Raw genomic sequence first — 50,925 nt, 5'->3', positions numbered from 1 at the left:
ATAAAAAAACTCTATATGTGATTCTATCATGCTCATATGTGCTCTAAGGCAGTCAAAAAGTTATATATGTGATTCTATCATGCTCATATGTGTGCTAAGGCAGTCAAAAAATTGAATATGTGATTATAGCATGTCCATATGTGTTCTAAGGCAGCTAGAAAAACTCTATATGTGATTCTACCATACTCAGATGTGCTTTAAGGCAGGCAAAAAACTATATATGTGATTCGATCATGCTCGTATGTGTGCTAAGGCAGTCAAAAAATTGAATATGTGATTATAGCATGCTCATATGTGCTCTAAGGCAGGCAAAGCAAAAAAATTTATATGTGATTCTATCATAAATGATATATGTTCTAAGGCTGTAAAAAACTCTATATGTGATTTTGGCATGCTCATATGTGTTTTAAGGTAGTCAAAAAACTGAATATGTGATTATAACATGCTCATATGTGTTCTTAGGCAGTCAAAAAACTGAATATGTGATTATAGCATGCTCATATGTGTTCTAAGGTAGTCAAAAAAACTTTATATGTGATTCTATCATGCTCATATGTGTTCTTAGGCAGTCAAAAAACTGAATATGTGATTATAGCATGCTCATATGTGCTCTAAGGCAGGCAAAAAAATTTATATGTGCTTATAGCATGCTCATATGTGCTCTAAGGCAATAAAAAAACTCTATATGTTATTATAGCATGCTCATATGTGCTCTAAGGCAATAAAAAAACTCTATATGTGATTCTATCATGCTCATATGTGCTCTAAGGCAGGCAAAAAGTTATATATATGATTCTATCATGCTCATATGTGTGCTAAGGCAGTCAAAGAACTGAATATGTGATTATACCTGAGAGGGATCTGCAATCGAAGATCCCCTGTTCAGCACAAGATTGTTGATCTCATCTCGGAGAAAGGGGGCGACGGTGTCATGGAAGTAGTCATCCAATGTGTCTTTAATGATCTGGCGTACATCATCACCTGAAAGAATAGGCTACTGCTTGGAGCTTATGTCGGTGAAAGTAGCCTTTGAGCCGTAACTGGAAGAAGCAATAACTGGTGATGTCGGCGATTCAAAGCCTACAAATATTTTTCAGAAAGTTAGTATACATTACTTAAATAAATTAAATATGAAACACATTAACTATGATGAACAACTGTATACCGTGAATGAGGACCACAATCTGTCTAACACCTGCTTTGGGTACTCTTTCCATTGAGCAATCGATCCTGCTAGATGCTGAAGAAGTGAATTCCTAATCTCCCGTACTACTTCTTGTGGCTCAAACCTCGTGCTGCATATGAATTGTTACATAGTAAATATCAATATAAAATATTTATAAGATATGCAATAATTGAAAACAAAATACTTACGGTCGATTATTGATATACACTATTCGAATGAGTCTTCTTGTGCCAGACTCAGAAGACCCTGCTTCCTGTGTTGGCTCCTGACTTGTGTGATCAACTGGTGCAGGTGGGTCGTCTATAGGCGAAACATCATCTGTAAAAAAATACGTTAGAAGTTCTCAGAATGCGCATTTGAACTAATCAAGCATCCAATTAGTTAATCAATATACCTATCACAGGATCCCATGAAGATGAAGGTTGGGCCTGACTACTACTGGATGAGCGACCACTGTAACCTCCACGAACCATATTCTAACAAATAACATATGTCATACAATACATTCAAATAATTCACATCAAGTATTATAATACATTCAAGTCATTTGCATCAAGTATTACAATAATTTAAATCATTAATATCGGCTACTGCAATGCATTCAAGTCATTCACATCAAGCATTGCAATGCATTCAAATCATTCACATCAAGTATTACAATGCATTCAAATAATTCAAATCATTCACATCAAGTATTGCAATAATTCAAATCATTCGTTGCATAAATTCTAATACATTCAAATAATTCAAATCATTCACATCAAGTATTGCAATGCATTCGAATCATTCGTATCAAGTATTACAATACATTCAAATAATTCAAATCATTCACATCAAGTATTATAATGCATTCAAATAATTCGTATCAAGTATTACAATACATTCAAATAAATTTTTTAATCATTCACATCAAGTATTGCAATACATGTACTTATAAGATTGACACAAAAAAATCATCATTCAAATAACCTATACGATGATTTTATTGTAAACATATAAAGCCCCTCTAAACAAAAAGTATGCCATAAAAAAGAACCAAAGTGCAAGAAGAGCCCTCTATATTCTACTTATAAGATTGACACAATAAAATCATCATTCAAATAACCTATATGATGATTTTATTGTAAACATATAAACCCCCTCTAAACAAAAAGTATGCCATAAAAAAGAACCAAAGTGCAAGAAGAGCCCGCTATATTCTAACAATTGTTGCAAGATTGAAAATGAACAAGAATCAAACAATCAAAATTCAGAGCTGACAACAACGAATACACACATAAGTAGATCCATAAAATTCTTTTATAACTTATAAGATTGACACAAAAAAATGGTGAAAACTACAGTTTAGGGTCATGGAATCTTATACTTTCATAAAACTGTGAGGGTTATTTTGGTTTTTTCAGGATGCATTAGAGTTATATGTTTTATGAGGCAACAATTAGTGGTCATAACTTTGTTTTAGTCAAGAATAAGATTCATAATTGCATAGTTCTATATACAATTCTTTGTAGCTCAAGAAAGGAAACAAAACAAAACTGCATGCCATGTCCAATACCAATGGTGTAACCGTTTTGGATACACCCATTTTTTTCTTAAAATGGAAAATATCACATCAAAATCACCACAGGCTTAACCCAGTTCGTATGGTGAGCTTGATGAGTGCAAATCAGCCGAGCTCACACCACATGCTTGTGTTGGCACAACTTAAGCAGGCTCATTAAGAACAACAAATTTATCCCTGTAAAAGGGATTCATGCTAAAACAAACCTCTAAAGCAAAGGGATCAAGAGTCATAAACATCAACATATTATTCATGGAATATTGAGTGCTTTGATTCCTATAAAACCAAAAAACCCATTTTTTTGACTATGAGTGCAACCAAAAACAAAAAATCAAATATCAATTTTTGGACGATGAGTGCAACCAAAAATAAAAAATCACAATCAGTGTAATCAAAAATAAAAAATCACGATCATAAACAACAAAATCCCATTTTTTAGACCAAAAGAAGAATAATGCCACAAATTAGATCGATTCGGATAGAAAAGAACAAAGGAGGATAAACCCACGATTTTATTGCAGAAAAAGGTCGAAATTAAGGTTTTGGTTCAGGAGGAAGGTGCAGAGAAGAACAATGCCACAAATTAGGTCAATTCAGACAGAAAAGAACAAAAGGGACAATAAACCTGCAATTTTGCTCCAAAAAGGGGGTGAAACTTAGAGTTTTGGTTCAGGATGAAGGTGCGAAACTGGAATCGTCGGAGGGACAGGGGAGATGGGCTTGGATTTCGGTCGCCTAAAATCGAGAGAGATCATCGCAAAGGCAGGGGGTCGACCCCCTGCCGGAAAATGCGGGGGGGGGGGGGGGGGGGGGGGGGGGGGCTCATTTACTTGTCTCCGGGCGGCGGGGCCTGCGAACGGTGGGACCGGCGAACGGCGGGAGCGGGACCGACGAACAACAGGAGTGGGCGAACGGCGAACGGCGGGAGCAACGAAAGAAGAAAAGGAAAAGCTGTTTGAGATTAGGGTTATTCGAAAATTAGCGACGGCTTAGCAACGAATTAATTTCGTCGCTAAGCCAACATAAATCAAATTTCCGAAACGAGCGACGGACTATATTATGTCGCTAATTCGCGACGGAATAGCTTTTGTCGCAAACGTCATCGCCAAATGGTGCAGTTGTAACGACAAAACAATATGTCGCAAAAGCCGTCTCTAATTAGCGACGGACTTGGCGACAGACTATATTCCATCGCTGTTTTCGTAAGCTTCGTTCATTATAGCGACGAATGTTTTTCGCTCGTTAATCCGTCGCTAACTAGCGACGGAAATATTCCGTCGCTAACGTCCATCGCTAACAACGTATTTTCTTGTAGTGCACCATCGACGACAAGGTGAGCTTCATACTCTCTCTCTCTCTCTCGATGGCTAAGGGTTTTTCTTTATTTTGTTTGGGGTTTTTCTTAGGTGAAGATGTTTCATTTTGATCTATGTATTTTAATGACTAGTATTGATGGTGTTATTGGTGGTGGTGGTGATGATGATACAATGGGCTTTGTTATCCGATCATGATGGTTTGGGTGGGTGGGTGTGTTTTCTTGTTTCTTGGAAAATAGTGATCTTTTGATATGGAAAGAGTCCTTCATCTTCGTGTTTTCTAATGCAAATTGTAATACCATTGTTATTAATATGTATATTTCGGTTTAAAGATATTCTGGTTGAAATTAGTCCTAATTTATGTCTCCCCTCTTGCTATTGGAGACCACCAAAATGACAGTTGAAGCAAAAGGTGAGATGGTGCAACTAATGTGGAAAGAATAAAAAGAAAATTTAGAACTAAATTCTGGAGGCTTTTAGGCCTGCCTATTTTAGCTAAAGCTTAACATGAAGCTTTGAGAATACTAAAAGAATGGCTTATATCCTCTTTTCAGGCTGCAAATAAGCTATGCAATCACTTTGAGGCTTGCAGGGATGTGCCAAAAATAATTGAACTTAGAGAAAAGTTCAGTACTAAAGTTGCATATCTTCCTTGATTTCTCTAGGTATGTCTAGTATGATAGAATATTGTTCTTGGACAGTAATTTAATGCAGCATTTAGCATATGCTTGCCTGGTGGTTGATGCTTTGGAGCCATCAGTTGAAGAAGAACTACCTAAAACAGTTTGCAATAAGGAACTTGTTGCATATCGACAGATTTTTTAAGGCACAAGTTTGCTTTTTTTCTTCTTTAAGTTTTTCATGTGGATACTTTAAGAACATCTATTTGACAATGTGGTTGTTTTCTTTCTGCCCTTCACTCGAATTATGTTATAATTAATATTTCACATACAATTTACATTACAATTATTATTTATCATACCTTTTTTATTGATCCATGTAAACCCCACAAAATTTTAATATTTTATAAGGAATAAAGAAAATTTTATTGTAAAATATTATTTGAACTTACAGGTGAGATTTGATTGCAATTCGAGCTTTAATTTGGAATGAATCTCAAACTGAGAATTTATTTTGAATGGGTTTTGATTTTTAATCAGATTTAATTTGAATTTAAGTTGAACTTAATTGGAATTTAATTTGAGTTTCAATTTAGTGAGGATTTGAATTAAGTGTACATTTAAAATTAAAGTGTTATTTGGATCTTAAATTGAAAATTGTAAAATTGGATTTGGATTTAATCCAAATTTAGTAAATAGATCTCGGATATTCTAATTGGATTTGGATTTGGATTTGATTTAAATTTTTATCCAAAATATAACTAAATTGAATGTCAATTCAAAATTTGAATTTGAAGTTGAATATAACACCTATGATTTTTTAGTATATTTTTAATAAATAAAATAATATTCATAAAGATTTTTATGAGAAAAAAATATAAAAATGAAAATTAGTCTAAGTTGAATTGTAAATGATACTTTATGAATAATTAGAATTAAAGCTGGCGGGTTTTGTTGGAAACCCGTAAATGTGATAGCAACGATCCTTAGTGTGCCCCAACTTTCGACAATGATCACATTTCAATCGTTATCTTTGCACTTTACTCTTGAAGCATAGATTGTTTGGTGGAAATCGATCTTGTCGCACACCATGATCAAGAGCAACAGCTACATTATTTTTTACTATTGGCATTATTCTAAGTTTTTTTTGTCTCTCTTCTTGCAACAAATTATAGGCTTTATTGACATTTGACAATGGATCCATAATTAAAATTTAACTCCTTATGGGACATAAGATTCATTGAGACCCATTAAAAAATCTATAAGTCTCTCTTATTTAAATAAATTTGAGAGAGATTTGGAATCTCTGCAAACACATGTAGGGATGGCCAGTTGTGTTGACAACTTGTCCTATAAAATTTTCATCTTTGTATAATAATTAGAGATAGATAGATTTTCTTGACGAAGGGTCACAATGGAGCGACGAATCTGAAAAATTTGTGGTCCATTGGTTTGAGAAAAACATTCATGAAATTCTTTTCATACCTCGACTGTCGTTTCTCAATAAATCACACTCTCTATCAAATCTCTTGATAATGAATTTAATACCCATGAGAGAACCATGTTGTTGCATATGGTTCATTGGGTAAATGTGGGTGAAGATATGTCAAGTTTCACAATTGAGCCATCAACGAAACCCATTTTATTTTTTGCTGATAGGGCTACGGTCATGGCTCGACTCCATGACGCATAGTTGTCACCTGTGAGAGGGCTGGTGACCAATATTTATCCCAGGTTATCCGAATGATATAAAAAATATAAATTATCATTTGACTCACCCATATTCTAGTTCATGCTCGCCAAATCCACTACTCTGAATTGATCGAGCACCTCCATCTGCCATGATGAAAAGGTAACTGGAAAAGCCGTTATCTCACTGGCTCTGATACCATTTTAAAAGATACGTGATGAAAGAAGACACAATGACAAGAGAGGAATTCAATTGATTCATCATTTCAAGTAGGTGTGTTCTTTACATAATACAATGCTAAGCTAACTCCTACAAAAGGAGAAAGTTATAACAGTAAAAGAGACGTGATAAGGCTATCTGATAATGAGAGGGCTATGGCAGTTGCTCCAGCACCAATGTAGCAATTGCCCATTTGCACCATAATAGGGATCAACTATTAGTGGGTACAAATGTAGCAACTGCACGATAAAGGTGAATGAAGCAAATCCTATCAACATGATAATAGGGATAACTATCCACAATAAGTGGAATGAATCACATGGATAGCCATCCACGATAAGTGGATGGAATGAATCACATTGTCATGATATGTGGGATAACACCCACGATAAGTGGAATGAATCCACCAACGATTAACACCAACAACATGTGCAGTTACATTTGCTTTGTGTGGTAGGAGAAGAGGAACTAGTGGGTGCAATCTTAGCATCTCCTTCATGATTGCTTGTAAGTAAGGAAGCTGTAAAATGTCTGATTCTTCCAAGAAACGATCACCATAAATGGTTTGTTTTAACTCAGAGCATGCAACAACCGTCTTTTTTGGGTGGCAAAGTAATTCTGTCATTGCCCAATTTATCGTTCCAGTGTTTATGTCACCACCAGCAATGAAAATGTCTTGTTTATTTACAGGAACCATAGTAAGCTCCTAAAAACTTCAAAAGCTCGCTTCTTGGAAGCTTATTTCAAAACATACATGTTTCTTTATAGTTTTACCTAAGTTTCACGAAGAACTCAGTCTAGGTTTCGATTCCATGCTCAGTCCAGGTTTTAATCCCATGGGTGTCACCCCCTTGCGTAAGCCGAAGCTTGGCGAATCAATGGGTTCGAGGGGTAAGCCCTCATAGTTTTACATTGACATGAACAATGCCCATAAGTACGACAGACTGAGCCAGCTGTAACACCTCGATCTGGGACCTCTTGAGTCCAGGTTTGTGGGTATTACTTCTCAGAGAGAAATACCAAAGTAACGCACAAAAATATGGCATTAAATTTTTTTTCTAAATAAACATCATTATGTAAATTCAAATAAAGAAATCCACATAAGCCACAAAGGCTATATCATCGAAATGAGGCTTTCGTTTCTCAAGTTCAATAAGCAAAGAAAAGAGAAAACTACTTTGCCTGAAGACAAGGCCACCTATGTCCTTCAGAAGGCTGACAACATCCTACACCAAGTCCTATCTCACATGTCACCTTGAACCTACAGTTGTAATAATTAAAAGAGGGTGAGTCTAAAACTTAGTAAGGATTAAATTACAAACAAAATAAACTCAAATTACAACTGTATTGGGCTCTAAGCCCATAATTTTGTTTTAGTTCTCAATCACACATCACACACATGTTTGTCTTTTAGTTCTCTCAAATTTCTTAATGAATTCTCCAAAGTTAGCATACTATCGATGCTAACCACTATCTACATCGGCTTTTTCGGTAATAGCCTACTATCCATGTAGCAACTCGTATAGGATACCCAAATTCTACAGTATTGGCCAAACTATGAACCACAAATTTTGTCCATTGCAGTGTAGGACCCCTGGTAGCGAACTGACAAGTAATCTATAGTTATACCTGCCCAAGGTTTTTCGTGGTACATGCTACATCTTAATATAACTCTAGAGTCTCAAATCTCTCAATAAACCCTAAAATTTCTTAGGACATGCATCTCATGCATTCATATGAACTCTCACTTGAGTTCATTTCCACTATCTCTTGATAAGTGTATTCAAGGGATATTCTCATTGAAGTATTCTCAAGGGACAATCCTAGGGTTCTGAGGTTCACCAAATTTGGGGACCCCAACAGTAGTAGCTCTCACGTTGACGGCCATCAGACATCCATTTCTACTGTCTTCCTTGGTGATTTATGGGTTTTTTAGCATGCAAGGCATTTCAAGTCACCTCTGTAACTATTATGGGACTCAAATCTCATCTCAAGAACTCTTTTCTCATGCATGTATTTTCAAGTTCTTCAAAACTCAAGTATGCATTTCATCTAACACACAATAATTCAATACATGCAACTCATACTGAAGTGTCACCTATATATGAAATCATTTATGGCATTCTGAATTAATTTATATGCATTCATTCTCTATTCACAAAGAAAGTGTATTTCTAACATGCAATTGTAAACTCATTAGAATACAACCATAATCTCAAGCAAACATGATTTTATGTAATGTAATTCACAAATATGTCAGCATACAATGTTCTATTAACTAAAATGCTTATAATTTTCCTTACCTTGAATGTGAATGATGTACTCTAGTAGCAGTCAAGTCTCGCATACCTCTAATAGTAGAATCTGATCATCAAACAAGTATGTTTATATTAACAAACAAATAGTTTTTATATTTTGTCAAAATTACCATAATACACCTCCTAATATGTTGTCAGACCTCAAATTTTATCTCCTAATTTGGTCAGAACCCTAAGACAAGCAGATTTCACTCTGTGATACGAACCCAATGCACGAAACCTCACTCAATTTTGAGTTTGGGGTGCAAAGTGAAGCATGTTTTACTATCTTGATATGAGTCACACACAAGGATAATTTGGTTATTTCAACTCTCTTCAATTTGACTAGACTCAACGGTTAGACCGAACTTAGTCTGAGTTTAGAACACTAGGTTTACTGAACCTAATTTGAACCCAACTAGGTTTGGGTTTAGACCCATCTCGACTCTCTAAAATTCATCTCTGATTTGCTTACTAAATGGTGCATATCCATATCCAGTTTGGTGTAACTAGACTAGACCCAAACCAGACTGGTTCAGTTTTATCCCAGTCAAAAGCCAGAACTGATCCAAACTAGCCATAGACTAGATCTAGAACTGACCCATTAACTATGAACTAGATCCAGATCTAGTTACATCCCAGATCTAGGATTGATCCCATTAGTCTCGAACTGGACTAGATCCCATTCTGATTTAGATCCAAGACTAATCCATCCAGATCCAGAATAGATCCAAAGATAGCTTTGTCTAGATCTGGTTCAACTTGGATCGATCTATATTAACTGCATTGAATTGGACCCAAACCTAGTTTAATTTGAGTCAAGTTTGATTCAGACCCAAACAAGGAACCGAGACTCTGTCAAACCTGACCCGATTGACTTGGTCCAGTTCGATCAAGATTGATTCTATCGATCGAGACGAGTTTTAAAACTCGTTAACCATAGTCGGTTTGGACTGACCCAGACCGAGTATGCTCATCGTGATGTCCAACACTAGGGAGGAAGCAAATATAAATAATAAATGATAGTATGCAAAAAACAAAAGATGATGGAAAATCAAGTGGGAAGCTAAAGGAAAATGAGTGGAAAATAAAAAAGAAGCAAGAGCGAAGTGAGTTTCCACCATGCTTTCCTAAGGATAGCATGCTTCCCGCTTCAAAACTGCACTCCCCCCCCCACATTAGGGAGGCACTTCTGGTAATTATGCTTCAAAGTGATTAAATTTGGATTTTAGAATAGATCTTATTTTTAGGTCCATACACAAAAAAATGGTTTAAAGTGATTTAATCTGGATTTCAAAATCGATCTTATTCTTGGGTCCATATATAAAAAATGTCAAACTCTTTAAGGATCCAGTAAAAACAATATGTATTAACCCATACACAGGACTTGGTGTATAACAATAGATTGGACTCGGGGCCGATCATGCCTGATCCCAATCCAAATGTGATTTGGGCACAGATATCAAATCCAAATTTGGATCCAATTGTGAGGTTAACTTTGGAATGTTGCCATGTGATTGGCGGGCTGCACTTAAGAGATCTGCAGATCCCGACTAGTTTCTTAAGGGGATTGCAGTTACCAAGTGAGATTGGTCGTAGGGGTTGAATAAAATTGTTGATCAGTTATATACAATATGAGCTGATATGCTTTGGTTTAAGCATGGACATAAACTCAGACTGAGTTGGGTCTTGTCAGGCAGTTGAAAATCCAAAGGGCTTGAATAGAAGGCCTACCAAATCAAGGTGGGCATGCTCATCATGATGTCCAGCACTAAGGCTAGTCTTGGCTGGATTATGATCCATACCCAACACCAAGGCATGCTATATGGTTTGAGTATGCAGGCATTTTTTTCTTCTGTATTATCCAAGGGACCACCCTTGCCTACCGCATGTTGGCTGGCCTTCGGTTGGTAAAACCCTTGATCTCCTCTTTTCCACTAGGGAGTATACCTAGCTTTGACCTTGTGGTGAGGGAAGTGTGCATTTTGAAGTTGTGACATCTCATCAACTTGGTAACATTCAGAAGTTGCCCCTTCCTGATGAGTGGAGCCCTTGTGGGCTAAAAAGCATACCTAATAAACAACTAGATATTTTTTTTTGAGAGAAGGAATAATTCATTAAAGCTTGAAAGAATTAAGAAGCATAGTCCAACAAACATAATGATGATATTTTCAACTATTGGTATATTTAATTGATTTTTGTGAAAGCTTGTCCTCAATTGTCTTCTTATTCTTCTTGATGATTATTTCAAAATGGACAATAAAGAACATGATCAACAGAAACATCGTAGGAACAACCATCTTAAGCTACACAAGTCACAACGTATACCATTAACATTCATTGAGAACTTGGTGAAATCGATACAAGCATGCACATAGTCACTAGAGCAAAGAAAGGAGGACATGAGACAACTATGGGGAACTTCCTAACATGTGCATCATAGTCATGATGGTCCCCTAGATTGGCTACTTGTGGCTAGGCTGATATGCACAGAAATATCCCGGACTCCAATTTCAAGCCCAACATTATCAGATGAAAATCAAGAAGTCTCCTATACATATTGGGAGAGCTCAGTTTTGAGCACTGTTTGGTTTAATATAACTTGACCAAAATCTATGCAGATTGTGTTGGCATATGCTTCAAAATTAGAACTAGAATGCTAATTCAACATATACTGGTAGACGTCATGGTTGGTGTGACGTGTGGGTGCTCGACGTTCTCCTCAACGTATCGATGCCCTCGATGATCCCATGCCTTCAAGTTGATGGTAAGCAGGACCTTAGACCCAAATGAGAATTATGAGCATATATGCAATAGGCTTTAGCTACTCTCATCATGCAGTTAAGCCCCATATTTATAGTGGAGGATAAGAGGGGGGTTACAAAATGTGAACCCCTTCACATTCTCGTAACCTCTACCCTACTAAATACCACTAATTGCCCACTAATAGGCCACTAACCCCTCATTAGTGTCAAATCGGGTCACACTATAAGTTGAACCCAAACCCAAATGTCCAACATTCTTTCACTTGACTCATTGACACTAAAAGGGTACTAAATCGAGGTTTATACCGTTATCTCAACTTAATTCTTCATGTGGGTTCACATGCTATCCTATATCACAAGAATGAATCATATGAGTCATGGAGATGATCACCTCTTTATGAAATGTCATATTTTTATGCACTATAATATAATTTATTTTTAGTATTTTAGCATATTAAGATTACCTTTATGAATAGGTTGGTCTCTAACCCATTCTATTGATCCTTTTAATATTATTATTCTGCTATTCTCTCTAACCAAATGGGAGATCTTTTATGCAAAATCAACAATACACAAAGCCATAGAGAATCAATTCATTTTTCATAAATATAATCACATAATGTATTGTCATACATCGGAAGGAATCAAACAGACCCATCTCCTTTACATGTTGAGAATACAATCCTGGTGCTAGCATTTTAGTAAGGAGATTTACAGTCATTTCTTTTGTACCAATTATATCAATACATGCCAAATGATTCTCAGTCTTTTCTTTAATAATAAATTATTTTAACTTCATTTATCGATATATGGTTGAACTTTTGTTGTTATTCAAGGACACAACTGTTTCATTATCACAAAAGATCTTTAGTGGTCTCTCAATAGAGTCCACAGTCTCAAGACCTATAATGAAGTTTCTTATTCATATGACCTGAAATAAAATCTCATATAAAATCAATAATTTCTGTCTCAATAGATTTCAAAAATTCCTTCTCTGTCTTGCAGTGAGAGATAACAACTCAAATATTCTGAGCCACTCACAATTGTAAAAGCAACAGGCTAAGAATATTTGAACACTCTCACTTCTCATAGATATCCTTTTAAGCACTCTCACTTCTCATAGACAACCTTCAGAGAGACTGTCCTATTCTCTGTATTTGTGGGAGATTAATTGCTCTATATGAGATTTATATTAAAAAAGTAAATGCGAGACCCTTTATTATTCACCTTTTCTAAGACAAGTATAATTGGGCCATTATCGTTCCACTTTGGTGGAAATGATAATACTTATAGTTGCTTCATCTTCTCAATTCATAAAAAATTGACTTCAATTGGTGAAACTAGCAAATCATGTAACCATGAGGCAATTCAACATTGCACATTTGGTTATGAACATGCTTCATGAGATGTAATACACATCTATTATTATACCCTATGTAAATTTGGAACAAAATGACCTACCTTTGGGTAGAATCATCGTTTCATAAAGTCACATACAATCATAATATTAAATCTTAATATGGTCTAAAGAATCCATAATCAACGCAACTCAGATCACTTTGGTAATTGCATGAGTCAGTCAATCAAGATTTTTTACCAAAATCATATTTGTATTATAGAGCATGCCCATGCACACATGTTAATGCATGTACATTCATAACAAAATATGCATTATATCGTCAAAATATAAATTTATGATTCAACTTATATCCATAAATTAATTTTGATGATAACACATTAAAAATGTCTTGAATTTAGTCATAATTCATGCTTAAAACATTATGAATAACTTAAACAATATAAAACATATTTATTAAACATGTATAAGTCATGTTTCCTTAACAATAAATACTTATAAAGCATGAAAAATAACAAAAACATACTTATATGGGTAAAATCCAAGGTCCTTAAGCTGGAACTGGTCTAAAAATACCTTGAACTAGTCTGAAACAGCCCTGAACCAGTCGTCTAAGAGTCTGAACTGGTTTTGGACCTAATGAACTGGTGCAAAACATGAACAAAAGCTCATAAAACCCTATAACCAAATGAGACAATCCCTATCTTTTTATGAATTTATGAAAACAGGGTCTCTATATCTCAAAACCGGTGAAAACCTGATAAGAACCAGTCAAAAATGACTCTGAACTGATCTTAAAAAGTGTCGTATTGGTCACAGAACTGACTCAGGTGTAAATAGTAAACAGTCCTCATTTTGGATCTGATTTGATCCAATCTGGATCCAGATCTAGTTAAAATAGATCCTGGGTCAGATACTCTTGGTCCAGATTCAATATAGATCCATACCCATAATGATCTGGTTCTAGATTGGATCCAGTGATCTAAAACCCGATCTAGACCCATTATCGGTCCAGAATAGGACCCAGGTTGGGTTAAGAAACTGTATCGGTCCAGGCTCAAGTTTGGAGTTTGACCTGGTCTAAAGGGATCAGATCAGACCCGATCCATAATTGGATCCGATTGAATCTGGATCACGACCTAGTCCATTCGGATCAGATCGGACCTGAACCTTACCTAATCTGATTGGATCCAAATCATGACCGGTACTTTTGGATCAGACTAGACCCAGAATCTAAATGGATCTGGTTCTGATCCAACTAGGTTGGATCCAATCATCGACCCGATTGTTCGGATCAAACCCAGACCCTAAACCAGAATGGGTCCGGGTTTGGTCTGAACCCTCACAACGGGTCCAATCCGTCTGGTGGATCGGGTCTCAATGCAGATCCAGGTTCTCTGGATCAGACCCAGACCCAGAACCCAGATGGGTTTGGGTCTGAGTCTAGGTCAAGCCTGACCCAATGAGATTCGGGCAGACCCGATCCACCCAAAATCGGTCTAGATCAAGCCCCCACTGGATCAGAATACCAGTTCTGACCTGGATCACGAAATCACTTAAAACTTAAAGTTCAATTTCTAAGAAACCGAACGATCAATTTTTGAGAAACCGAAGGTCACCAAAAAAGGTAAAAAGCCCCTTCAGCCTCTCGGTTATTGGGAAAATTGTCGATGAAGTTGTCGGTGAAACGGTGATGCCCAATGAAAGAAACCCTCTTCTTACCTGCGACGACAACCAGATTGCTGGCCAGAGCCAAAAAAACACCAAGTGCTGAAACCACAATGAAGAAACCAAATGATGCACGGGTTTGGAGTTTTGGCTAGCAGATCGGTCCTGCGTCCATCCATAGCAGCCATCAATGCCGATGACCATCCATAGCAACCATCGACGCCAGCAAAGCCACCAGCGATCCACGACAGAAACCCCTTTCCAATAAAGGGTATCGACCACCCAATCCTACTCACAGAGACCAAAAGCACCATTGTTGAAGGGCAGTGTTCCAGCTCTGCCAGTAGCGCCGGTGAGGCCGCCAACGAAAGCCACAAAGGGTAAAGGGTATAACTTTTTTTTATTGTATATTCCACCAATCGCTGACTAGGGCACCCACCTCGACAATCGATCGATGGCGACAACTACCGTTGTCAGCCACCATCGACCTCCAGGCGGGAGAACAGATGCATGTCTTCTGGTTTGTTAGAAAACCAAATTTGGTTTTCTCATAAACCGAAAGACCACGGTCGGGGAAAAAGCCAATCTGGTATCAGAGTCGTCGCCCTCCAAATGCAGAGGACGACTCCGACGAAGGCCAACGACGTTCGACTTTCGACTTCCCCTTCCCCTTCGATTCCCGATGAATGTCAATTTCTACAAAGGGGGAAGGTCGAATCTCCCCCTGCGATTCAAAATATACATTGTAGCATTGGGGAACGAAACACAAACCGCCAATGACCCGCATCCAACAAGGCCGCCGATCAACTGTAGTAGATGGGCTTTCAAGCATGCCAACTCCGATCTTGCTAGCTACTCGTTGTCTCTGGCACCAGTGATTGCTACCGGTCCATTATGGGTGGCAGCACGGGAATGCGACAGCAGGCCCAAGTCTGCACCAGCAGTGATAAATAAAATGCACTGACATCGGCAAGCATAGACTGAACACTCCTAATGCACCCACATGGGCAGCAGAAGTTCTCCTCAGCCTATCGACGTCCACGATGAGTTTAGGCCTTCAAGTCGATGGTGAGTAGGACCCTGAACCTAAATGAGAATTACGAGAACACATGTAATAGGCTTTAGCTACTTTCATCATGCAACCAAACCCCATATTTATAGTGAAGGATAAGGGGGGTGGGGGTGGGGGTGGGGAGAGGATTTGCAGAATGTGAACCTCTTCACGTTCTCGTAACCTTTACCCTATTAAATTCCACTAATTACCTACTAACAGCCCAATAATCTCTCATTAGTGTCAAACTGGGCACACTGTGGGTTTAACCCAAACCGAAATGTTCAACAAATTGAACTTAAGCCTAACATAGCTTTATTGAGTCGTTGTGTCAAAGACGTTGACAGTGATAAAGGCAAAAGATAAGAAGCCACAGAGAAAATAATAGAAAAGACAACAAGAGGAAAACAAATCATGAGATAAAAACAAAAAACAAAGAAACGCATGTGACTATGCTCATCAACCAATACAAGAATGGCAGCACACAAGGCAGCAAGTGAAAGCCGGGTCATCAACAACAACCAAGGCAGGTTGTCAGCAATGCACAAGTCGGCAAGCAGCTCTGCAATTGTCATTTAGAGAAATGTTTAACTAATCAACATAGAGACAAGAATGATCTTGAAATATCAAATAAAAAGAAAACTGAAAAAGAAAAAGGAAACGCGTAATATCAGATCTGCTAGAGAAAAAAAAAGTGATAAGGATTATCTCATTTTCAGGAGAGGAAAACACAAGTCTTGGTGATTGAAAATCTCTCTTTTTCTTTTCATAGTTTGTTTCTTTTTTTTTGGTGCATTTCAAAAGAGCTGTTGTATATATTTGGTTTTAGCTCATCAATAAAAATAATCATAGTGTGAGTTTTCCCGTGGGACTTAGGTTCAAATGAACATGTATATTGCTCTCTTGCCTCTTATGTCTCTAATTTTTTTATGGTATCAGAGCAGACTCGTTTCCCGAGAAAACGTAGAAAGATAGATTCAAAGTTTCAAACTACCGTTGAAAGATTAAGATAGATTCGAGCTACCATTCAGAGATGATTCGAGTTACCTTTCAGAGATGAGGTCCTTACTAGATGTGCTAGGTTCAGCTAAAGCTGGAAACTTTTTTTTTCCTAATTTAACTTGTAGAAAGGTAAAATTATGATTCTCTAGTGACTTAAAAATGTGCTTACCGTCTAAAATTACGCAAGTAAAATAGCTGAAATGCCCAAACACCACATGTACAATAGTGCAACTAGTGGACCCTTTTAATGGTAGAAAATTTGTCCTCTTTAATCATCGACCAGTGGACTCATCGTTGCTCAAAGATGAAGGGGGTGATCTTGCCTTCTTGTTGTTGTGTCCACTCACCAAGCCAGCAAGGAGGTTCCATTATAGAGGGGATTTCAGTTTTTCATAGGCTACTTTTGAGATGTAGAGGTGGGAATCTCCATAAGTAGACTAATCGCGCAGCTCGATTGGGGCCTCTCTCTAGTTTGAGTTTGATTCAGCAGTTTTTTTTTTTTAAGATATATTTTTTGTTAAGATGGTTTGTTCAATTTTTTGGCTTGTTTTCCAGTCATATCAACAGGTTGCCAATGCGCTCATTAATGATAGAAACAATAGAAAAATCTAATTTTAAATGTTTGAGTTGGGCTTGCTTGAGGCTTGAATAGAGCCTGATGATCCCTCCCATAGATAGCAAGTCAAGCGGACAAGCCATTGACCTAGACATGTGGTTAGATTCGATAAGCCTTGAACCTTGACTTACCCATAATAATTACCGTGGAGCCCTTGTCTGGTTCAGGTCACCCTAGAAACCTGGTGTGTCAAGCTTTATCCTGGCCAGCTCGATGCTGATGCCGTAGCTTGGTAATTCGACCCATCAAAAAGCTTAGCTAGGAATCGATTGTGAGCCCAGCCAACAAATATTCAGCTTTGTCTTCACTATTAAATCAGCAATCAAAGTTCATTTAGTGAGTTTCAATTCTTCTCAATCCCAATTTTTTCATACCAAATGCCAATTATTTGAACTTGTCTTCCATTTTGCATCTATTTTAGGACAGATGGGTGCTTGGTAATCGTCATGAAAACCTAAGAAACTGATTCAATTCCAGACTAACAAGAGGTCATCCCACTCGGGGCTGATTCCATGTACAAGTCCGAATCTACTTTGAGCTAGAGCTTACTGGACCTCTCTCTCTCTCTCTCTCTCTCTCTCTCTCTCTCTCTCATATATATATATATATATATATATATATATATAAAAGAGAGAGAGAGAGAGTATAACATTTGGTCATTGTGACATAAGGTACACATGCCTCTCTTTTTATAATTCTTATTTTTTTTTGTTTTTCATGAAACTAACATTACAAATGTGATCCATGTGTTTTTTCTTAGTGGGAAAAGACTTTTGAATTGTCAGATTGCAACACGTAGGCATGTTTTGGTAAGGCTTCAAAAAATCAACGGACGGGAATGAGTGATATTTTCTTGGGTCATAAAATCATGTATTCTTATTGAAAATCAAGATTCAAAAGTCCGATCCTACTCTTTGAAACATGTTGAACACATCTACCAGGCCTGATTGGATAAAAACAACCTGTGCCTGTGACTTTCAAAGGTGTTACCTCATGGTGAGATTACCAAATGTTATCCCTAAATTTTTGGACCCAATTGATATCAGAACAAATTGTCATGACAACTAAAGCAGAGGGAAACTCATAGGGGACACAAGTTTTTGTAGTCTTTGGGGGCTCTGCTGCAGTTGTTCTAGAGCCTACAGCACTGGATTTGCATTAATTTGGGTTTGGAGCATGTTAGAACCATTTACATTTCCATTAAGGGCGAGGGATGAAATAAAATTAGTGGGGGCACTCACTTTCACACAAATAAAAGCTGAAGGAAAAAAAAATTCAAAAACATCAATTTAAATAAAAACTGCTCAAATTATATACCCATAGGTATATATAGAGTTGGGGAACACATGATGATTTTTTACCTTTCTTTTATGGGTCACAACTCTAACTATAAAATTCCATCTTAATAACTCACTAATGACTACTAATAGCATGCATCACTATAAGCACTACTTGCATGTCTTAACACACATTACTCATATATAACCTCCTCTAGACTCTTCACTTGACGTGACCCATTACATCCACTGCACGATTTGAGAGTTACCCATCATGTGCATGAGTATGGAGCATCAAGCTAACACTTTTTTCATGCCCATGCTACCCATATTACCCTTGACAAAACTTCTCATAGCTCCTAACTATATAATAAATTCAACACCGCTCAGAACCCAAAATAAGTTTATACAAACAGCAAAGGAATTGCTTTCATAGGCACAGCTTTGTGCAGATTTAATCCAAACTTCTCCTCCATATCAATTTTCTCAGGCAGCATGCCCTCGGGAAGTTTCCATGAAAATGAATGGATGAGAGAAGCAAGTACCAGATGGACCATACTCATCGCGAAAGGCATACCAGGGCAGATCCGCCTCCCTGATCCAAAAGGGATGAATTGGAAATCCTTCCCTTTGAAATTTACGTCCGAACTGATAAATCTCTCAGGCAGAAAAGACGTCGGGTTTTCCCAGTATGTGGCATCTCGTCCGATAGCCCATGCATTGACAAGCACTTGAGCATGCTTAGGGATGGTGAACCCAACAACCGTTGTAGTTACATCTGCTCTATGTGGTAGGAGAAGAGGAAGGGGTGGATGCAATCTTAGGGCCTCCTTCACAACTGCTTGCAAGTAAGGCAGCTGTGGGATGTCTTTTTCTTCTACAAAACGGCCCTCGCCAATGACTAGTTTCAGCTCAGAACGTGCAGCAGCCATCTTTTCTGGGTGACAAAGTAATTCACTCATTGCCCATTCCACGGTGCCGCTGCTTGAATCACTTCCAGCGACGAAGAGGTCCTGTTCAGGTCATAATATATAGTAAGGAAAAGCTTGCCAAACTTTGAGCCATTTTTTGGAAAACTAGGACACAATCTTTAATCTACAAAAAAAAACTATTTTTTCATGTTTTAATATTTAAAAATATTTTAATCCAAATAATATTAAAACTGTATTAAGATATATTAACTTAATATCTGTGCGTGTCTAAGTCTAAGTCTGTGTCAGTGCACTCTAGTGTGTCGTGAGAGTGATAAACAACCAAAATAGTATGTCAATGTGACATAAGTTAAGATCTGAGAATTATTTGAAGATTTGAGTTTTTTTTGGAGTACGGATCTCATCATTTGACATAGGAGTTCCATCCTACATTGATCCACGTACTCATCCTATGTCAAAAAGGATGGGATCCTTTTTGAAATTTTGGTGGATATATATTGATGAGACAAAAAGTTTGTTGTTTATTTAAAAATGACAGAAATTCCATTTAGAGTTCCGGCTTTTAAGTGAAATTCTGAAAAGAGACTCATGTTTTATGGAAACACATTTTAACACCCAACTTTTTACTGAAATTATTGAGACCTTAGTTGGAGTACTTTAGGTTAACAATGAGTTGTATGATAAAATCACTAAACTCCTCTCGTTGCAAAAGAAAATAGGTAAATACCAAGGGAGGCTCCGCTTGTCTGGTAGGAGCAGCTAGTGCAAGTCACCTTGTGTTGGGACGTTTGCAGGTTCAAAACCCAATGTTACAGTTGTATAACTGGTAGGGGGTCTGCCTAACCCCAGCTTGCCTTAAAAAAAAAGAAAATAGGTAAAAGACATCTTTCAGATCAAAGTTTAAAATTGGTATTTTACATGCATGTTAATCATGAAATCTCAGGTCTTTATCCGACAGTTCCAGTGAATGTTTGAGTCTTGAAAGATTTAAAAGAAATTTTCCTTAAAGTTATTCAAACACTAAAATTAAGGTTAGAGGAAGAAACTTACTGTCAACAAGGGGTACATGCTCTCCCTCGCGAAGTTCGAGCCTGGCTCTCTACTAAGCTCAAGGAGGACTTCTAAGAAATCATCACTCTTCTTGTACCCCTTCGATGCAGCATGAGACTCCAAGCGTTTGTCGATCAATTCATCCAAGACAACATACAATTGCTTCAATTGAGCTGCTACTTCGCGCCTTAAGCCCTGAGGATCGACCAGTTTCAGCACCGGGAAGTAGTCGGCAAGGTTCGGTTTCCCGACGGCATCCAAGATCCCCCATGCTATGCTCTTGAACTTTCCAGCCGAATCCGAATCCAGATCGATCACATCCTCTGAGAAGACGGTGTTGGACACCAAATTGAGAATGGTGGCGAAGACACACTTGCCGATATCAACCGCGCGCCCTTCGGCACACGCTTTGCGGATGTGTCTGTGGAGGGCCTGCACCTTCTGCTCCCGAAGGCCCCTCATTGCGTCCAGTCTTTTGGGCGTGAACAACTCCGTGTTGCAAATCCTTCTTAGCTCTCGCCATCTAGGGACGTTCTGACTTAGCCCCAATGCATATTTGGGGTAGTCGAATACGTCAATGGCGTCCGGGACGATTCGGCCCGCAAACGCCAGGTCATGCTTTTGCAACATCTCTTCGGCCATCTCCGCAGAGGAGACCACCACGGTGGTTCTGAATCCAAGTCGAAGGCTCATGAGTGGTCCGAACTGCTTAGAGAGCCTAGTGAGCGACTCATGGGGCATCTTGCCAAGTTCGAAGATAGAACCAACCAATGGAAGGCCCGTCGGCCCTGGTGGTAGCTTGCTTCCTTTTCTGGAAATGATATGAAAGCCATAGATGCACGCTAACACAGCAGAAAACCAAAAGAGGAGATCATTAAAAGCAACCATTTTGAAGCTTCTGTGGCTCTTTCTTTCACTTGCTCATATTCTTCTTAATTTATAGCAAAATCTTCTGGATGCATTTATCCGAGCTGAAAGCACCCCGGCCAGAACTCTAGATCTGCTCCTGTAGTTTTTTTTCTTCTTGTCAATGGGAGTACCAAGTAGGTGGTTCGGTTCCACTCATCCCCTATCTTCATACCAAAAGTCCAATTAATACATGGAGAGGGTATAGTTTGTAAAATTTTATACCAGACTCGGGCTTGACCCGAGTTCCAATTAAGACCCTCAATTTTTCAACGAAAATATGATAAAAAAATATTATTTTACCAGGTATGGTTCATGTAGTTATTATTAGGTTTGGGTATGATTTATCTATGATGGGTCTAATTAAACCCAAATCCAAACCCAATACCATACCCAAAAATCGAGACAAGGTTTCACGTCAAAACAAAACTAAACCTGTTGACACCCTCACATAGCCATGGCACTTAGCGGCTCCTTTAATCGTAACTCATGAGTGAAGCTGCTGGTAGTTGGGACCAACTGATTCTTTTGGGGGGAAAAAAAATTCCCATCAATCACGTGGCAGCATTGATGGTTCTCCAACAAGAACAGTGGAATGTGGGCCCAATTTGGCATAATGTGATTAATGGGATGGACACAAGGGATCAGTTAGTGGGTCAGCTGTGATCCCTGCGGAAGCATATCAGGTTATGCTGAACATGTGCTGTTTGCTCATGCCAACATCGTCGGTTTGCATTTTGGATGAATGCCACTTAGCATATAACTGTTCTATTGACTTTTTAACTTTTCAAAATACAAAAGGGTTGGAGAATATCACAAAGCTGAATCAAAGATGGTAATTGCGTACCTATAAATGCCATGGAAATGATGTGCGGGTGCTCGGCGTTCTCCTCAACCAATCGATGCCCACGATGAGCCCAAGCCTCAAGTCGACGATGAGCAGGACTCTGAACCCAGTAAATACCAAAATGTGAGCACTGTATGAAATTAAGGGACTAATTGCTCTCATCATACGTACAGCCCCCCTCTCCCTTTTATAAGGGAAGCAGTAAACAGTTACATGTGTAACCTCCACCTACTTAAAGCTATTAATTCTCCACTATTAGCCACTAGCTTACTACTTGTAGTGTCAAATCAGGTCACATATGGGTTAAACCCAAACCTGAAATGCCCAACATTCTTTCACTTGATCCAACCCATTGACACTAAAAAGTATACTAAATTGAGGTTTATACCGCTATCTCAATTTAATGGGTTCATATGTTGTTCTGTATCACAAGAATGAATCATATGAGTCATAGAGATGAACACCATTTTATAATATGTCATATTTTTATGTACTATAATATAATTCATTATCAATGCTTTAGCATGTTAAGATTAGATTTATGAATAGGTTGGTCTCTAATACATTCTATTGGTCCTTTAATATTGTTATTCTACTATTCTCTCTAACTAAATGAGAGATTCTTTATGCAAAATTAACAATATACAAAGCCATAGAGAATCATTTCATTTAAACAAATGTGATCACATATAATGTATTGTCATAAATCAGAAGAAATAAAAAAGACCCATCCCCTTGACATGTTGGGAATGCAATCTTGGTGCTAACCCTTTAATAAGAAGATCTGCAGTCATTTTCTTCGTCCCAATTGTATTAATACATATCAGATGATTCTCAGTCATTTCTTTAACAACAAAATATTTTAACTTCATGTGTCGACACGAGGTTAAGCTCTTGTTATTATTTGAGAAGAATATGACTGCTTCATTATCATAAAAGATCTTTAGTGGTCTCTCAATAGACTGCTTTTGTAGTATTGCTTTTTATTTTGTTGTGTTTTGCAGGAAAGTATTGGAACGTGTCGTAGAGTCCTTTTCGTGCCCTCAAAGTACCCTTTGAGGTCGCCTCAAGCCCTCAAAAGTGTCCTCAGAGGGACCACAAAGTGATATGCAAATAAGAAAAGCAGAAAAAGAGAACACAAGGAACAAGGACTCAAGCATTGAAGACACTTTTTCTTTCCTTTTTAGATTAGGGTTTATTTATTAATTGGGTCTATAATAAAACCATTTATTTATTTTGTTTAAGCCTTCTGTGTAGGGTAGTACTCTCTTAGTTAATTATTGAATTAATTCTTTTATTTTGACAATAAAGAGTAGTTTAATTTGTCTTTGGAATACAAAGTATTTTCCCTATTCTCTGAGTTAGACCCGTACTCCACCACTCGTGCAAGCCCGTTTTTATATTTTTGGTGTCTGGCTTTTACTTGATTTTCATTAAAAATATTATTTTAAAAAATTTGTTTTTATAAAACTCACACTGAATTCTTGGCGTCGTTGTCAAGGAATGGCGAGTAATACAAGTATTCACTTTATTGCCAGTGTTTGTTCTCGTTTTATAGGTTGCTAGTTTTCGTTCAGTTCTTTATTTAGGTTGTTTAGTTTAAATTTTTGCTAATTATTTAAGATTGCTAGTTTGCTTTCTGTATTTAGGTTTAGAACCACGTGCTTGCATATCGTAGAGACCAACTTACTTTTGTTGCACAGCCCACCCACTAGGATACCCTTAGAGGTGACTGCGCACGATTGATACCTTGTTTATAGATTTCATTTTCTGCAAAATCTATGTTGAGTGCAATTGCATGATGTTTGTTTATTTACTTACTTTCTAGTATTGTTTTGTCATACTCGCTTTATGGTTTGTTGTGGTTTGGCCGCTTAGCACGTTAGGTAGGTAGAAAACCAAAATCTAGGACAGTTGTTGCATCGGTCTACCCTCTGGTGCATGAACGAATGACGCTCGCTTGACCCCGAGCTTGTTGAGTTAGTTGAGGACCCCTATTCCCTGTTTAGGAGAACCTGTCGATCTGGACCCATGGCCCAAGATCATCAGTTGACCCATTCTCTTAGGGAGTACTTCATTTCCAATGCCTACACTCTGGCCTTTTGCATCGCGAGACCCGTTGTGGGAGCATCGCAGTTCGAGATAAAGGCCAGTAATATACAAATGTTACCATCCTTTTATGGCCTGAACAATTTAGACCCCTACCGTCATCTCGATGAGTTCCTCGATATCTGCTCTATGGTGCAGATTAACAATTTTGGGGATGATGCATTGAGGTTAATATTATTTTTGTTCTCCCTCAAGGACAAAGCTAAGCATTGGCTGAAGGCTCTCAATACGGTTCAGATTACCACTTGGGAACACATGCAAATAGAGTTCCTCAATAAATATTTTCCAATTAGTAAGACGAACCAATATCGGAAAGCCATCACCAGTTTCTCTCAGATTGAGGAAGAACAATTTCACGAGACCTAAGAGCGGATGAAAGATCTTCTCCACAAGTGCCCCACCACTAGGTGCCCCATTGGCAACTGGTGCAGTACTTTTACGATGGCCTGACCGAGAAGGACATGCAAATGGTTGATTTTTCGTGTAGGGGCACGTTCATGCTCAAAAGCGAGGATGAGGGATGAGCTCTATTCGAAACATTGACCGAAAATGCTATGCACCATGCCATGTCCTCACGGCTTGATAGGATCACACTTGTTTCTAGTGATCCAAAGAAGGGAGGGATTTATGAAGCTGGGTCCAGACATGATTTGTAAATCAAAGTAGACCAGTCGACCAGAAAAGTAGATCAATTACTGGCCAACCCATCTTCAATAAATCATGTAGGAAAAGTATGCATGTTATGCGCTAGCCCTGCAAACTTTGTTTCTGAGTGTCCGATAATGCCACTCTATCCTGAATTCATTCAGAAGCAAGTGAATATTGCTCAATATTTCGCCAGACCAGTGCACAATCCTTATGCACCCACCTATAATCTGTGATGGCGAAATCATCTCAACTTCGCATGGAGAGATCCACACGAGCCACCACATTTTCCCTCTCAGACACAATACAGACAGGGTAACTTCTCATAAGGTTACCCGCGTCCCATACTTCCACAGGCCCATCCCTAGCTTAGCTTGCCTTCTCCTCAGAAGCCCACATCGAGTCTATCTTTTCAGGAGAAGCTTCTTGTGGCCTTCTCTGACATCAAGGTCACTCTCGACTCTTATACATAGTCAATAACGAAGCTAGAGACACAAATATGACAGTTGACTGAGGTCTTCAACAGGCGAAGTGAGGAAAGCCTCTCGAGTCAGTCTATCATCAACCTGAAGGGTAAGGAACCTATGTATCATGGACTGCACCCCACAGAGTCCCACCATGAGTAGGTCAACTCTGTTATGTTCCTTCGGAGTGGGAAAGCATTCCACCCTACTCAGAAGTCGACTGGCGAACCCACCGCCACACCCCTTGCTCAGTCGATCTCCTCCACCGGGCCCAAGAAGAATGGACAGGGCCAATGGCCTATGCTTTCTTCGTATATTCCCGCAGCCCCTTTTCCTCAGGCCTTGGCCAAACCACATGATTTTGGCAAGCAGGGAGCACGCATGCCCAAAATGCTTGACATATTCAACCAGGATCACCTCAACCCCCCCCCCCCCTTGCTTGATGCTGCTTATATTGATAGATGTTCGATTCTTGGCTCTCCACCATTTGAGAATAGTCTTCACGTGGAGACTAAACGCATTTCTTTCAGTCTAGAGATTCATCGTAGGATGCATAGGGGTAGAGTTGGATGAAACACAGTACGCAGTGTCACAGATGACACTCTTTTTCTCAAAGCCCTCGATTGAGCACGACTTCACGTCCATTGATCTCATGGACGATGAATGGTTTCCAGAAATTTGTTTGGCTGAGGACGTAAAACTTAACGCTTTATGGGAGGCAACCCATATTTGTAATATACTATTAGTAGTTTTTCTGTTTTTAGGTAGTTCTTTTCTTTCATGAGTTTGATGTCAGATCATGTATGCATTACATTTTTGGTATATTTTTATGAGTTGCATAATAGGTAGATAGGTGGAACCTTAGCAAAGCCCGTACATGTCGTATCAGGTAAGGTTTCACAGTATGGATTAGGTGACTTCTACATTTTCTCCTATTTATTTTGTTCTCATATGCATTCACTTAGTTTCATACAAGCATGGGAGAGTTCCACTGAGGACAGTGTCATTCAAGCATGGGGGAGGGTGTAGTTTGCACACCCATTTTTTTTCTATCTTCGTACTTGTACATTGATGAAAACTCATAAAAATTTAGCTTTTAAGGAATGAGTTTGAATTTATATGAATGTTTTACATAATCTAATATTTTTAGAGAATTTTTAAGCCCCACGAAAAAAAATTCTGACACGGATCTAGAAAACCATAGTTGTTTATGTGGATTTCAAAGAAATGATGATAGATGCATGTCAGAGTTTATTTAGAATCACAAGTATGAATATGCACAGTTTTATTTTTTGAAAAACTAAGCAAATGAATAGCATTGCATTTATAAGCTCAAAAAGTGAAAAGAGCATACGTTTAGTTATTTTGATCTCTTCGTACTCTCTAGTAGCTGGGCTCAGACAGAAGTTGAAGTGTTTGATTCCTATGTCGAAAAGGATAACAAAGGAAATCACTTCTCTATCTAAGTTAATATCTATGGCCTATTTCGTTCGAGCAAGTAGAGCCTGAGGAGTATTTACATCTAGTGCCCTAAAGCCTTCTGGTTTGGGAGTCGTCGGCCCGAAAGCCCATTATATGGACTTTATAGAAAGCTTAATTGATGTTAACATTGCATATGATAGAGAAGCAAACTATACGTAAAACTATAAAAATGGAAAGTCTAGTGACTCGAGCAATTAAGTCCAAGTGATACTTTGTATATGGTGCCTTAAGGTTGTCTGGCTTGGGAGTCACTGACCCAAAGCTCGTTACACGAGTCATGAAAATTAGAAATTTGATATAGTGCTCAATAAAAGAAAGAAAGAAAGAAAAAGTGTAAAAAATTGAAAATCAAGAAAAAGAAAAGCGCGTAAAAGAGAAAAGTTCACTGCTTAGAAGAAAATATTGAGAAAACCTGTGCAAAAAACATGAGTGAGGATTAGAAAATAATAACATGTACTTATTTGAATTTCTTAGAATAAAACATAAATGATTATATTATTAAGAAAAGTGAAAGAGAATATTTTATTCTGTGGTGGCAGGTAAAAGACTCTAATCATGTTTTGATAATGTAATGACACAAAATATTTATGAAAACAAACTCCTTGACTGCCTAATGATTTTTGAAGTTGAATTTTATGCATACATGACAGAGATGTTTGTGGGTAGCATCACTGCAAACCCTCACGAGACCTTACTCATCCATTGGGGTAAGCTAGGGGTTGAAAGGGCTTGTTGCATATGCTAAATGCAATCGTGATTCCTATGAAAGTGAGTTAGGTTTTTATTTTAGTTTAGTATTTTTTTTACTTTTTACTTCAGTTTGCTCGAGGATTAGCAAACGATAAGCATGGAGGTATTTGATCATGCATACATATTCACATTTTATTCATCTTATTTTATGCATGATCCATGTTAAAATCGATTTAAAACCCAACTTTTATCGTTAGTTTGAGAAACCACATCGAAATTGAATTTATTGAAAGTCGTGTATTTTGAAGCTTTTCTTGCATTTGTTTTAGTGCTTTTATTAGTTTAGGATTTTTCTTAATTACATTTTAATTAGATTAGGTTGTAATTAGTTAGGCTTTAATTAGTTTAGGAATTTGATTTAGTAAAACACATTTTTTTCAAAAAGACCTCTTTTGGGAAATCGCTGAAATCTTTGAACTTGTTTTGAAAAATTTAGTTTAACCTAATATTGTATTATAAATAGTATAGCTCAGCAACGAGGAGACATTTTTCCAGATTGAAAAAGATGCCCCTTGCTTCTTGCCTCCTTCTCTCTCTCTCCCTTGCTCTCTCTCACTCTCTTGTCGATTTCTTTCTCTCCTTGTTCTCCCCTTCTTTTTCTTCTTTTCCTTTTTCTTCTAGCTTCGAACCCTTTCGTCATCAGCAACTTCTTCCTCTTCGTCGGGGCAGCATGGATGCAGCTGGATTGACCATCTTCTCTTCTCAACCCTTCCATCGCACACTACAAAAAAATAGTTGATTAGCGACGGAATTTAGCGACGGAGTTATATCGTCGCTACTTAGCGACAGATTAACGAGAGAAATGAATCCATCGCTATATTTGTAGAATTTTACGAAACTAGCGACAGAAAACATTCCCTCGCAAAATCCGTCGCTAAGTAGCGACGGATTTTGCGAGAGAATGTTTTGTCGCAATAAATACGACAGTTAGCGACGGAATTGCGACGGCTAAGATTTCGGCGCAACATAGCGACGGCCTAGGCGACGAAATATTTTCTGTCGCCTTTTTTGTTTTTTGAATTACGATGGCTTAGCGACGGAATTAATCCGTCGCTATATGTCGCATTACCCCTAATCCCAGCCCTCTTTTTCCTTTCTCCTTTCGCTGCTCCCGCCCGCCGCCCTCTCCCTCCTGCCGCCCTCTTCCTTCCGTCAACCTTCCGCTGCCGCCGTCGCTGCCCGGAGCAACCGCAGGTACGTAAATGGATTGGAGGTCGACCCCCTGCTTTTTCCGGCAGGGGGTCGACTCTGCCAGGCGGTCGACCCCCTGCGTTTTCCGGCAGGGGGTCGACTCTGCCAGGCGGTCGACCCCCTGCGTTTTCCGGCAGGGGGTCGACTCTGCCAGGCGGTCGACCCCCTGCGTTTTCCGGCAGGGGGTCGACTCTGCCAGGCGGTCGACCCCCTGCGTTTTCCGGCAGGGGGTCGACTCTGCCAGGCGGTCGACCCCGGTAGGTGGTCGACCCTCTGCCGTGTCCGGCCGGGGGTCAACCCTGGTAGGGGGTCGACCCCCTGCCGTGTCCGGCCGGGGGGGGGGGGGGGGGGGTCGACCCCCCGCCATGTCCGGCCGGGGGTCGACCCCCCGCCGTGTCCGGCAGGGGGTCAACCCCGGCAGGGGGTCAACCCCTTTTGATGTCCGGCAGGGGGTCAACCCCCTGCCTTGTCCGGCCGGGGTCGACCCCCTTGCCGTCTCCGGCCAGGGGTCAACCCCCTGCCTTGTCCGACAGGGGGTCAACCCCTTTTGATGTCCGGCCGGGGGTCGACCCCCTGGTTTCTTGCTCTTTTTTTTCTTTTTTCAGAAATTAGGGTTTTTATTTTATTTTTATTGTTTAGTTTTCTTTGATTTTCATTGATTAGGATTTTTTATTTTGATTTTCATTTATTAAGCAATTGAATCAAATTTCTTAAATTAAGGCTATTTGTAGTTAATTTAATTAGGGTTTTTTATTTGATTTTGTTTTATTAGGGCTTTGAATCAAAATTTAAAAATTAGGGCATTTTATAGTTAATTTGATTAGGGTTTTCTTGGATTTGATTAGAGCTTTTATTTTTATTTTCTATGATTAGGGATTTGAATCATAATTTTTTTAATTAAGGATTTTTAGTTAATTTGGTTAGGACTTTAAATCAAAATTTTTTAATTAAGGCTTTTATAGTTAATTTGATTAGGTTTTTTTTATTTATTTAGAGTTTTTATTTTTATTTTCTATAATTAGGGATTTAAATCACATTTTTTTAATTAATACTTTTTAGTTAATTTGATGAAGGATTTTTTTGTATTTGATTTTGGCAGGTTTTTTCCTTGTTTGATTAAGGTTTAAATTGTGGCTTTTTTATTTAATTTTATGGTTTATTTTTCTTATAGTTTATGATGTTTTGGTTTATTTATAATTTATTTTCTTGTATTTTAAGGTTTTATGATTTAATATGGTCGAATAATTTCATGGTGACTTCATTTTAAAACATCATTTTTTTTTGCAGATTTCTCAACAGAACTTGCTTGTGCCCCGCCACCCGTGGTAAGTAAGTGACAAAAACAATGCAAATCGGGTAAATACCCGTGGTGAGTAAGTGATGCAAGCGCATCACATGTTATTTAATTTATTGAATATAACACTTTATTGTTCACACACTCACTTAGTTGTTGATATCTATGACTACTTTGTTGGAGTTCGGAGATCATGCTGAGCATGATTTTAATGTATGAATATGGAAGTGTTCTTATTTTTGGAGTACGGAGTCCATGCTATGCATGGTAGTAGTTAGTGGGATATTGAAGTGTGTTTGCTGCAGGTACATGTTTGATATTTGTTTGATATGAATTATTTCGATGTATTGCAATGTTTGATGTGATTGTATCCATGCTTACATGTAGTTACTTTCAATTTGATTATGTCTTCCATGTGAAATTGTATACTGAAAGCATGCTTCAAATGAATATATCGTGTCATGAATAGTTTGCACATGAAAATATTAAGTTATCAATGCATGCATCATAATTCTTGTGATTGTATGACATCATATATTGCATGATAAATTTGATATTTTCTTCATCATAGTATTCTGATGGTTCTCTTTTAACTGGTTAGGATACTATTCGTAACATCATACAACAGAATGACTGCAAACCGTGAATGGATGTACCGTAGGATAGTAGACAATGAGTTATCGCATGAATATATGGATGGTGTCGACAGTTTTATTGAATTTGCAACGGCAAGTGTCAGTACGGTAGATCCCACAGGTCGGATTAGGTGTCCCTGCAAGATTTGTAAGAATAATCGATTTGTAGAACCTCATGGCGTTAGACATCACCTATACAGGAAGGGTTTTGTGAGTGATTATCAGAACTGGACGTTTCATGGAGAAGAATTTAGAAACGATTTTGATGCACGGGTGAATGTGGTGCACGATAATCCATATACGAATTTGATATTTGATGCTGCAGGAACAGAACTGGGTTCTGCTATGAGTTCTAGTGATGTAAGAACTGTCGTAGATGAAGAATCACCAAACGATGCAGCTAGTAGATTTTATGATTTACTTAGAGATGCTGATGAGCCACTTTGGAACGGTTGTGAGAGTCACACTATCTTGTCTGCAGTTCTTCAACTAATGAATTTGAAGTCCGAGTATAATTTGAGTCAATCATGTTTTGACCGTTTGTGCATGATTGTGAAGAGTATGTTGCCTAAAGATGAGAAATTGCCACAAAATTTCTATCGTGCGAAAGTTATGGTCAACGCTCTAGGTATGGGTTACAAAAAGATTGATGCTTGTCCAAATCACTGCATGTTGTATTTCAAGGAGCAGGAAAACGACATATCATGCCCGTCATGTGGGCATCCTCGGTTCAAGCCAAAGACAAGAGGCAATGGTAGCACGAGATCAAAGGAAGTTTCATACAAGTCGCTCCGCTACTTTCCTATCACTCCTAGATTGCAGCGATTGTATATGTCTTCAAAGACAGCTAAACACATGAGATGGCATGCAAATAAAGTTCGACACGATGAAAACAAGATCACGCATCCTGTTGACGCTGAAGCTTGGAAGCACTTTGATCGTACTCATCAGAACTTCGCAATGGAAGTGCAAAATGTTAGACTCGGTCTATGTACAGATGGATTTAATCCATTTGGGGGTAGATCAACTCCATACTCATGCTGGCCAGTATTTGTAACTCCATACAACCTTCCACCAAGCTTGTGTATGAAACGTCCAAATCTTTTCTTGTCTCTGTTGATCCCTGGTCCGACCTCACCTGGCCAAAATCTTGATGTATATCTAAGGCCATTGATTGATGAATTAAAAGTACTGTGGGATGACGGTGTTACCACGTATGATGCCCACAAAAAACAAAATTTCAACATGAAGGCCGCTGTTCTATGGACAATCAGTGACTTCCCTGCATATGGTATGTTATCTGGTTGGAGCACACATGGGAGGTTGGCTTGTCCGTACTGCATGGAGGATTCCAAAGCTTTTAGATTGAGGCATGGAAGGAAGCCTTGCTGGTTTGATTGCCATCGTCGATTTCTACCCAGCGATCATCCGTTCCGACGTCAAAAGAATGCATTTACAGCAGGCACAACTGAAATGGAAGGTCCATCCTCAAGATTGTCTGGCATAGAGATTTTAAGAAGATTGCGATACTTTCCAGATGTATTAACAGATGCCCGCAGTCCTACACCCTTCCGTGGATTTGGGAAGGAACACAATTGGACGAAAAAATCTATTTTTTGGGAACTACCGTATTGGCCGACCCTATTGATACGACATAATTTGGATGTGATGCATGTAGAGAAAAATGTGTTTGATAATGTGTTCAATACAGTAATGAATATTAAAGGAAAAACGAAGGATAATCCGAAGGCCCGTATGGATTTAAAATTAATATGTAAAAGACCAGAATTGGAACTCAAAGAGTATAATGGCAAAGTACTGAAACCAAAGGCGAAGTACGTGCTCGGACCTGATCAAATAAAACATGTATGTCAATGGTTGAGACAACTGAGATTTCCAGATGGATATGTCTCTAACATTGCTCGGGCTGTGAAGATTGACGATGGACAGTTATATGGGTTGAAGAGCCATGATTGTCATATCTTTATGCAACGATTGATACCCCTAGCATTCCATGATATGTTAGACAAACCTATATGGGGGGTATTGTCTGAGTTGAGCGGATTTTTCAGAACATTGTGCGCATCGGAGGTCATTGTATCAGATGTAAAGAATCTCGAGGACTCTGTCATCACCACTGTTTGTCTGTTAGAAAAGATATTTACGCCAGCATTTTTCGATGTTATGGAACATTTGATCATACATCTGCCATATGAACTAAGGGTTGGTGGCCCTGTGCAATATCGATGGATGTACCCATTTGAAAGGTATATGTTTTTTTATATTTGTCTCTTTAATGACAGATATTTAAAATTTGAAATGTATATTCTTGTCAGATGCATGTTCGACCTAAAAAAAAAGGTTCGTAATAAAGCAAGAGTAGAAGGCTCTATTTGTGAGGCGTACACTTTAGAAGAGATTTCAAATTTCTCATCTATGTACTTCGAACCTCATATTTCAACACGTTACACATGCCCGCCCCGTAACGATGATGGAGAACAAGTAACTGTAGCTGACAAGCTGTCGATATTTCAACGACTTGGGCATGCATTTGGTAGTTGCCGATCAAGGCTATTGACAGATCGAGAGCAAGATGCAGCACACATCTATATTCTTTTTAATTGTTCAGCGATCGACCCATACATCGAGTAAGTATATGTATATGCAACTCAATTATAAATCCTTTTATGTTCTATATGTGGATACATGGCTCGGTAATATAAGTATTTGTGGTTTGCAGACGATTTGATCTGGAGTTGCAAAGCAAAGTTTCACATCTCACTAATGCAGAAGTACAAAAAGAACGTGAAACTAAGTTTGTGGAGTGGTTGAAACAGTTGGTAAAGAAGCTAACATAAATTTTGTACTTATAAACAACACTAAGTTACTTAATTGATCGTGATCACAATAATTGTTTATGTCTGTGCGTAGGTTCGCCATGGTGATGTTAAAGATCAAGGAATATGTGATTTAGAAAATGGTCCGACCAAAGTTGTGCAATGCTACAACGGGTATATCGTAAATGGTTATCGATTCCATACAAAAGACTACGGTATAAACAAATCAACGATAAATAGTGGCGTGTGTGTCAAGGGTAGCAGCTACGGTGAAAATGAACATGATTACTACGGTGTTATAGAGGAAATAATGGAGTTGACTTACTTAGGCATGAATAACAGGGTTACGGTATTCAAGTGTCATTGGTTTGATCCAACTGCAACAAGACTCGACAAAGCTTCAGGCATTGTGGAGGTGAATCATAAATCCAGGTTTGGAACATATGAACCATTCATATTAGCCTCGCAAGCTCAACAAGTTTATTATACTTCATATCCGAGTATAAAAAAGTCAGATAGAAATAAATGGTGGGCAGTTTGCAAGGTGAAATCCAAACTATACCCCGAGTATGATCAGTTACAAGAAGATGAGTTAGCTGAAGACAGTGATTACTATCAATCAGATGATGTCTGTGACTTCGCTTATGGTCACGATGTTGCGCATGATATGCATGTCATATCTCCATTGGCTGATGAAACATTCATAGAGGAATGTGATCCAAATGATGTACCAAGTGGATGGGCAAACAATGAAGAAGAAGAAGAAGAAGAAGAAGAAGAAGAAGAAGAAGAAGAAAGTCAAACTAGTGACGAGGAAGAATTCTCAAGCTAGTGAAAAAAATCTTATACTACAAACCTCTATTTAAATGCATTGTAATACTTGATGTGAGTTGTATTGCAATACTTGGTGTGAATGATTAAAAATTTTATTTCAATGTATTGTAATACTTGATACGAATGATTCGAATGCATTGTAATTTATCTGAATGTATTATAATTTATGCAATTAACGAATGATTTGAATTAGTGCAATACTTGATGTCAATGATTTGAATTATTTGAATGCATTGCAATGCTTGATGTGAATGACTTGAATGCATTGTAATACTTGATGTGAATTATTTGAATGTATTGTATGACATATGTTATTTGTTAGAATATGGTTCGTGGAGGTTATAGTGGTCGCTCATCCAGTAGTAGCCAGGCTCAACCTTCATCTTCACGGGCTCCTGTGATAGGTATATCATATAACTAATTAGATGCTTGATTAGTTCAAATGCACATTCTGAGAACTTGGTGTGTATTTTTTTACAGATGATGTTGCGCCTGTATACGACCCACCTACACCAGTTGATCGCACAAGTCAACAGCCAACACAGGAAACAGGGTCTTCACAGGCTGGCACAAGAAGACTCATTCGAATAGTGTATATCGATAATCGACCGTAAGTATTTTGTTTTCAATTATTGCATATCTTTTAAATATTTTATATTGATATTTACTGTGTAACAATTCATGTGCAGCACGAGGTTTGAGCCACAAGAAGTAGTACGGGAGATTAGGAATTCACTTCTTCAACATCTACCAGGACCAGTTGCTCAATGGAAAGAGTACCCAAAGGAGGTATTAGACAGATTGTGGTCCTCATTCATGGTATACAGTTGTTCCTCATAGTTAATGTGTTTCATATTTAATTTATTTAAGCAATGTCTACTAACTTTCTGAAAATATTTGTAGGCTTCGAATCGCTTTGCAACTACGGTGGAAGAAAATGATGCAAGGAAGGTGTGGCAGAAGGTGGCTGCCAATCGATTTGCAGACATGCTGCACACTATGAAGACTGCAGCAAAAAAAGCATCTGGCGTAGTAGATGATCCATTACTGTGGAAGGGCCATGGTCCTATTACTATCAGGAGAGATTACTGGGATGAAATGTGCGATATGTGGGCGGGAGATGCATTTAAAAATCGCTCTGCGAAGGCTTCACAAAATCGATCGAAGATGCCCGAAGCCCATCTACACACAGGTGGATCTAAGACATTTGGGAGCCACCTAAAGAAAATGGTAACTCATCAATATATAATATTAATTTTATAAGTATAGTTGCAAATTTGTGTACTAAATCTTTTGTCATTTAACTTCGCAGGAAGCAGAAAAAGGAGGCAGTGTACCATATAAGGATGTGTTTGTAGAAACACATAAACGGAAGACCACGGGAGTCTTCGTATCAGAGAAGGCGAGAACGACAACGGTATGTATTAATTCTATTAATAATCATTGCAATATATATGCAAGTCATCATAATGTTATCATTAATTATTAATGAATACTTTAAACATTATTTTGTAGGAGGCATATGAGCAACAAATGGTAGAGCGATATGGTGAAGACGCTACTCAGCATCCATCATTTGATCCTACAGCATGGGTGACTGCAGCAGGTGAACCCAAAAAAGGTCGCGTGTTCGGGTTTGGGAGTAATATGAACACTTCACCAGTTATTGGTTCTTCCAGTTACGGCTCACCAACTTCTTGCGCCGACATAAGCTCCAAGCAGCCGACTATTCTTTCCGGTGATGATGTACGCGAGATCATTAATGAATCACTGAATAACTACTTCCAATACACCGTCGCCCCCTTTCTCCGAAATGAGATCAAGGCCGCTGTTCAGGATAGGGGATCTTCGATTCCAGGTCCCTCTCAGGTATAATCACATATATAGTTTTTTTGACTATCTTAAAGCACATCTGAGCATGGTAGAATCACATATAGAGTTTTTCTAGATGCCTTAGAACACATATGAACATGCTATAATCACATATTCAATTTTTTTACTGCCTTAGCACACATATGAGCATGATAGAATCACATATATATATATTTAACTTTTTGTCTGTCTTAGAGCACATATGAGCATGATAGAATCACATATAAAGTTTTTTTGATTGCATTAGAACACATAAGCATGCTATAATCACATATTCAGTTTTTTTACTGCCTAAGAACACATATGAGCATATTATAATCACATATTCTGTTTTTTGACTGCCTTAGCACACATATGAACATGCTATAATAACATATAGAGTTTTTTAACTGCCTTAGAACACATATGAACATGTTATATATCATTTATGATAGAATAACATATAAAATTTTTGGCTTTGCCTGCCTTAGAGCACATATGAGCATGCTATATTCACATATTCAATTTTTTTACTGCCTTAGCACACATACGAGCATGATCGAATCACATATATAGTTTTTTGCTTGCCTTAAAGCACATCTGAGCATGGTAGAATCACATATAGAGTTTTTTTATATGCCTTAGAACACATATGAACATGCTATAATCACATATTCAATTTTTTGACTGCCTTAGCATACATATGAGCATGATAGAATCACATATAGAGTTTTTTTATTGCCTTAGATCACACATGAGCACATGATAGAATCACATATAGTGTGTAATTTATTTCATTATATTTTGTTTATCAATACTGACTGTTCTTTTCTTGTGTAGGCTGCTAGCGATAATCAGGGTAGTGGAGCTGAAGGGACAGATAAAGACAATGAACAAGAAGACGCACAAAATCTTGGCGATGATTAGAGGACTGTGTTGAAGAAGTTCTATTTTTTTTATTTTTCCTAATTGTAATTGTTGAATTGTAAATAATTAAACTTTTTAGTTTTAAGGTGGAACGATTAATTATTATAGATACTTGTTATATGAATTTTTTTGTGTGGTTTGTTTTTTATTTACAGGAAATATAAATTGTACAGGAAATATAAATTGTACAGTTCTCCGTAATTAATTTTTAAATAAATTTTTTTTGATTTTTTTTCGTTTTTGCGACGGATTAGCGACGGATGATTCTGTCGCTATTCATATTAATCTAGCGACGGCTTAGCGACGGAATTAAATCCGTCGCCACGCCGTGGTCGCCGTTTAGTACCGGCGGATTGGCGACGGAATATAGCGCTCGTTATTCCGTCGCAATTAGCGACGGACTTGGCGACGGAATAATTCCGTCGCCAGTTAGCGTCGAAATATTCGCGACGTAAGCATACTGTCGCCGCGTTGTCGCTAATCCGTCGCTAACATGGTTAGCGACGGATTAGCGACGAAAGGTGGTCGTCGCTAATCTACTGCTCTGTTGTAGTGGCAGGCGATCCATGATAGGTCGTTTCTTTCACCTCCATCTCCATAGATTGTAGGATCATTACATTTCATAGTTATTTATTTGTTTCATATTTTCATTTCATATAATACAATCTAATATTTTTGATTAGTTATTTGTGATTTCACATGTTTAGAATAGATCATCTTCACCATAGAAATTCATTCTGATTTGTGTTTCTTTTACATTTGATTGCATCTAGCCTTTTTAATAGTATAGATTAAAGATAGCGATTTTCTTTCAGAGTGAGACGTCAAAAATCATTTTTGTTTTAAGTATTTTGTTGATGTTCGTTGCGATCTTTCTGAATCACGAATATCGTGGATCACAGTTCAGCATCATAAGATCAGCAGATTGATTGACGCTGAACCTTGTGAAACACAGTTCATGTTGGCAGCAGTTCAGCAGTACTGGAACATACACCATGAACCCTGCACGGATTATTTCATTTTTTATTAGGTGCTGCTGAACGTCATCTCACGCTGTTATCATTTGAGTCTTCAGCAACGTCGAACATGCTACTGCGTGATTGGCGTTATTTAAGGTACCGACGTGAAATGCTGGGTCATTCTCGACCAGCAATGTCAAGCATGATCCAGCCTATTCAACGTTGATTCAGATTGAGTTCTTGATTTGTTTTTGTTTTTTTTTGTTTGTGATTTAGTTAGTAGCGTAGTTAGTTTGCTGGCAATTAATGTTTTAATGCAGGTTGTTCAATTGACGTTTTAGTAGATTACTTAAATGTTTTCCCTAGTGTAGGAATTGATTGAATTTGCATATAGGTTAGTTGATTCATTTATTTTAAATAGGTTAGATATATACGTGTTCTCTCATTCTACCCATTCTTTAGTTAGTAGAATAATTTGGTTTTAGTTAATTGCCCTTGTTACCTTAAAATCCGGTTAGATTAAATTAGCTCTACCTATTTCATGCTTTAATTAGTTAGCTCTCTTTAGTCACGTTTTCCTTGTACTAAGATTACCAAATTGTTTTGAGTTTATGTCATACTTAATTAAGTTGTACTTAGTTGGTTTAGATTAATGTTCATTAGTTATTTTTTGTTTTAACATAGTTAGTTTAAATATACATTTTTATTGTTTCAATTTAGTAGTTTGTTTTAGTTAGTTTCTTCGGTGGTTCAAATTAGTAAATTGTTAGTTTGTTTCATAATATGTTACGTAGTTAGTTAGTTTGTTATGATATTTCATCCAGTAGTGTAGTTTGCTTCTTTTTGTTGTTTTTTCAGTTTAGATTTAGTTTAGTTTTTGTCGTACTGCTTTTTGTTTTGTTGTTGTGTTTTGCAGGGAAGTGTTGGAACGTGCGGTAGAGCCCTTTTTCGTGGTGACCCGGGTGCAGGTCAACCACCCTGCAACCCGACGACGCAGGTAAAAAGTAGGGGCGAAGACCGCGATGGCAATGATAGTAGCGTGCAAGTCCCGGATTTCCCTTCCATTCTGGCGAAAGCCGTTTATGCGAAGGGGTACTCAGATTAGCAGAACAAGCATACATTTATGCCGACCCTGATTTTGCTACCCGCCTGGTGACTGTAATTGTCGGCTGCACAGGAATGCAACAACAGGGCAAAGATGGATACGCTGAAATCGGCGAGCGTAAAATGAATGCTCTCGATGCACCCACACGTGCAGTAGAATTGCGCAGTACGTGGGCCCATAACTCATTGTTAGCAAATATTGCAAAATCGAATCAAAGATGATAATTGCGTACCTGTAGGTGTCATGGAAACGACGTGCAGGTGCTCGACGTTCTCCTCAGTCAGTCGACCTCCATGATGAGCCTAGGCCTCAGGTCGACGATGAGCAGGACCCTGAGCCCTGTAAATACCAGAATGTGGACACCCTATAAGATTAGGGAGTTGATTGCTCTCATCATACGTAGAGTCTCTCTCTCTTTTTTATAAGGAAAGCAGTGGCAGTTACGTGAATATGGTCATAACCTTCACCCACTTAAAGCTATTAACTTCCTACTATTAGCCACTAGCCCACTACTTTAGTGTCATATATGGGTTAGACCCAAACCTGAAATGTTCAACATGGCCACTATATTGGCATGAGCAAAAAAGCTCATATTTAGCATGACCTGATCTGCTTTTGGTTTTTGCTGTCAATGTTGTTAGTATCGGATTTGCAAGGGTGGTGTATGTTTGCCCCTGATGATTCACTGAATCCCACGACTGTGTTCGGGGCTTTGAATGAGCACCACGTATATAAGCACATGGGGCTCGTATTCCCGTGTATGTTGACATAACTTTGCATCGGACTCTGGTGTTGTTGCAAAGACTTAAGTACCCTTTCTTGCTATTCTTCTCATAAAGTGATGGTTTGAGAAAATGACAAAAATGCCCTTCATTCAAAAAAGAAAAAACAAATAGTTCAAAAAAAGGACAAACATGTCCTCCATCCAGAAAGTCGAGGATGATGTTGACTCTTCAAAGTCTTCTTCTTCTTTCTCTGTTCAAAAAAAGGACAAACATGTCCTTCATCCAGAAAGTCGAGAATGATGTTGACTCTTCAAAGTCTTCTTCTTCTTTCTCTGTTCAAAAAAGGACAAACATGTCCTTTATCCAGAAAGTCGAGGATGATGTTGACTCTTCAAAGTTTTCTTCTTCTTTCTTCGTAAAACACTGTAAAACCCTCTCTCTCTAGAGAAAAAATCAAGGGAGGTAAAGAGTTCCCCCTGGAGAAGGCCATGAACACCAACCCTCTCACTCTCTATCCCTTCTTTCTCTACTTATGTGTCTGATTTAGAGTTTTTGCCCTTACAGGAGGGGGGTCCGGGGGCTCCCCCCCCCCGGCGCGGATCCCACTGACCAATTTTTTTTGGGCGGGGGGTCCAGGGGGGGGCCCGGGGGGCAGCGCTTTCCGAACTAAATTTTTTTTGGGCCTTCCAACAACGATTTGTAGTATTATCGGGCTTTTCTACAACAATTTGTAGTATTTTCGGGTCTCCAACGAAACACTATAATGATTTGTGGAAGACACTACAAATCGCTATAGCGATTTGCGGAAGACACTACAAATCGCAAATCGCTATAGCGATTTGTAGTGTCTTCCGCAAATCGCTATAGCGATTTGTAGATTCTTCCGCAAATCGCTATAGCGATTTGTAGTGTTATTCAGTAAGCAAATCGCTGTAAATCGCTACTCGAATTAGGACCGACTTGTCAGGGCCATATCTCCCTAACCGGAGGTCATATTCCAAATCCGTAAAAAGTGGTGTCTTCGTTATTGAGTCTAGTTTATTTCTGTAAATTTTCAGTGATTTCTATTGTTATTTCATTCCTCATTTTAACTAAAAACCAGACCCCTATTATTTTGTGTTATTTGAGTTGCACAACACCATTCTCGCTTGACATCCACATCTTGATTCTGGCATGCTCCTTGTTGGATTTTCCATTGATTTCTTTCAACCTTGCTTGGAACAAAAATATGTCTTTCTCACCACGATACCCTGTGCATTTTTTGACCACGACACCCGGGACCCGTGCCGGGGGAGCCCCCGGACCCCTCTCCTGTAAGGGCAAAAACTCTAAATCAGGCTCCACAATGAATCAAGTTGAACGATGCTACCCACGCTGGAAGGAGCTCCCAAACCCTCCTCCTATAAGGGCAAAAACTCTGAATCAGACTCCACAACTCATTAAGTTGAATGATGCTACCCACGCTGGGAGGAGCCCTCAGACCCCCCTTTCTGTAAGGGTAAAAACTCTGAATCAGACTCCACAACTCTTCAAGTTGAATGATGCTACCCACGTTGGGAGGAGCCCTCAGACCCCTCTTCTGTAAGGGCAAAAACTCTGAATCAGGCTCCACAACGAATCAAGTTGAATGATGCTACCCACGCTGGGAGGAGCCCCCAAACCCTCCTCCTGTAAGGGTAAAAACTCTGAATCAGGCTCCACAACAGTCAATGTGCAGGTTAGCCGGTGCTTGATGGAGCAATGTAAGTTCTTCTGTTGGATGTGCATAGAAGCAGAAAAAAAAGGGAGAGAGAGAGAGAGAGAGGGTTGATGTTCATGGCCTTCTCCAGGGGAGATTTCTTTCTCAGATAATCCTGCAGTGCAAAGACTGAGTCTTAAATAATCATCTTTGGGGCACTTAAGTCTTTACAACCACTCTTTTTCAAGAATCGTCATTTTTTTTGCACCAATGGAGAAGAGGGTACTTAAGTCTTTGCAATCGTATCAAACTCCAATGCTAATTAATGCTGACAAACATGGGGATACGAGACGCACATGCTTACATACGTGGTGCTCTTTGGGACCCCCGAACATGAGATGTAGCTAACTGCCCTGTTCGGAGGGGGGACATATAACCTGCTTTGATCGACATCATACAGGCAGAAAATGAACACGCTTCACTTTTTAATTGGTTATTTTTTAATAAATATAAAAATACTTAAATTTGCTTTTTAAATATTACTTTAAAGGCTTTAACATATGTCACACGTTCTGATTGATAAGTATTAATTTTTAATTAATTTTTGACCGAGTCAGAATGATTCACTTGAGTATCGATATCCATCCGCCTATTCACCTGAATCGTTGAGAAAAAGATAGAGGGTAGATGCGATATTGACAACACGGTGTCATCTCACCATTTGTTTTCTTTTTAGCACCACTTGTTGGCCAAGTTGATCACATATAAAAACAAGGCAATTTTTTTTACCCATTTTTGGGTATCCGGTAAAGAAAATAGAAGGCAACTGTAAAGAGGTCGTTTGAACTGATGAGAAAAATTCACCAAGCTGAATACAGACAAGAGTTTCGAGTCGGCTTGGCTTGCATAGTCTCCTTAGCTACTAATAAATATGTTTTATATAAGAGGGTGTAGATCTTGGGAGTGTTTTGCTTGCAAGCAATAAGTTTAGAGTTCAAATCTTATTGCTTACGGCTTTGAAAGAATGTATTAATTTTGCAATGAGTCAGTTTGAGCTTGGGTCAGTAGGTATAGGATTTAAATTTTATTATTATATTTTACTTTTAAAATATGTTTTCTTTTTGTAAACGAGCCAGTTCGATCTCGGTGGGCTCGTAATGAGACACACGCTTGAACGCGCCATGTGTTTTGTATGGTTGGCACCTTTATCAGCCCCGCTTCTTCAACATGTGCCTCTTGCATTTCTTATTTCTTTCCTCCAAAAAAAAAACAAAAACAAGAGGCACATGAGTCACGTAAATATTGCATAAAGGCAAGAGTCACACGAGTCATGTGCGTCTTTCCTTTCACGTGCAACAAAAAATGCTACAGGCCCCCAAGGGTCCGGATCGGGTGCAATCACATGAAACCAAATTTCGGAATTATTGCCCTCCATCAGGCCTTGGGCCCCACAACTGACAGGCCTGTCCTCATGATCACGGGCGATCATGTGCTTAATGCACAAATATTTGTGCTTGCACCTCATCTTTTCACGAGGGTTCACCATAAATGCTTTACATCCATTTGGAATGCGGTAGAGCCTGTTTCCACTCGAAAGATCCGGGCCCTCTTTTGTCTCCCCTTCACTATATTGAGGGATGTCAACGGGTCGGATGTAACCAGAATACGAAACCCATTAGTTGGATTCTGTTATCAAATCTGGATCCGTTTAAAAATTGGATCCTAATTTGATATTAATTTTGCATTGAAATCCAAATCTTAATCTGATTGTGCAAATACCGGGGTTTTTAGGCTAGTAGGATCTGGATTCAATTTGATCTTTTTCCATCCGACTCTGAATCCGAATTAGAATCCGATCAGGTGGGATGTGAATCAGTTTTATCTTTTTCCATCCAAATCCGACCCTAGACATCCTAACTATTAGGGGTGTCAATGGGTCGGGTATGATTCGGACCCAGGTGGAACCAGACCTGACCCCGATTTTTGGGTATAGTATCGGTTCTGGAACTGGGTCTAATCGGACCCACTATAAGAAAAATCATACCCTGGACCCAATAAGAACTACATGAACCAGATCCAGGCCATACCCAATAAAATAAAAAAATTTATCATTTTTACATTGAAAATTTGGGGGTCTTAATCAAAACTCGAGTCGGGCCTGGGTTTGGTATAAAATTTCACAAACTATACGGCTCCATGTATTAATCGGATCTTTGGGTCTAGATCCAGATCTTAATTGAATCTTCTTATTTATCATCATACTCGAACCTTATAGGGTTTGGTATGGGTCGGGTCCCCTGCTAACTATGTTTCTTGTTTTACTTTAGAAAGTGAGATAACCATTTTAGCATCTCTCTCTCTGTATGCCTCGTCTAGCCAGTTATCCACATAAACGTTGAGGCATTTATACATCAGAATATACTTCAAAACTGGCTTGAATTGATTCAGGTAACTCAAAACCAAACTTAGTTACGATAGAGCCTTGGTAGTGCGCATGATGACAAATATTTAAAATGGCAGTCAAATTCTCACGAGAATATAGAAATATTTTGTTTTCTTATTTCATGGTAAAATATTGGCAAAACAAATAAATAAAAAAATGGGAAAAGAATGTGTAAAATGAATAAAGATTTAAAACATGAAGTCTTTTTCTGAGATATAGGCAATATCAGTCAATGTAAATGTGTCTCAGTTAAGCTTACTATATTTTGAAAATATGATTGATATTTCAGTCATATAAAATGACTAAAATATCTATGTATTCTTCATATTTCAAAATATTCAAGGACAAGTTGCTAAAACGGTTCACCTCCCTTCTCAAAGTAAGAGAGGAAGGCAGTGAATGAGACAAAAAGTGCTAACAACACCTTTCACACAAACTCATTTACCTGTGCCAAATTGTTTCATTGGCACTGTGTACGACCTCGTGCATAGCTGCTTAAGCGAAAGCTAATTAAATACATCACTTCATATGTAACTACCTAGCCCAAACCAGAGGCTCTCTGCATTTTTTCTTAAGTGCATAGCCATCGTGCATCAATGAAAGCACAAAGGGAGTCATCGTCCAAGTTTCAGGAGGAGGCGACACTCATGCCCCTTCGAATGCACTGAAATCCAAAAACAACGTCCTACCTCTCAGGCTACCATGCAGCCTCTTGAAAGCGTCACTAGGAAGGCCTTACAAATATGTCAACAGATGAGAGAAGTTATTCAAAGACCGCCCAACCTTGTAGCCAGTTGATATATAGCTGAATGTCTTAGTGAGCAACGCTACCCAAATCACTCACTGACGCCTTAGCATTTACTCGCCTAATCCTGAGTCACCATACTCGGTTGAGAACACCTAAGGTGATTCCTGTGCGAACTAGCCCAAACTCATACGCACCCCCGTGTGCATCAAACGCTATGCATAGGAAGTCATCCAAATCGAGAGGTACTTAACCAAATCTTCAAAAGCAACATTCTATAATTCACTGGCACTGCTTAACCAAAACAATCCATATCTATGCTGCCACACACCATCACACCAACAACGATATTGTTTCCTATCACATGTCATGCTATCACTACATGTCACGGATAACCCAATGCATATTGTGCATTCCTACACTCAATGCATTTTTCACTCATTAGAGCTCAACACTACACATGCCCTATTCCAAAGATTCGGTGTGGACACCCCAAATTTTTCAAAGATTTGCAAAAATGACCTTTTTGCCTCTGACCTTATTTTCTGAGAAAATTAAAGCAATTTCAAAGCTAAATTTCAGTCATTCTTCAGATATTCTGGATTAAAATCTATATTGATATATTCAAATTCAATTTCGGATCCGAACCTAGTGTTCAAAATCCAAATCTGAGCTTCGTTATCCAAATTTTCAAAATAAAATTTCAAAATACCAAAAATAACCTTTTGAAAAGCTCAAATAGTCCGTTCAGTATCCATTTGGGTCCATCATGTTATATTCCTCGATTCGAGATTTAAAACTCAAATATTTTTCTCAAAACATTAGATCCAAACCCATTTTCTGAAGAAATCAAACCCAAAATTCTCAGAAAACCCTTCTCTTTGTAAATATTTCTGAAAAATTATAAAATGACCTTTAAATCCCCTATTTTTCTTAAGTTTCATAGCTTTATATACTAAAATGAAGAAAAAGAACAAAAAATTCAAAAAAAAGAAAAAAAATATGAAAAGAAATTAGAAGTAAGCCTTTTTATAAAAATCATTTCTTATAAAAATCCTCTTTTAGCAAAATTTTCTTAAAAGAGCACCTTTTTGAAAAAATCATGAAAAACCCGAGGGACCCCGTTACGAACTTCTTTTTAGGGTTTTGAGAGTTTTCGCAAGGGGTCGGCTGGCTGGCGCCTCCCTCCACTTTTGCCTCTCTCTCTCTCTCCTCCATTGCCAACCGAATACCTCTCAAACCTTCTCTTCCTCCTTAAAAGGGCATGCAGGAAACCCCCATTCGCTCACCGCTTCTTCACCCCTCCGCCAATTCCTTCTTCCTCTTTTGCTTCCTCCTTTAGGTGCTTCCCCCCTGGGTCTCTTCTGAAACTATTGAGGGAATCTCCTCTTCTTCTTTGATAGTAAAGAGTCCTCTATGATAGAGGAGAAAAACCTTTGTTCCATCCTTCATAACTCCAGCAGACCCATAGTAAGTACCGATCCCCCCCCCCCCTTTTTAAAAGAATTTTTCTATTGCTCATAACACTTTCTCCATGGAATTTCATTGTTATTTTTTCATCTCTCTATCGTTTTTCTCTTTACTGTGTATTACAAAAGCAAAATAGGTAGGATCGGCTTGCATATAGCAATAACGATCCACCTGATGCTACAGCGAATGGAACGTGTTCCAACATCCTTCTTTTTTTTTATTTAGATCCAACACCTCTCTTTTGATTTTATTTTCCTTCCTTTTCATTTGTTCTATGTTTATGGTGATCGATAACCCATAGCCGAGTTGATTCCAAATTTTCGTTTTGTCATCCTGATTCACATAAGGAATCTTGGCTCCTTCATGATAAATCATTTTACACCCCTGTTGATTGGATTTGCTTTATATTTGGCTTTTGGCTTTTGTAATACCTGATTTATTGTTGTCGTTTTGCTACCTTATGGTTAAAACATCATTTTCACATTTCGTTGAGGTTCTCTTAATATTTCTGAAGTGTTTGTGTTCCTGGTGAAGCATCCCATATGTTTCCATTTTTAAATCAAACACTATCTGTAGCATCCACACATCCATATGTCCTCTGTTACACGATGCTTTCTTTTGCTCTTTTGTTGTTATTGGTAATAAAATGGCTAAATACATTATTAGGTCTGGCTTGTTATCTGTACCATACTTGGATAAGTTGAGATAGTTTGTGGTGCTTGTTGTGTAATCATGTTGTATTCGTTTTGATATTGGTATACTACCTGCAATACCTCTTCACGATCAGTTTCTCCATTTTTGCTATGTCACTATTGTCTTTAGCTTTACACCGTATATAACAAAACCCCCAGCATGCCATCTGCTGCTGTTACAACATTACTTCTATTTTCTTGTAGATAGATTTCTCAAACCATCAAGGGAAGTGGGATCTGGAAAAGAAGCTGAAGAAATATCAATCACTGAAGATTGTGAAGTTGGGGTGGTATTGGATTACCTAAGAAATCAATCGGTTGCAGCAGGGCTTTGTGCAGGAGATGGCCAATAATTAAAAGCCCATGACCAGTTTAGATGAGAGGAAGGAAAGCATGCACATATCTTCAGAACAACTTAAATCTTCCACGCTAAAGGATCAAAAGCTCCCTGATTAGATAGACCTTCATCCTGGAGGTATAAAATTAAAAAAAAATATATCGGCTATATACTTGTTGCTTTCTCAATGGCCATTTATAAACCTTCGCCCACACTTCATGCATTCACTATAATCTTTCACGGTACCCATCCCATTTCCCTAGTAATGTCCATCAATGTTAACACATCTTTTTTTTTATCTATGGATGATTTTCATGTTAACAATATTAGTGATAGTGTGTCAAAATATATATGATTTTCATATCATCAATAATTTCCCATTACCTGTCTGTTGCCATCATTTTTTTTTTTGGTTTTAACTTACTTTGCCATTCTCCTTTCATGTGCATTATCCTTGACACACACACACACACACACACACACACACACACACACATATATATATATATATATATATATATATATGAATAAGGAAGGGTCTGCTGCTATTAAGGGAAAGGGGATAAGGTAACGTTTGTTCTGTTCTGATTCATGTGCATCAGTGGATGCTTTGCAGCACATCACTCGAATCATATTTCCTCTACTGTTCTACACAAGCCGCTCCATGCTACAGGAAATATGTGCATTTAAAGTCTTCCCAGGTCTGGTAATGTATGTTTTTTTTTTAATAATACTTACCTTTGATATCTTAAAATCTCAGGTCAGTCTAATCTTCTCATTAACACTTGTTGTTTGAACTTTCTTCTTGTTCTCACATGGTGGCATTATTTTTGCAGATAGATTATTTCCCCGTTTGGCTATTGTTCTGGTAAGACTACTGGACCATATTACTGCAGGGATTACCTTTTTCTGCAATCCTGTTATCCTATTGAACCTATTTTCAGCATTATTGCCCAATCACAGCCAGATGGCCCATCTCGTTCATTTCATTACAACACATGCTCTTGCATTAACCTCATAGCCACAGTTTCCCTTTTGGTTAGAAGATAAATACACATACATCGTCCATCCCCAAACAGAGACACTCGGTTATTTCTGTCTAGAACTGGAGTTGCTAGATTCTTGCCTTTGTTGGAGGTATGTTCTAAAATTTTGTTCTACATTCAGCAATCCCTCTTGGTCTTTTTTTTAGAAGGCTTGGTGATTATATACAGGTACATTCGTTTTGTTTGATTACAAGTAGACATTGTTTTCTCCTTATCTCTGTGCACCTTCGTAGTACTAGTATGATATGTTTGCTCTGTGCCTATAAACATAATACCATTTGATGCCATTTTAACAATTTTGCTTCATGTACTGTACAACAATTCATTGTGTTATTTGAGTCCATATTCTACATCCCTGAACTTGAAAATATGAGATTCCAGGTTCCTTGTTTCATTGTGAATGGTGTACTTGCATGAAATAAAATTCGAGCACATGGTAAGAATATATATTTTTTAGTTTGTTTGACAGTTCAAATGAAGTGTTCATATAGGACGCACAACTTCATTCTAAGAAATAAAGGAAAATGCATGAACAGTAAATTCCATACCCTGCCCATACATTAAACATGGCATGGACAGGGTTATGGTTGGACTGGTAACAGACCGGGTCACTTGTATCTCAATCAAGTAAGTGACTTATGGATCTTGTTTTGACTGAGTGGCTTAAAAGAGGAAGACATGGAGATCCGTGTAGCTTTGGCGACTATATTTGGCCCGGTGACAGACGTGGAAGGAGAGGAACCAAAGATCAAGCCGTGAAACCTATCAATACTCATCACCCCATTGGCACAATGCCATTTCCTCAGCAACACCATTTCCATGACTATTTATAACCTCAGGTTCATGACAGCCCATGGTTGTTGCGATTTCTCACCTTTAGAGCAAATTTTTAGCCTTCACAACAGCTCGTGGCTACTGTAGCCTCATCATGTGCATGTTCTATATATCATATCCGTTACTTTCATAAATAAAAGCACAGTCACATCTTTATTACATTGCAGCACTGCTGCACGCCCATCTTACACCAAGCTACAACATTACTTCACTAGGCCACCACTTTCATGTCCAGTTGTACTCTCGCTGTTGCAAAATGCAACATACCCCTTTCTGTCAAAACTCACTTGTATACCATGTCCATACCTTCAGATTAACTAGTCATTTGTAGATTAGTTAGGAATAGATATCTTCAACTATATAACATATAGCAGTTTACATTCACCCTTCTTACAGCCACCTGTTGTATCTTATCTACAGCCCTATGACCTCTAGTGCAATAAGCTGAAGTTCTGCTAAAAAAAAAAGGTTAGCAAGTGTCTGGATTACAAGGTAATCGGAATAATGTTGATAATCTATGTATAAAATGGAGCAAAATTCTGCTCCCCTTTGCCAACAAAATTAAAGTCAGCATAGTCATATTTTTTGTCACATAATTACCTAATTGAAAAGGTAATATCTAGAGTCTTATACATGTAGCCCAAACATACATTTTCAGCATATTACACATGCATCTTTGGACATGCATTTCTCCATTCAATTCATTTCAAATATATGTGTTTCCTCATTCATGCTATATTAAAATTTCGTTAAATCAGAGCATAGATATAACATTCTCTCATCCTGCATCTTAAATACAATACGATGTTTCCATTGTATATACATATATTTCCTGGCTTGTGTTAACTCTGCCTTTTGCAGGAAATACATCAAAAATGCAATTCTCTTCTTAGCTTAGAAATTCTTTATTTAATGATGTAATGGTTAGATGATCATGAGAAACTTCATATTTCCAGTTTTTAGATTAGAATGTATGAGCATGTAAATATCATGAATCATCTGTTTCATATCATTTTTTTTCTTTATTTCAAAAATTTCACAAATGGGCCCACGAATGACACCTGCACCATTTTATAAAATGTGATTAATTCTAAGTTGATGATTTGCATCAATGACCATAGTCAGGATGTGAACAAAACTTAAAATTTTCATCTTTTATGGAATAACGCTGGATCCACACTGGATTCTTTTCAAAACTCATCATATTTTCCTAAATATTTTCCTCTTTTATCAGAATTTAGTTTAAAATTAATTCAATATATATATCAATGGCCATAGTTAGGATATATTGAGAGTTAATTTCATTCTAAACTCTATAAAAGCACCAAAATGTATTTTATCTTTCATTTGAATTTAGATATGATTATTATATAATACATTCAATGACCATAGTCAGGAGTGTATTATATCATTAATCCTATTTACATTCATTTAAAGAATGAAATATGATTTTCAAATCCAATTTCAAAAATTATTTAAATTCATTCATCATTTTAGATAGAATTGCATCAT

At 38.1% G+C, this 50,925-nt stretch overlaps 1 protein-coding gene and 1 pseudogene across 1 annotated transcript; one reads left to right on the top strand and one right to left on the bottom strand.

Moving 5' to 3' along the window:
* Positions 1-19,029: 19,029 nt before the first annotated feature.
* LOC149836315 (geraniol 8-hydroxylase pseudogene) lies at positions 19,030-21,249 on the bottom strand (annotated as a pseudogene).
* A 14,990-nt stretch (positions 21,250-36,239) lies between these two features.
* LOC149836314 (uncharacterized) lies at positions 36,240-37,484 on the top strand. The gene is made up of 2 exons (XM_090010849.1): positions 36,240-36,470; positions 37,293-37,484. The coding sequence occupies exons 1-2, from the start codon at positions 36,249-36,251 to the stop codon at positions 37,377-37,379; spliced, it is 309 nt and encodes a 102-aa protein (XP_089866975.1). The 5' UTR covers positions 36,240-36,248; the 3' UTR covers positions 37,380-37,484.
* Positions 37,485-50,925: the final 13,441 nt, after the last annotated feature.

The sequence above is a fragment of the Nuphar pumila genome, chromosome 6 (assembly GCF_984573655.1).
Source record: "Nuphar pumila chromosome 6, dmNupPumi1.hap1.1, whole genome shotgun sequence".
NCBI classification, from domain to species: Eukaryota; Viridiplantae; Streptophyta; class Magnoliopsida; order Nymphaeales; family Nymphaeaceae; genus Nuphar; species Nuphar pumila.
Note: the sequence above shows the minus strand (reverse complement) of the source record. Positions and strands in the feature narration are given on the sequence as shown.

Excerpts from the sequence above, each read along its gene's own strand:
- LOC149836314 (XM_090010849.1), top strand. The coding sequence starts at position 36,249 with ATGAACACTTCACCAGTTATTGGTTCTTCCAGTTACGGCTCACCAACT. Across the intron at positions 36,471-37,292 it reads CGATTCCAGGTCCCTCTCAG|GCTGCTAGCGATAATCAGGG; the intron begins GTATAATCACAT and ends TTTCTTGTGTAG.